Genomic DNA, 72,089 nt, shown 5'->3' on the forward strand with positions numbered 1-72,089 from the left:
TGTGGGATTATATAATATCAGCAGAAATATCATGTCTCGGGAAATGCCTTGTTTTTCATTGTTACATTTATGAAAATAAAATAATAGCGAGGTACCAGTGCTACACACCGTACACGGAACACGTGATCACGAACCCTCAAGTCGCGGGTCAAGACAAAAGCAAACCACGTGATCAATAAACATCTCGAGTCACGGTTTCTCGGCGGCAGATTTGTTACGGAGTATCACTGATTCCGTCGGAAAGAACATCTGCTATAAATGGAGGTGTGTGTGTGTGTGTGTGTGTGTGTGTGTGTGTGTGTGTGTGTGTGTGTGTTGTGTGTGTGTGTGTGTGTGTGTGTGTGTGTGTGTGTGTGTGTATGTGTGTGTGTGTGTGTGTTTTTTCTTTTTCAGTCAATCATACTTTTTGACGTCAATTAATTAAGTACTATTCAAATGTACCTTTTAACCCTTTAAACTGCTGAGACCCTTTAACCCAGATGACAAAGTCCCCGAGGACACAAAAGTCCATGATGACCCAAAAGTCCCCGATGACCCAAATCACCCAAAAGGACCCGAAAGTCCTTGATGACCCAAAAGACACAGTTGCCCCAAAAGTCCCCGAGGACCCAAAAGACCCTCGAGGACCCAAAACACCCAGATGATCCAAAAGTCCTTGATGACCCAAAAGACCCACATCACCCAAAAGTCCACGTGGACCAAATAGTTCCCAAGGACCCAAAAAGTCCTTGATGACCCAAAAGTCCCCAAGGACCCAAATCACCCAAAAGTCCCCAAGGACCCAAAAGTTATTGATGACCCAAAAGTCCCCGAGGACCCAAAGGACTTCACCCAAAACACCTAGATGACCCAAAAGTCCTTGATGACCCAAAATATCTAGATCACCAAAAGTCCACGAGGACCCAAAAGTCCCCAAGGACCCAAAAGTCATTGATGACCCAAAAGACCCTGAAGAGCCAAAAATTCCCAAACATCCAAAAGCCCCCCAAAGACGCAGATGACCAAAAAGTCCAGATGAACCAAAAGTACCCAAAACACCAGGATTATCCAAAAGTCCCTGCGGACCAAAAAACCCCAGATGGACCCGAATGACTCAAAAGTCCCCGAACACCCAAAAGTCTCCGAAGATCCAAAAGTCCGCAATTAAAATTTGGTCCAATGAACCAACGGGCCCCCTTTAATAAGTTTTGAACTGACATTTAGTGATCCTTTCATCTTTGTTTTGGCATACTGCATCGCCTGGAGTGGTCAATGGTCAATTAATTAATGTTTAAATATAAGATCCTAGTTTCCTTATGTATATGCCCGATTACCTATGGCTACTGCGATTGTGGATTTGGGAGAGGAACGTGGAAGAAGGGGGGGGGGGGGGGGGGAGGGGTAGAGTCCCTGTATAGAGAGAGTTACGACAACCCGGAATTAGAAGCCATTTTGTTTCCATTGTTTGCGCCACGCACCAGTGCACTGCCCGCTAGTGTGTATACATTGTGCGTAACCTAGTACAAAATTTGAGTGCCTACATTGTGTAATTTGTGATTTGCACCGTGCCCCTCGCTTTTGATATGATTTTCTCTTAGCCCAAGATAAGAATCGGATTTTGTTTATTGCAATAATCTTTGTTCAGAAATGTAGTTTTATGTGGGGAGGAGAGGGAGGAGAGGGGGAAAAGGAATAAAAGGGAAAGAGGGGACAGGAAGTGCCTATCATTTTCTGGACTACCTTGCTCTCTTGCGTCTTACTTTCTTGACTCGCATGCACACAAAGCCGACAATGTGAACATTTTCAAATCTCTGTTAAAGACTCATTTATTTGAAAATGCCTACATCTGATTATATCTTAGGTTTTCTTCTTGTATAATTTGTATTTGTATATTCATCTCGTTGGCTTTCTTCTCTTTTCTAAGTGCTTAGAGGCTCCTGCAATTTATGCTATATAAATTCCTATTATTATAACAAGATTGCCTTAAAACCATCTTGACAAATGACAGAAATGTTGATTTTAAATATGAAAATTAAAAAGTAATTTAACTTTTCATGTCGGCGCACCGGGAGAAATACATATGCACAAAAAAAAAAAAAAAAAACCACCTTTAGAGGCCATTTTTCCCCGCAAGCAAGGGTTGGCCTTTTTCGGGGACCGTGGTTGTTGTTGTTTTTTTTGGTCCCCTTTTTGAAGCAATGTTTTACGGCCGGATGCCCTTCCTGACGCCAACCCTTTTTGTCACCTTTTTACGACAAACAGGGAATTACCAGTGAACTGGTACTCAATTTGCTGACCTCGGAAGGATGACAGGCTGAGTCAACCCCCCTCGTGTTAATTCAGCGATCGACCGGGATTCGAACCCAGGATCCTAGGATCCTAAGCTGGCACCCTAGCCGCTAGCCCAACACCAGGCAACACCAGCACAATTAAATTGTAATTATATAAAAGGCCCAGAAATTGTAATCCAGACTTGCAATGGAAGAGTATGCATGTAAAACATACCCGTTTTTCATAGCAATGTACAATTAGTTGTATGGTGTACATCTAAACTATTCCAAATTACATACTTGTACATAATAATAATAACAATAATAACAGTATTTATATAGCACCTTAGCATGAAATGAACAAAGTGCTTCACAACAAATCTTGAAGACTACAACTTACATTTCACAATCTTAGAAGAATCCGACTTAAAGCTACTTTTCAAATAATACAATTAAGTTACTTTGGAAATAAATGTGTTTTGAGTTTTGATTTGAAAGTGTTTATGTTGTGTGAGGTCCGAATAGTTATAGGTAGTTTGTTCCAGAGGGCAGATACTGAGTTGCAAAAGGCTTTGTGCCCGTATGGCATATGAGTTCTATTACAGACAAGGAGAGTCTTATCAGCGTGTGATCTTAAGTATTTGGCGTCATTAGAATGAGTGTGAGTATTAACAAGACTGACACGGTATGATGGAGCTTCTTTAGTTTGAGTTTTATAAGCCAGACAATAAAATAGAGCGTTCCTCGTATGTATTCAATGCAAGGCCAGAAACACGCGAATATCGGACAGGAAACAACATGGCGTCCACAGACCACGTGACCAATTTTTTTCGGACTCTTCATGTCGCAACTCTCTCTATACAGGGACTCTAGGGAGGGGGAGGGCGAAAATTGTTATTTAAAGAAAATATAAAATTATGCCAGTCACCTTCAGTACACCACTGGTGAGCACGTCTTTAACGTTTGTACTACAACATTTGTAAATCAGTAGGAGAACATCATCTACTCAAGTATTATAATAATTTTTCAGATGGTGTATTTCTGAGCTGGGCCTCTCTCAATGGCAATGACTGGAGTTTCACTTGGTGCAGAATCCTTTGTTATAATTTGTTTCTCAAGTTCATTTCTACAGTTAAATATTTGCAGGTACTCTCTCAGAGCGTGTTCTCTCGTGCTCAACCGAGGCCATCGTAGTTTAGCAAGGCCACGCCCTTCCCCACACCTACTCGATCAACCCTGAACCTTGCTATGCGCATGCGCAGATAAGAAAGCCTGTCACGTGTACAGTGTGCTTGACTAACGTCTTTCTGATGATTTATAGTGACTGTCTGACGAGAATCTACTCAAGTATTATCGAGGTCTTCTGATTTTCCAGAACCAGGATTTGGATACTTCAGATAAATACTTATATCTTGTCTTGATAAAATTCTTCATTGAAGTTAATTTTACAAAACTATTATCAGAGAGTGTGCTGGCACTGTCCACTCGACGTACGGACGTAGGGATGACGTGGATAAAAAATGCCGGCCCCACCCACTGATACAAAACAAAAGTTGGAGTATATTTTCATACTTCATATTTATCGAGACACTTGCAGTTTGAGTGTATAATAAGTTTTATTGACACCAAGTAAACAAAACAGTAAAAACCACGAGTGTTTTTCACGTCTGAGCGTGTATAAATAAATTCCTTTGAGAGGCTCCGCCCCTCCCCTCTGTCCCCACCCTATTGGTTAGAGGGAAACCACACCAGTTATTTTGGCATTTCCAAGTGCAGGTCCTTGTGTGGCATGAGGCTGGATGAAGACATTACTCTTTGAGAAACGAGCAATAAGACAGAGCTGCAAGATACGGTCAGGGTTACATAAGACAATATAGGAACACATGTGCCATCACATAACAATCCCTACATCACTTCCTCCAGACTATTGTCGAGGGCGAGACCAAGCTCGAAGTATTAGAAGCTCCTATGTTTCATTTCTGCATAAGTATAAGAATCTCCTATATAATTTCAGGGACTTCTTGCAGCTTCAGTTGTCTTTCCTACTTTTCTTTTTTTATCAACTTCGAGTAACCAATCACAAATGGAGATAATTATAGAATGCTGTTATTGGAGATGTCCATGCAGTTTGTAAGAATTTGATGATCATGTACTGATATTATAACATTGTACTCCGGCTGCTAATTTGTAGAGTCTCAGTATGTGGCTACACTACAGGAGTAATCACATACTGTTGTAACCAGTGGAGTGTTTGTAGAAGCTTGAAGCAATAACTGATGAAGTGTAAATGAGGCAGTGATGTGGGGATTGTTATGTGATGGCAATACTGTTAGCTACTCTCTAAAGTCTAAACCAACATCATCCCTATCTTGTTTAGGACCTTTTTTAGACTGTAGCATGTCATCCCTATCGAGGCATTGCCTTTTTAATTTAGCATTGCCTTTTTAATTTAGCATAATTTTTTTTATTCACTTGTCATAATAATGCTTTGTTGAAAATTATTGAAATTTCAGGTGAAATGATTGTCGAGGTAGTCTTTGCCTTGTCGATGACAATGCAGCTTCTGCTTGGCCAGGCGACTGCAAAACCATCAAATTTGTTGTTGACGTAAATGACGAGTAGCAGTTGTTATGCCACAGTAAATCAGGTTGTGGCTTGATAAATTCAACTTCGTTGTTGTCTTTGGCCTGTGTCAACGATTCCAATCGATCATACTGAATGCATATTCCAGCATCATTCCTTATTCTGAGAGCAACATCGAATTATTTCAGTCCTTGGATCGAGGTGTGCCTCAGTGTCTGTTCGTCCTCCATTTGGCAGATGATGCACTTTCCTCGATCTACAGTAACCTTCCGCCTCTTTGGTTTCAATAACTTGAGTGGACTGGAATCCATGGCTGCTGAATTATACTACTCGATTACCTGGAAAGAGAAAGAGTAAAAGATGCATTATAATTCGATCAGAGTTATGAACCCCAAATAATATATTTTGGAGAGCCAGATCCTACCCGATTTGTGACCTTCATACATGAGTCAAACATGAAGTACTGCTTCCATTAGTAATTCGAAAAGTACTGCATTTGACCCTTGTGCGGGAGACTATAGTGCCAACTAGGTCATAAGTCAGTTGTCAGACAGTCATTTTTGCTGACATTAAAGATAAAACTGTTACACATTTAGAAAAATACCGTTTTGCCGTATGTGACGTCAATGATACGCAAGTTAGCCAAATCGTAATTCGGAATGCTACAGTTGTTTGGAGTAATCACAAAACTTTCATTATGTGCAAGAATTGTGTTTATAGCATATTCAACAACAAAGGTATATAAATTTTAACAATGGATGGTGAGTGCTCCGCCACCAAAATAGCCATTAACGTTATGATGAAAACCAAGGCTTAATCAATATTGTTGTTTTTGGGGTATGGATGAAATACCTCAATGAAGTTCAGAATGTGTCGGTTTAGCATTCTCCGAGTGTCGCGAAGAATAAGAACCCACCTCGATGTAGCTAAGTAGGGAATCTGTATAGAATAAGATCGTATATGTTTTTCCATACGAGATATGGAGCTATGCTAATTAGGTAGGGCTTAAGGATAAACCCCAGTGTGTAATTGCCCTGTGATTTTTCCCTTCATTGTTATTGCATCAAAAAGGGCCGCCATTACAACTACAACGATCACACTGTAAATTGACTCATTCGCTCACAACGCCGCCAGGGCTAACCAACACCCAGCACATTTACCGATTGGCAAGGGAACAACGTCATCCGAACATTCCCGAACAGAGATTGGACTCCACCCCCGACGACTCTTAACGGGGAGGCAACGCCCCGGCCTTCATGATTGAGTAGAGCTCGGTGATTGAACAGAGTGTGACGTCAGCGTGGAACATTCTGGAGAGCTGAAGGCAAAAAGAACGCGGTCTCACCATTTTTGTCTCTCTCTGTCCTGGCGCTGGTTGGAGGTAGTTGCATTTCCTCCTTGTTCGGCTTGGTCACGGTCGTGTGGTCTTTGGTTCATGTGCGCTCTTGGAAAAGGGCTGGTGAGAAACATCGGTTCGGAACAGTCTGAACTACAAGGCACAGGATCGACGTCGCCAGTGGACGGGGTCCGCGTCGTGTTTCCTCTGGACGTCGAAGAGCGCACTCCACGCCATTTTGTGCATTTCCCTCGCGGTGGTTTGGAGGCGATGAGCAACCGGCAAGCCTTACCAGCCATTTGGGGATGCAAAGCTGAGTGCCGGCCGATTGCCAAAGCATTATTTATTTTATTTTACTTTCGTTTTCCCCTAGTTTGTATACGCATCTGAGTGGAGACGTCTCAATTAAGAATTTTGGTTATTACCTCACCTTTCATTGTTATTTGCATTTATTTTCATTAAATAATTCTTCGTCGAATTTTACTTTTCTTGTATTGTGGATTTTGCTGTCCCGTCTTTGTGTATGTGGGTTCAGATTAACCCCTGCGTGTGTTGCCGATCAGATAAGGCCTCGAGCCTTCCCATGCGCACGAAAAGATAATACCGCCAAGTTGGGTAAATGCCCCAGAGTTAAGCTCGTTTTGGCCATTCGTCCTCTTGGGGTCTTAACCCCGGGGACACGACAATATCTTTCAGACCCTACACTCCATACAATGTACAATTTTTGATAATCTAGATATATTTGTTACTAAATGGCATGACAATGAGCTGCAAAGATGCACCAGAAAATGTACAGTGAATATATAAACCGTGAAAAAAACTAAAACACTATTTTGCATGTTTGTGACGTCATAATTGTATACAAATTAGCTCCACAATACCAATAAAGACCATTGAGGAGATGATGGTCAGCCCTTTCATTCAACACCAAAAATGTGTTTCTAGCTTCTATAATAAGAAACTTGTGTGAGATAGAAACAAGTTAGTAAATTTTGGTGGTTACCATGGAAACGGTTCTGTAATAAAATAATTGCACCACTTTCAGACCCTACTTCCCCCCTGCTGATGACCCCCATAGCCCCCTCTAGTGTCTGGTACCATTGTCATTTTTCTACCCGACCACTTTTGCTAACTCCTTAAATAGGCCTCTTTTCAGATTTGAGTGGTAGACTAAATTGTCCCAAGTGGTACAGACTCTTGTCTCCCGATGGAGGGTGGTTGTAGTTGGAGTGCATTCGGTGATGAGGTTGATTTTGAGTTTGATATGATGGAAAATTTGGGGCTGAAAGGCCTGAGGTTGATTTTGAGTTTGATATGATGGAAAATTTGGGCCTGATAACACAATTGTATTTGTGCAGGAACACGGTTGTATTCTGATTGGATAAGCAGGTCCTGAATTGATGAAAAACGTTCCATTAGTTTTTGTTCACTGAAAGGACCCTTACACCCTTTTAGATTCCAAAAGGTCTGAAGTGTCAGAGCTCGAAAGGGTGTAAGGGTCTAAAGTATTTTTCTTTGTGTACATAGTCGAGGCTTATGGAAGAGCTAGTATGAGTACACTGAACAGATCAGGATGCAACATGACAAAAGCAACAGCAGAGAGAGAGGGGAAACACCAACAACTAAGCCGAAGGCCAAGACAGAGGGAGACAGACAAACAATGGGTGTTAGGAGGAATAGGGGACAGGAAAGGATGCTTGGGTTGGACAAGATGGAAGGGGACTCTCAGGAGGGTAAACGAGAGAAATTTGAATAAGGGAATGTGAATGAATAAGATTAGATCGATAAGATTAATTGTGATTCTAAACAGGGGATTTATTTTATATCTGTTACCCCAGGTGTGTGTGTGTGTGTGTGTGTGTGTGTGTGTGTGTGTGTGTGTGTGTGTGTGTGTGTGTGTGTGTGTGTGTATTGTGTATATTGTGTATATTGTGTATATTGTGTATGTGTCTCTTCCACCCTCCTGTTCTCTCTCTCTGTTGTAATAAACCTTTTGTTCATAAAAACCTGTATGTTGTCATTTGAGGTGCGTGGACATTTGAGGTGCGTGGACATTTGAGGTACGGGACTTTGCCCAAGCGAGATTGAAATGACTAAAAAAATCCAATAACACCATAACGGGCTGATTGGGAAATGCACATTTAAAGCGCATATGAGGCCATTTCAAAATTACCTAATGCTATATTTTAGGGTGGTGCGTACGGCTTGATTAAACCTTAATAATAATTTAACACTTGACCCAAACAAGAGCAATGGCAATCTGATGCAACAAAGCCAGACAGTGTATAATCAGCAGAGGCCAACAGGGCTGTGTTAGGCCCACCAGGAAACATGCCAGCCATATCATTTCGTGTCGGTACTTTGGTGGATGGAGTGAAGTGACAGATTGGGGGGGGGGGGTCCGGTAGATGTCCGACCAATGGGTGCACATTTCACAAAATTGCCCCACAAGAGGAACAACGACATTATCGACCCACAACAAAATTAATTAATGCTGGATAATTTAATTTTGATAGCACTATGAAATATCTTGCCAATCTATCTATAATGCCAGTAATCTCTGTGTGTCTGTCTGTGACCGCTGTTTCTCGACAACCACGGGTCCGATATACTTGAAACTTGCCAGGTATATTGCTGGGGACCCGAGGATGTGCCTTTTCAAGGTTTCATATTAATCGGACAAGTAGTTAGCGAGCTATGTCCAAAAAACGATTCAACCAATCAGAGAGCAGCGAGCTATCACGTGTGCCGAACGTGGCGAACAGACTCTGCCTCGGACGGCACATTTGAGAGCGTATTCATTTATTTCACGTTGGCAAACTATGTTGGCGTTAAACTATGTTTTAAAACTAATTAAAACTAATTTGCGATTCTTTCGCTTTCCTGCGCGTTTGTGCACGCTATGGCGATTTCTTTACCAAACTCCGCAAGCCGTTCGCTTTGGACCAAACCATTTCATGTAAATAGAGGGGGGGGATTGTCACCGTACTCGCAAGCCGTTCGCTTTGGACCAAACCATTTCATGTAAATAGAGGGGGGGGGGGGGGGATTGTCACCGTACTCGCAAGCCGTTCGCTTTGGACCAAACCATTTCATGTAAATAGAGGGGGGGGATTGTCACCGTACTCGCAAGCCGTTCGCTTTGGCTTTGCGAATGGACCAAACCATTTCATGTAAATAGAGGGGGGGGATATAATTTTAGATATATATATAGTACGGGCATGCCCTAGTTATGCATGAAAGGACTTTGCATTAAATAGTTGTTGTATTTTATATAATGTGCAGCAATAATATAACACCGTTAACAACACCCATATGGTTTCGCTGGGAGCCCGCTACCACCAGGCTGATTGACAGGTATTGGCTCGCCCACCCCTCCTAGTCTTTCATTGTCCTACACAGGTATGCAGCTATGCTTCCTTTGTCGAATCCCTTAAAATTATCAAAATTTAAAGCAGTCAAGGGCCGTCCCTCTGTAAAATGCAGTTTATTTGCTTTTTAAAAAGTACTGAGCTTAAACCAGTTTTGAGTTAGGCTGTCTGAAAAGAAGAATAAGAAGAAGAATTACAAACGCGTTGTTTTGAGTTGGTCAGATTTGTAGCTCAGCAATGCTGTCCAAGAGTTTCTTCATGAGTGGCATTGGATGTGAAATCCTCTGCAGATGACTGGTAGGTATTTATAGGTTTATAGGTTTATCTTGCTATAATTTTTTTTGAAGAATTGTGTTGTGTTAAACCCATGGAATGTCCGTGCCATCCATATATATGTATATGGACATATATGTCTATATATATATATATTATATAATGTATGTACTATACTCACTCGACAACACAATAATGGCCGGTTGATGAAGCTTACTCAAGCTGGCTATAAGACAAGGCTGTGCGTATTATTTAAATCAGAACGTTCTCAAACGAGAGTTTTATGTCGGGTTATATCTTAGTTATACAAAAAGGGACAAATAAGCAATGCTTTCCACATTTCATAAAGCTCTTCAGATATTTGGCTTATCGTGATCTGCTTGGAAACCTATATTGGTTCAACTGTAATTTCATGTGAGTTGCGGGGGTGGCAGAGACTTAACCTGATTCGTGATTTCCTTGTAGGGTTAATAGAAGGACGTGCTGATCGTGATCCCTACAAACATTCAGCTTATGGCGGTGGGTGTCAAAATGAACCGGTCTGGTGTAAGCATTCAATGAAAGAAGTCGACTGGAAAAACGAAAGTTTTCTGATTAGTTTGAAAAAGAATGACGTGCAGAAGAATAACTCCACGAGACAGAACACCGGACGGGATAAGCCATCAAGAAAGAAAATTGGCTTTCACAACTTATCAAAATATGGTACCATTCATGTTGACCCAGTGCAAGAAGATAGCCTGGGAAAAGATGAGACAAAATGCATTGACACAACAAGCATAGGACGCAACCACTCAGTTAGCCCAACAAAGATTTCCGTCAACTGTATTGTTAGCACAGTAAGGGATGAGACCTGCTGTGATATCCCAGCAAAAGATGAGACCTTCTTGGATGACCTGGCAAGATCTGATTCCAAATTGGATGAGCTGGAAAGAGGTGACCGCAGATGTGATGACCTGGCAAAAGGTGATGCAAGATGGGACAACCCGGCCAGAGGCGAGGCCAGATGGGACGACCCCATCAGAGAGGTCGGCCAGTACGACATGATGAGATTTGAGCTCAAATGGGACGACCTGGTAAGATGTGTCTGAGTGTGATTGTGTAATAAATTGGCAATGCAGTACCATATATGTGCCATATTGCAATAGCAATAAACAGAATGGTCAAAAAATAACTGCCACATTCTAAATTCAAGTAAAATCCAAAGCAATGCTAAAAAATATTACATGCAGATTATAAAGAACTCCTGCAAGATTTACTAACATCGAGAAGTGGACAAATATCTACATTAAAAGGATCCTGGAACTATTTCAAATCTGGCTCAATAATAATTTAGGCTCAAAGAGACTTCAAAATAATTTACAGTGTTAGAAAATGTCCTTCTAGGTAATCTAGGAATACAATAATCTTGTCCAGTATGGCAAAAAAAAAATCGAAACCACCGGTGCACAAGCCTGACCTCATTCAGGACAACCCACAAGCATCCGTACGCCTAATAATATCGCAGTTGTGAATGTCTACAGTGCCTTCAGAAAGTTGTTACGGTTAGTTTACTTTTTCACATTTTGTTGTGTTACATCGTGAATTAAAAAAGGATTGAATTGAGATTGTTTGTCACTGATCTACACATAATACCCCATAATGTAAAAGTGGAATCTTTTATAGAATTTTAAAAAGATTAATTGAAAATTAAAAACTGAAATGTCTTGAGTCAGTAAGTATTCACCCCTTTGCTATGACACTCTAAATTGAGCTCAGGTGCATTCAATTTCCTTTTATCATCCTTGAGATGTCTACAACTTGATTGGAGTCTACCTGTGGTGAATTGAATTGATTGGACATGATTTAGAAATAAACACACATTTCTAATATGAGGTCCCACAGTTGACAGTGCATGTCAGAGCAGAAACTCCACCATGAAGTCCAAGGAACGGTCTATAGAACTCTGAGATGGAGCACAGTAAGCTCCATCATTAGGAAATGGAAAGAATATGGAACTACCCAGACTTTTTCTCGAGCTGACTGTCCGACGAAACTGAGCAACCAGGCAAGAAGGACCTTGGTCAGGGAGCTGACTAAGAACCCAATGACCACTCTGACAGAACTACAGAGATCCTTGGCTGAGATGGGAGAACCTGCGGGCAGGACACAACGGTCTCTGCAGCACTTCACAAATCTAGACTTTATGAGAGAGTGTCCAGACGGAAGCCACTCTTGAGAAAAAGGCACAAGACAACACGCCTGGGGTTTGCAAAAAGGTACAAAATTTGAGAGCAAGAGGAAAAATATTCTGTGGTCTGATGAGACGAAAATAGAACTCTTTGACCTGAATGCAAAGCCCTACAGTCGTGGCCAAAATTAATGGCACCCTTGCACTTTTTTCAAATAACTCACAATTTTCTCGAAAAAAAAGTTGAAATTGATGAAAGTATTTGGTCTGCACAATTTTTTATTTCACTGTTAATATTACAGAATCTTTGTTTTTAATTTAGAACATAATATATCCTTTTAAATCAGAAAATAAAAAGAAATGGCATTGACAAAATGATTGACACCCTAGACCTGGTATTTGGTAGCACCGCCTTTGGACAAAATAATGCAGTCAAGTGCTTCCTATAGCCATGAATGAGCTTCCTATACCTCTCTACTGGCAGTTTGGCCAACTCTTCTTGTGCAAACTGCTCCAGTTCTCCCAGATTTGAAGGGTGCCTTCTCCCAACTGCTGTTTTCAGATCTCCCCACAGGTGTTCAATGGGATTTAGATCTGGACTCATTGCTGGCTACTTCAGAACAGTTCATTGTTTTGTCTTGAACCATTCCTGGGTACTTTTTGAAGTGTGTTTGGGGTCATTGTTCTGCTGCAAGACCCATGACCTTCGACGGAGACCCAGCTTTGTGACGCTGGGTTCAACATTGAGCTCCAAAATGCCTTGGTAATCTCCTGATTTAATGATGCCATGCACACATTAAAGGCACCCAGTGCCAGAGGCAGCACAGCAACCCCAAAACATCACTGAACCTTCTCCATGTTTGACTGTAGAAAAGGTGTTCTTTTCTTTGAAGGTTTCATTTTGTTTTCTGTAAACATAGAGATGATGTGCTTGACCAAAAAGCTCTAATTTGGTCTCATCTGTCCACAGAATATTTTCCCAGAAGGATTTTGGCTTGTTGAAGTGTGTTTTGGAAAATTCCAGTCAGGCTTTCTCAGCAGTGGGGTCCTCCTGGGTCTCCTACCATAGAACCCCCTTTCATTGAGTTGGTGATGGATTTTGTGAGTTGAAACTGTCGTACCTTGTGTCTGAAGGTCAGCTTGAATCTGATTGGCAGTTGATCGAGGTGCGTTCTCCACCATTAAAACAATCCTTTGCTGCAATCTTCAATCAAGTTTTCTCTTACGGCCACGTCCACGTCCACTCGTCCAGGGAGGTTCGCTGCAGTGCCATGGACCTTAAAATTCCTGATAACATTGCCTACGGTGGACACAGGAACATCAAGGTATCTGGAGATGGATTTGTAGCCTTGAGATTGTCCATGCATGGCCACAATCTTGTGTCTGACCTCCTCAGACAATTCTCTGGTTTTCTTTCTTTTCTCCGTGCTCATAGCAGTACAAACAGTGACACAAAACAGCAGAATGACTCCTTTTCTCTCTTCAAACTGGTTGAATGAGTGATTTTTATATTGCAGTCACCTGCAACTCACCACAGGTGAGTTCAATTCCAAAGTAAAGGACAATCACCTGCTTGAAATCTAATTATTTCTTACAACTTCTAAAAGGTGGCAATAATATTGTCTGGGCCATTTTAGGATTTCTGTGTGCAATAAGCTAACATTTAGTAATTTTTCCAGCTTTTTTTGTTTTTTTTTGTTCCACTGCATACCAAAGAAATACAAATGTGGTTATTAAAAAGATTTTTTTATTTCAACAATTTTCTGCAAGAAATGGTGCATTATTTGAAAAAGTGCAAGGGTGCCAATATGTTTGGCCACCACTGCACATAGATATATATATATATATAGTTTTTTGTTTTTTTTAGGTAATTAAAAACTCCTGAAGTCCACACCTGACAAATATCTCATTTGCTTTTCAGCAAATCTGTGCAAAGCAGGGCCATGCAGTGTGGGGTATCATCATATATCGTTGAAGGGGGTGGAGTCAGGAGGTTCCCCATGTAAACGCCCCTCAAAATAATTTACTCCATGATGACGTCATTGGCATCCAGATGGGGAAAAATATAGTTGAACAAGTCAGAAAAAAACATTTTTTTTAAAAAGGCATGCAGAGATGGAATCTTCAAAAAGCAAACAAACAAGGTTGGAATGAATGACAGCACAATACAACAACAACAACAACAGGCATTTTAAGGCCATTTTCCCTGCTAGAGTGGGGGGTTAGCCTTACGGGCCCCATGACAATCTTCTCCATTTTGCCCTATTTTCTATATCTCCCCTTGTTAACCCCCTTGCCCGCATTTCTTCTTCCACCACCTTTAGCCAAGTCTTTCTCGGTCTTCCCCGTCCTCTACTTCCTTCTACAATCATTTCCATCACTATTCTCAACCAGTCACTTTCATCCTTCCTCAACACATCACCAAACCATCTGAACCTGTTCCTCTTCACAGCATCTATCACAGGCTCTATTCCCATCGTCTTTCGCAATTCATCATTTGTCTTCCTCTCTCTCAACGATACTCCGCACATCCACCGAACCATTCGCATTTCCACCCTTTCCAGCCTTCGTTGCTGCTCTACATTCATTACCCATATCTCGATCCCATAAATCATAACACTTCTCACACATGCAGCATACACCTTTCCCTTCAGCTTCAATGACACTCCACTCCTCGTCAGCACGCCACTCAGTTCCCGAAACTTCTTCCATGCACATCTCACTCAAGCAACCGTTGCTGAGTCTGATCCACCTTCTCCATTCAGCATGTCTCCTAGGTAGCAAAATGTTTTCACACCTTCCAGCTTCACGCCGTCTCCAAGATCCAACTCAACATTTCCTCCATTTGCAGCTCCCTCTGTGCACACCTTACACTTGAATGTAGCTGCCACACTGGTTAGTGGTTAATGACCCTCTCAGACCACTACATTTTTGATGAACCCACTCAGCGCACATTTGTACATTGAATGGAGTTCACTCCGACGCCCTTCCTGCACATCCTCTACTTCCTGTGTGTGTGAAGAAGAAACACATGTGAAGCACATGGCCACTTCCCAGTTCTTTCCACCTCACTACATGCTTTACCACTTGCCATCACCTTCGTCTTTCCGATAATCACCTTCAGATCTTTTGCCTCCATACATTCCTTCCGCTTGTTCAACTTCTCCTTCAGTCCATCCATACTTTCTGCAATCAACACCAGATCATCTGCATACAACAACTCCCATGGTAAACCCTCCTTTATGTTCTGAGCCAGCACCTCCATCACAGCCACAAATAGTAGTGGACTTACTACCGACCCCTGATGCACTCCCACCTTCACCTCAAACTCACCACTGTTCCCGTCCTTCGTCCTTACAGCTGTGCGCTCTCTCGTACATTACCATCACTACTCTGATCAACCATTCCTCCACTCCTAACTTCCTCAATGCCCATGTTACTACTTCACACGGAACCCTATCGAATGCTTTCTCCAGATCAACAAACCCAAGAAACAACTTCTTTCTCTTCTCCATGTACTTCTACAACTGCCTTACAATAAAAAGTGCGTCTGTCGTTCCTCTTCCTGGCATAAATCCAAACTTCACTTTCTTCCTTATCCTCTTCTCCAACACCCTTTCCAATACCTTCATCCATGCTTTAATAACTTTATCGCTCTATACGAGCCACAGTCCAGAGGGTCACCTTTCCCCTTGTATAGAGGGACGATGGTACTCAGTTCCAAATCCACTGGAATGCGGCCTTCTTTCACCAACAGATTACAGATCTCTGTCATTCTCTTCACACCCCAACTTACCGCTGCCTTCAACATATCTCCCACAACTCCCGTCGGCCCTCCCACTTTTCTAGTCTTCATTGCTTTTATCGCTTCGTCAACTTCCTTCTCAGTTATCTTCTCTGCTGGTCCTAAAACTGGGTTACTCTCTATGTTGCCATCCCATTCATTCTCTGCATTCAACAGCATTTCCATATATCTCTTCCATCTTCATTTAATTCCATCTGGGTCCACAACGATTTGTCCCACTTCATCCTTCAAGCAACTCACCCCCATCACATCACACCTCTCTTTTGCTATCTGCTTTGCAATCCTGAATACCGCTCTCTGACCCTCTTCCGAATCCAAGCGTTCTCTGAACATCTTCCTATGTGCCTCCTGTGCCTTTGCGACCTCTGCTTCTGCAGCCTTCTTGGCTGCCTTATAACTTTCATGCTCTGCCTCTTCTGGTCCCGTACCCTTTGCCTTCTGCCACTCCTAGAACTTCTTCCTCTTCTCCTCAATCCTCTTTCCAACTTCATCATCCCACCACCATGATTCCGAGTGCCTCAGTGGTCCTTTTGTCCATCCACATACCACACCAACGGCTCCCAACAGACTATCTTTCATTGACATCCAACCACTTTCAAGCTCAACCACATCATCCTCTGCCATACTCAACCTCTCTTTTAATGCCTCCCTTACTGTCACCTCTTTCAACCTCCACACCTTCATTCTCGGTTGGTACTTCACCTGCCGAGCTCTCCTTGCACCTTTCACTCATTTGTCGCAGACAACCAAATGGTGCTGTGAAACAGCCTCCTCCCCCGGGATCACCTTTGTGTCCCGGAGGTGCCCCCTATCTCGCCTATGCACCATCAGGTAGTCAACAGTTGTCGTCGACCCACCTAACGTGTATGTAACAAGCTTATTATCCGCTTTCTGGAACTGAGTATTGCAAATCAACAAACCACCTCCATCAGCAAACTCCAAAATGCTTTCACCTTCTCCATTCCTCACACCATATCTGTAACCCCCATTAACTCCCTCAAAACCGTCTATACTCCTTCCCACATGTCCATTTAGGTCTCCTGCTACCACAACAACTTCCTCATCTTTCACGTTTTCCATCAGCTTCTCTATTGCACACCAGAACTTGTCCTTCTCTTCATCGCTCCAACCGACCTGCAGAGATGATGTTCATCAAGAGCTTTCCAATCATCATTTTCACCATCATCAACCTTTCACTCACTTTTGTCACACTCACCACACTGACTTCAAACTCCTCAGAAAACACGACACCAACACCGTGCACGCCTTCCGGGCACCCTTGCCACACAAACTTGTATTTCTGTCCCTGCTTACCCTCACACCACTTCTCTTCCATCTCGTCTCCTGCACACAACACGTCCACTCTTCTTCTCACCAATACTTCTACCACTTCTCCTGATCTCCCTGTCATTGTCCCAAACCTCAGAAACCGATTTCCACATGGGGCATCAGACGTTTCGTCGTGTAAAATGGAGTGACTTCCACCCTTGCTTCGACCGGGTTCCCCACCTTGATTTTTGACGAGAGGGGGTGAGGACCCCCATTGGGTACTTCGGGCTGTACCCTGCCCATATGTAATTGTAATTTTCATGGTTCCCTTTTTGAGGCAATGTTTCATGGACGGATGCCCTTCCTGATGCCAACCCTGTTAGTCACCTCTTGCGACACGCAAGGATATGGTGTACCTATTCTAAACCGGGGTACATACCGGGAAATGACAGCACAATGAACCACCTTTAGAGGCCATTTTCCTCTGCAGAGCAGGGGTTGGCCTTTTTCGGGCACCATGGTCCCCTTTTTGAAGTAATGTTTTACGGCCGGATGCCCTTCCTGCCGCCAACCCTGTTAGTCACCTCTTGCGACACAGGGAATTACCAGTGAACTGGTACTCAATTTGCCGAACTCGGAAGGCTGACAGGCTGAGTCAACTCCCCTGGCGTTAATTCAGTGATTGACCGTGATTCGAACCCAGGATCCTAGGATCCCAAGCCAGCAACCTAACCGCTAAGCCAACACCAGGCTACAAATGACAGCACAATAAACACCACAATCCTTTTCGAGATTGCCATCACATATTTTGTGTCATTCCAACTTTGTCATTCCTTCTTTGTAATCCCTTCCTACCTTCCTTGTTTGGGGATTCCATCCCTACATGTTTATTTTATTTTAATTTATTTATCCTGACTTGCATTCACTATGATTATTGGGTTATGTGTTTGTGGTAAATAAAATACTCATTTGTCATAGTTTGCTAGAATTTGAGATCCTTTTTAACTACATGCAATACATTTTCTGCACCATTGTAATATTGCAAAGTAGAAGTGAAGTCTAATACAAACCGACTGTCAATCAGCAACAGTAATTAAAGATTGTAATTTTCTAAAATCCAATTAGCATTACTTGTCATTGAGAAACCGGTTGTTTTTTATGCTTCCCTTTTTCTTTCACCACCTACAGCCCGATAATGCTCTCGGGAAAAATAGTGATGTGCCCGATCGTGACAGCCCAGATTTCCTGAATACGCAGCCCTTGGGAGAGACCCGTGATGTACCGGTTGAAGATTGGGACCAGGAGATTTCTGAAGCGCATCCTCACAGTAAATATAACACTAAATTTGTTTTTTATCGTTGGATTGTTCACCGTAAACGTCTCTCTTGTGCTGCTTTGAAACAAGTGAGTGCAGGAAGACACAGGAAATCCGATCTAAGGGTAAAAATATTTTTGAAGTGGGGATATACGAAATAAGATTTTGGTAAGGACTAGGAAGGCCTCATTTGCTCTGCATTAAATCATACATGATGAGTTTTCAAAGTGGGGATTGCAAACGTGAATTATTTGTACTGCATGACATAGAGTTTTGGTTGTTATGCTACGTAGTTTTCTCTTTTATGAGATGGATATGTAAAGCCCAGAGCCTGGGAATGAGCACAATTGATGCCATTTCAGTGGAGAACCAAAGTGGTGCTCTGTGTTGACGGATGCTTTGCCATATTTGAGTCGAGACCCTTAAAATTTGCAGGTCATTTCTGGTAGGCCCTGTTTAGTGTGCACGTTTAGTGTGCACGCCAGTTGATGTCTCCATTACGAGTTACTGTTAGCCTCACCTTCATCGTCCTCAAAAAAAGTACGGACCAATGATTGTTTGTCATAATTCCACACCACACATTAACGTGTTGAGGGTGCAGTGCATGCTGGTACACAATCGGTGGATTTTCTGAAGCCCACACCCGACAGTTGTGTTTATTCATGAAACCGTTCAAATATAAATCATCTTCGTCACTTATTACCACGTGAGAAATTGGACCTTCATCTTCAGTCACAAGTTCCAGCAGTTGTATCAAAAACGACATGCGTGTTTCAGAATCAGTTGGAAGGATTTCTTGCACAAGCTGTACTCTGGTTAGATCTTTTCTGAAAATATGTCTTCGAGGTTTCAAGAATTCCAGGTTCCATCGAACGTCTCTTGGTCTATTTTTGTGGGCTTCTCAAAGCATTACCACGTGCACGCTGAAATGTTTCCTTGTGTTCTTCTAGAGTCTAGACCATGGTCTACTTGATCGTGGTTTTATCAGTTGCATTTCCATATTCCTGAAATCTTAAAACACACCTACGGATGACGTGTTCAGAAGGAGCAGCATTAATAATGCTAAGTTCTCGACGGTACGCTCTTTGAGCTGCAATGACGGAGCACTCGTTCTTCAAGAAAAGTTCGACAATAAGTGAATGCTGTTGGATTGTCCACCTGTTCATCATTAAAATTCCAACCTTGAATTAAAAAAAACAATTTGAATTTCATTAAGGCTTTAGAAAATATGACAATATGAAATCCCAACACTTCTTCTGGAATTGATAGGGAGGGTTAGAGGGCTGAGAGAGCGGAGGGAGCTAGAGCAGAGGTGGTTAACTTCTGTATAACCGTTTAGGAGGAGATAGACAGACGGATGGACAGACAGATAGAGCTGATTACAATATCACAGTTGTTGTTGGTTTTTATGGCATAGCCCATAGGGCAAAGCTATCTAGAACAGTGTTTGTCCGTCCATATGTATGTATGTATTGTTATGTCGTGTGGGGTAGTGGGATATATAGATTTAGGTAGATATGCATAGGTAGGTGCTCCAATGTCGTGAGGAAAAAGAACCATCTCGATGTACAGTAAGTCAGGGACCTGTCTAGCCCGGTTTGTCAGAGTACGCTGCATATCTGTGTCCCCGCCACGAGGGGGCGGGGCTTGGTAACTAGAATTAGGGAATAAGGAAAAGATTCCATTGTGTGTCGTCCCCTCTGTGATCATTCCAGTGTCCCTTATGGCAACACATCACATAAATTAGTTAGGCCCAATAGCACACCACATTAATTAAATCCCCCCTCACAATGACTGACCAGAAGAACAAACAGCAAGCGACCATGCACTTGGGCTGACAACACTGGCAGGGCAGCAAACATCGAACAGGCAGGCTGAGAGATACACCCAAGAAGGCTCGTGACTGGCTAAGGGGGGGAGGGGCGAGCAACAACCAGATCACCGATTGGAGTGTAGGGAAGATGAAGGACGTGCCACATGATGACGTAACACCAAAGGCGCGAGACGCTCAGCCAATCACTGAGGGAGGTGCGAAAAGTCACAAGGAAACGACGCACTGGTTGGAGGGGAAGAGAGCTGACGTCACGGGACAGGCAATAAAACCGACATTTCCTTCTTCTCGTTTTGGTTTCCTTCCTGCTGTTTCCCCCCCCCCCCCCCCCCTCCCTTCTGCCCTTGCCTTTCTCTTGGTGAGACCCATCTCTCTCGTTCTTGGACCTCCTGCCTGCCCCGAGTTTCCTTTGTGATCCGCAAATTGCCTGTGTTACGACGGACGTTGGGGAAACGTTTGAGCGCCGTCGATTCTCCTCCTTGGCGTTCACGGGCGAGCGAGGCTTGCCACTGAGCGGGCGAGACTGGCGCGAGCGAGGCGCTCAGTGAGGCCGAACGGAGCGCGAACATCGGAGCCTGGATGGCCGAACGATTCCTGACTGCCAGACAGAGATAAGCCAACACAAACGCTCACACAACGGTTTCTTTATTTATCCTTCCCATCTGTGTGCAGTCGGTCTGTATGGGGACGTCCCGATTTAGGACATTTTTTTACCGGCGCATTCTTGTTATTGGCATCCGTGGCAATAAAGCCTTGTTCTTTTGTATATTCTAAATCCCGTGTTCGTATGAGTTGAATCACTTTTCAGGTGGAAGACGCTGACGCGCACGGACCGTGAGGTAAATCTCGCCGCTTCTTCTTCCTCTTTCCTTCTTCCTCCTGCGCGTGTATTGCAAATCCGCAATTGATTGTCACCTCATTAAGCTCAATTGCCACTCCCCCTTAACTGAGGGGGAGTCACGCGACAGTATGTATGTCCCCTCAAACATATACCAATCAGAGCCGAGGATCTGGTCACATGACAGAGTGATGTCATTACGTCTGATGTCATTACGGCGATACGTGGGCTGACTCTCCACACTCCGGCATTTTGATTCCAATTTCGTCCAGGCCGAACATATCATCGAACCTGTCATATTTCACAATCGCCATGCTCCACCTTTACATTTTTCATTCAGTGTGAAACACAAACAACCCGATTGTTAAAATGACCATCAAATATCGAAAGCATTGGTGTTACAGCTCTTCCATAAAAATGGTACGTATAGGCCTTAGGCTTCATGCCTCACCTTCGGACCGCTTCGGACAAATTAAGCCCAGGTTTCTTAATACAGTAGTGTATCGTTTCAGTAGTATCGTTTTCATAATAGTAATAATAATATAGTAAATATGACCATAAAACTTTAATCCCAATGTCGTGAATACAATGTTAATGGATTGAAGCGGTGTATGGTTCATTATTTAATGATAAGCAGTGTACGAAACTAACAACCGCGGATGTTAGGAATTCGCCTCGGATTTTTGATGGCATGTTATTAACCCAATCCTTGTGAGGTATATAAATTACAGTAGATCTTTCCTCAGTTCTTTATGTGAAAATTACCTCACCGATGTTGGGATTCCTCCAAATTTCTTTGTTTAATGTTATAAGCAGCATTAGTGACTGTTTAAAAAGCTAATCATGTGCGTTTGTGGTTTATAATATTTAAAAAGCCCGGCTACACAGCTGTTAGACTTTCGGTCTTGTTTTTAAAGCGTGAGGATAACCAGTGGAATGTGTTAATGCTGTTTGTGGATATGCCACAGGCATAATGGGACAAATGGCCTCCCTTGTGTCTAAGATTCATTGTATTTTCCTTATCTTTGTTAGGCAAGCATTAGTTGTACACCGCCCCTTTCCTATGCCATCTCCAGGCGCTACATGACGCGCGCTGAAAGGGAGTACTCAGTTTTCACTCCGGTTTCTTTCTTGTTTGTTTGTTTTCTGTTTGTTTGTTTGTTTGTCCAGGCCATATCTCAGCCATCCTTTGAGTTAGGAAGCTGAACTTTCGGCACAGTAGTGCGCAAGTGCTTTGGCAAAAACGGTATGTTTTTGATTTTTGATTAATCAATTAATTGATTGATTACTTAGTTATTATCGATTAATTAAGTACTTATTTATTTCCCTTCTTATCTGGGCATTATCTCAGGCACCATTTGAGCTAGGAAGCTGATATTTGGACATGACAATGACCAAGTGATTTGGCTGTAAAGGCTTTTTTGATTTATTAATCAATAAATCAAAAATATCCTTCATAACCATAAATGATGTATTGATGAATCAAATTTTTTTTTTTGATTCATGACTTCTTTAGTTAATTTTCAAAAAGTTACAGCTTCCGATGAAATACTGGTGGTTGAGGTATGCTATTAGCCAATTGATTAAGAAATTATTTTACGATCATTATTTATTGATTTTAATTATGCAATTAATCAATCAATTATTGTGCACCTCTCCCTCCCAATACCGTCTGTGCTGCATGGCGGTATTGCCGGGCGCCTAAGGTGCAATCTAAGGTGTTCATCACAATCATCAATCAATCACAATCATCTTCATTGCCTCAGGCAATGTCACGCTGGATGATGTTATTTATTTATTTTGCATGGGGGTGATGTACTTTGAATGTATCTATACTTGTTTGACTTTCTTATTCAAGTCGTAATACTCTGCCGCCACCACCAGGTGGTTTGTGAACCCGATGTCGTCAGGTGTTTTAGGGGGTTGAGTAAAAGGAAGGCTTGTGGTCCAGATGACATTAAGTCTGGTATTCTGAAAGACTTCTGTTTAGAACTTCGTAATGTTTTTACTCGATTGTTTCAGTTACTTTTAACTACTCATACTGTTCCTATTTGTTGGAAAAAGTCCATCATTATTCCCATGCCAAAAAAGGTTCACCCAAAGCAGCTCAATGATTATAGACCTGTTGCCCTTACCTCCATCTTGTGTAAATGTATGGAGAAATTGATGGTGACGTGTATAACATCAGATGTAACTCCTAAATTGGATCCTTTACAATTTGCATACAAAGCAAGACGAGGTGTTGAAGATGCCTGGCTCAGTGTACTTCATCTAATCACAAGTCACCTTGACCACAATGGAACCTATGTTCGTGTGTTATTTATTGATTTCTCGTCAGCCTTGAACACTATGCAACCATTTACCTGAAAGTGTTGAGTGACCTGTGCCTGAACCCCCATATCATACTCTGGGTGGAAAGTTTTTACGAGACCGTCCTCAGCAGGTGAGGGTGAATGGTAGTTTATCAAAGTTATCAATCTTGAATACTGGTGCTCCACAAGGCGGTGTATTGTCACCTCTACTGTTCCGTTTGTACACCAATGGATGTGTGGCTCTTAAATAAGTTTGTAACTTTATTAAGTACGCAGACGATACCGCCATTGTTGGCTGTCTTTCCGATCAATCAGCCTTTGTATAGTACCTCGATGAGATTGACACATTGAACAAGTGGTGTGGGGACTTTTGTCTTACTCTGAATATGTGCAAAACTAGACAGGTGATTTTGGGCTTTCGGAAAGGTCACAATCATGGGCCTGTAACCATAAATGGTGATAAGGTGGAAATTGTTAGCAAATTTAAATACCTGGGCACCATTATTGACAACAAGCATTATTGATAACAAGATTGATAACAAGCATTATTGATAACAAGTTAACTTTTGATGGAAATACTGATGCTGTGTACAAGAAATCAATTTTTTCTTTTTCTTTTTTTTGTATACTGAATCGAGGCTCGTGAAAGAGCTAACATTTACTTCACAAACAAATCAACCAGACAAACAAAATATATAAAAAGAGGGAGTGGAAGACAAGATGGGGAGAGAAGGGGAAGCACACAAACACAACATTTGAGAGCAGGGAGATGCAAAGATTGTATCTTCTCAGGAACTTGAATTCATTTGCTGTGAGCTCATGTGTGATGCGGATGTTGACCAATTCCTTACTGATCAGTGTTTTGTCATTTAATTTGATTTCCTGGTACAGTTATCTTAATGTGTGGAATAAGTCACGATTGAGAAAGGTCATTACACTGGCATTTAAAGTAGGTGGGCCTTCAACCAGTATGGAGCTTCTATACTTGCGGGCACTGAAAAGGAAGGCGGGGTGCAGGTGTGTACTGATGAAAGTCATTTCTTGAACGGACTTTTTGAAATACTGCCATCAAGGAGACGAGACGCTTTCGTGTTAGGACGAAGAAGAACATTTTCAAAAAGTCATTTGTACCATGTGCAATTCAAATGCTAAATTCAAATTCTTAGCCATTTTGCTGTTTAGTCCATCTTCCATATTTTATATATTTTTATTTTGTTTTCTTATTCCCTTTGTGTTTTATGTTTTTATGATGGTTAACTTATGGTATCACCAAAGAATAATTTCCCGGAATATGGGATAATAAAGATTATTATTATTATTATTATTCACTTTCTTTTCATGGTTTGTGTTTTGCAGTGGACGATATCATCGATAATTCGCTCCAAGCAGCTGTGAATCGTCATCGTCTAAACATTTGCAGTATATTATATTGTCCAGGCACATATCATGTTAAGCCATTGCCCTTAGTTTCAGAATTAGCATTTGTTGTTGCAGGCCAGTTTGATGATGCTGATGAGAAAGATTGCTGACAAAGCTTTTGTGACTCTTCTGTCGGTGCAGCTGCTTTTCAAGTTTTGGTGTTCACCTTCACAGGTTGCTTTATCGCCTGCAACATGGTTTGCCTGTAAAGCACTTGTTCCCCGAAATGCAATTTGAGTCACGCGATGGTTTACTTTCCTGGTCATTTTGTTTCTTCCACATGTGAGTTACAAGTTTAATGTGTTATTGATATTTATCAACTCGATAACAGTGTTATTTTTTGAGTGTTTGCTTGGGCTGCCTGGTGTGAATAAATAAAAAATATATAAAAAAACTAAATATACTGTACAAAGTATTGTGAAATTCCAATATCATCATATTTCTTAAGAGCAAGTATATCGCGGCATATTTCTTAACAGCCAATTAAAAAAATTAAGGAGCAATTGAAGCAGTGGTATGTTGCCTTATACACTGCCCAGGTTTAATTCTTGGTTCGATTGAAAAGATTATAATTTGCCATAGGTTTGGATTTTTGCACCATACGTTTGAACATTTTGTGTTCCGCTCCCCTTATTTTGTGTTTTATGTGTCGGTTGACTTTTTGTGTGATTAATGTTTGCTCTTTCACAAGCCTCGATGTTGTATACCCAAAAAAATAAAAATTTGAAGGAACTTTTTCTGTATACTTGTTTTCTCTCCAAGGAGTTTTATTTATTTTTTTTTGTTTTTTGGATACAAGATCGAGGCTCGTGAAAGAGCTAACATTAATCACACAAAAAGTCAAACCGACACAAACCGACACATAAAACACAAAATAAGGGGAGCGGTAGACAAGATGGGGAGAGAGGAGGAAGGACACAAACACAACATTTGAGAACAGGGACATCGAGAGAACTGTGGGGGGGAGGGGGATTGGGGGGAGGTGGGAGAGGTATAAAACATATGGACACTGCAAGAACTTCCAGGAAAGAAGTTGGAATTTCGAACAAAGTGTATCTGGGGTGAATTAGCGGGGGTAGAAAAGATCAAGGTTTTGGATGGGGGAAGATAAGAGATGGTGGTGAACAGCTGTTTTAAAGACCTGGAGGGAGGAGTGGGATTGAAGGGAGTGGGGGAGTTTGTTCCAGAGGCGGGAGAAAAGGGGAATGAAAGAGTGAAGGTAGGCAGAGAGCCTAGATTTTGGCAGTTTAACCATAAGAGGGTTGCTGGCAGATCTTGTGCGACCTGTAGGAATATTTGGGGGACAGAGCACAGAGAGAGCTGGGGGAGCAAGGCCGGAGAGGAGTCGGTAGAAGACAGAAAGACCACCTACCTGCCTGCGGTGAGTGAGTGAAAGACCCTCGGGGTTAGCTTCATTGCAAGAGATTCCAATGATTCTGAAAGCTTTGGCTTCAACAGCGTGAAGCCGAGCAAGGTGTGAGGCAGGAGCACCAGCCCAGAGGGGGGAACAGTATTCCATTGAGCTGCCGATGAAAGCCTTGTATGTGGTGAGGAGCTCAGGTGTGCCAAGGAAGGACTTCGCACGACGGAGGATGCGCAGTCGGCGACTGGCTTTGGAGGCCCGCTTGGAAATGTGGTTTTCCCAAGAAAGATCATGGCAGATAGTGAGACCCAAAAGCTTGAGCGACAGAACTTCTTGGAGAGGATTGTTGAGAAAGTAGATGGGAGGGTTTTCCATTCGGTCTTTTCAGAGAGACATAGTAAGAGTGTGAGATTTGTCAGGATTGAAAGACATGTTACACTTGTTTGACCAGTCTGTGATTTTGTCCAGGTCTGCAGAGAGTGAGGAGGCTGAAGGCTGCCGATCTGGGGGATGAGGAATGGAGCGGCAGAGAGTGAAGTCATCAGCAAAGAGATAGAGAGGATTTTCCAGAGAGTCGGAGAGATCATTGATGAAGACCAGAAAAAGCACAGGGCCCAGAACACTACCTTGGGGAACTTCAGCCAGAAGAGGAAGGGGAGATGAGAGAAATCCATTCAGGGCCACACATTGACTACGACCAGAGAGGAAGTCCGCAAGCCAAGCATGGAGATTTAAGTGTTTCGGGTGGGACATACAGGCAGCAATATCCCAGCTATTACATATATTCTCCAAATATTTGGAGAATGACTGGTCACAGTCATTTATGACTTCCGGGTTCGGTTGCGAGAGGACGCTGGCGTTGCATATTCGCCGCTTCTCCGACTGGATGGATGTACAGGGTCTGCTTCTACTTTTCTGACCTGACATCTCACAGCTGTCCTGCCTTTTCACACCCGCACGTGCCGCGTGTTCTCCGGCTGGATAACGGAATCTGCTTTTGATGGTACGGAATACGGAATCGAAAGGCCCGCTCCCGTTGTTTGTGGCCGTGGCCTTGTTTGCCGGTGGCCTTGTGGTCTTGGTGGCCTTGTGGCCTTGTTTGCCGCTGTGGTCTTGATTAGCGGCTGCAGTCGTTTGCCGCTGCGTTTGCCGCTGCGTTTGCCGCTTTGCCTCCTCGACCTTGGCCTCGTACTCGTCCCTTCGCTCCTGCCTGGCATGGCTCTGAAGTACTCCGCCGCAAGGCTTCTTCTGCTCAATACCCGCTCCACCCCATCATGCATCTCTGCCATCAAATCAAATGGACTCCTCCGACGACCCAGGTACATTCACCGTGGCTCCGGTCGCAAGTTTGTTTATTTGCAATCAGGTCACTCCATCCCCGTCCTCTGGTCGGCTCAGCGCACTCTCACTCTTCGTCCCAGCGCACCTGGTCACAGCAACCCACACGATCGCACCTCTTGCCTACGAACCCTGGCTAAATCACCTGAATTCATCCCTGCTGTTCAAAACAACATCAAGCTCACCCTGTTCAACACCCGGTCCCTCAACAATAAATGCCTCATCCTGAACGAATACATCCTGGATAACAAACTGGACTTTCTCTGTCTCACCGAAACCTGGCAACAACCTCTGGACTACTACACACTCAACCTCACCACACCCAATGGATATTCCTACGTCAATAAACCACGCTCGGAGGGCCGAGGTGGTGGAATTGCCGTTATCCACCGTCAAGACATCAAGACCAACCTCATCTCCATCTCATCTGCTCCATCATTTGAACACCTGGCTTTAAAACTCTCTGGTCACACGCAGTCAGTCATGGCTGTCGTCTACCGCCCTCCCAAACCACACCCATCATTCCTGTCTGACTTCTCCTACTTTCTGACCCAGCTATGTTCCCTCTCCCCCTCAATCCTCCTCCTTGGTGATTTCAATATCCACATGGACTCCACTGACTCCACAATAACCACTGACTTCACTGATTTACTCACCTGCTTTAACCTCACTCAACATGTCGACTTTCCTACCCATATCCGTGGTCACATTTTGGACCTTGTCTGCTCCACTGGATTAAATTTGCACCATCTCTATGGCTCCGACCTCACCCTCTCTGACCACTTAGCCATCACTCTGACCATCAACATCCCCGCCCCAACACCAAGGCATTATCGCACAATCAACTTCCGTAAGCTAAACGCTCTTTCACCTACCTCATTCTCATCCACCCTCTCTGAAAAAATGTCCACTTCTCCCTTCATTGACCTCCACACCCCTTCCGACCTCACTGACTACTACAACCACACTCTCTCCTCCTGCCTTGACCAGCTTGCGCCTGTAAAAACCAAAACAGTTTCTTTCACCCATTCTGCTCCCTGGTTTACCCCTGAACTCCACCTGATGAAAACTCGTGCTCGCCAACTTGAAAGACTCCGCAATAAAACGGGTCTCACAGTTCACTCCCAAGCCTACAAGGACCACATACAACACTACAAAGATGCCCTCTCCCGCGCCCGCTCTGCCTACTACTCTCAAATTATCCACTCTGGCTCCGGAAACCCAAAAGCACTCTTCTCGACAATAAACAAACTCCTCCGCCCCCTGAACACCACCACCCAGTCATTCACAGTAGACAACTGCATCTCCTTCCTCTCTTTCTTCCAACGCAAAATTGACAACATCTACAACAGCTTGACCACCGCCGCACCCGCTCTCCCTCCAACCACCTGCCCCCCCTTGTCCTGCCATCCCCTGTCTCGGTTCTCCCCAATCTCTCCTACTGACCTCTCTGAACTCCTCATAGGAATGAAAACTGCCACCTGCACTCTTGACCCCATCCCCTCCAGCTTTGTCAAAGCCTCCCTCCCTGCTCTCTCTCCACTTATCATTGCAACAATAAACTCCTCCCTGTCTACAGGCATCGTCCCACCTTCCCTCAAAATTGCTGCTGTTACCCCCATTCTAAAAAAACCTGGTCTAAACCCTGACACCCTAAACAACTTCAGACCCATCTCCAACCTACCCTTTCTGTCAAAAGTTTTGGAACGCGCTGTAGCCACTCAACTCAAACATCATCTCTCTGCCAATAACTTGTATGAAACATTCCAATCCGGATTCCGCTCCAACCACAGTACTGAAACTGCTCTCCTCAAAATCACCAACGACCTTCTCCTCTGTGACGCTGGCAACCTCAACATTCTCGTCCTCCTCGACCTCAGCGCTGCCTTTGACACCATCGATCACACTATCCTCCTCACCCGACTTGAATCCACCTTTAACGTCACCGGCACTGCCCTCTCTTGGATTAAATCATACCTCTCTGACAGATGCCAGTTCATCTCCATCAATAACTGCAAATCCCCCACTGCTCCCCTCCCCCAAGGTGTCCCCCAAGGTTCAGTTCTTGGCCCCCTCCTCTTCATCCTTTACCTGTCCCCGCTCGGTCACTTAATCCGCCGTCATGGTCTCCAATTCCACTGCTTCGCCGATGACATCCAGCTTTTCATCTCCACCAAGTCCGTCTCCACCGACACCCACTCTATCCTGACAAACTGCATCACTGAAATAAAATCCTGGCTTCAAATCAACTTCCTCAAGCTTAACTGTGATAAATCTGAAATAATCATCATTGGCCCAAAAACGCTCACAAAATCCACCCATAACTTTGCCCTCAACATCGACGGTATCCCAGTATCCACCTCCCCTCACATCCGGAATCTTGGCGTCATCTTTGACCAAACCCTTTCCTTCGACAAATACACTAAACAGATCACAAAGTCAGCCTTCTTTCACCTGAAAAACATTGCCCGTCTCCGCTCATCCCTCTCCTCCACGGCTGCAGAAACCCTCATCCACGCCTTCATCACCTCCCGTCTGGACTACTGCAATAGCCTCCTCTATGGTTCACCCTCAAAAATCACCAATAAACTCCAATACATTCAGAACTCCGCTGCCCGTCTACTCACTCATTCCCGGACCCGTGACCACATCACCCCCGTCCTTTACAAGCTTCACTGGCTCCCCATCCCCCAGAGAATCCAGTACAAAATCCTCCTCTTGACATACAAAGCCCTCCATAACCTGGCCCCATCCTACCTGGCTGACCTCCTCTCCAGACACACTCCCACCCGCAACCTCCGCTCTGCTGGTACCAACCTCCTGACCCCCTCCATCCGGACCAAATTCAGATCCTGGGGGGACAGGGCCTTCTCCATCGCTGCTCCCACCCTCTGGAACTCACTACCTCACACCATCAGAGACTCCTCCTCACTCACCACATTCAAAACATCACTAAAGACCCACCTGTTCAACGCTGCATTCAACATTCAACCCACAGCATTTAACCCCTGACTATCTCTTCTCCTTCTCCCTCCTTTTGCTTTAAATATTTCCCTATTGATTCTTGTCTTGTCTTTTTGATTCTTGTCTTATATATATGCCGTATATCGCTGCTGTTTGTTTTCTTGATTCTTGTCTTTTTGCAATTGTTGTTTTCATGTATTGTTATGCATTATGTTTTCCACTCTGTCAAAGCGCCTTTGGGCTTCTGGAAAAGCGCTATACAAAATAAATGAATTATTATTATTATTATTAAATAATAATAGGCAAAAAGTGCGTGGTTAACCAAAATAAACTTCCTCCCCGCTGCCTTTCACCCGCTGCAACCATTCCCAATGGACCGGGGACCCCGCTCACTCTGGAGCTTGGTATTTCTATTTCCGTGTCACGGTTGTTGAAGTCGGTAATCAACTGAAATCTGCTGCAGTGATCTACTTCGATCTACATCGACTGAAATCTGCTATGTGATCCACCACAGACTACAATGTAATAAAAACACCTGCTCCCTTATGGGAGCGGCAAGGGAGTGTTTCTTTTTTAAATGAATTATATTCTCTATCAAAATTTCACAATTAAATTTCATTCAATTCTTTTATCGCGAATAGCACTCCCAAATTTCAAATTGCAAACGAGTGGACAGGTGCTGCCTGCTCGCTGCAGCGCGACGAGGCTAGGAGTGAGCGGACGCGTGGTGAGGCCGAGCCTGCGTGAACGAGCGTATTTTCCCGCCAAGGCCTCAGACGATTCTTGAGACAATCGTCAAATGTACCTGTCCTTACATTTTGTCACGCCACCTGTGATATAATCCTGTTATTGACTTCTTGCTGCGAAAGACAATCAGTGACATGGTTCTTTCAACAAAGACATCACCGAAGGGTAAAAGAAACTCACCAGATTGATATACTGAGTTCAGAAAGTAAACCCAAGTCAAGAACAAAAAAATGTTCCATATTAAATGCCAATTTAATTACAGTTTAGTAAAGTTTTTAGTAATTGCCAATTTATGAAATTAGGACCTGCACTGTTAATAAATTTTATTGCGTGACAGTCAGTCAAATGTACCGTTCATTACCGTCTTATTGAGGAGAAAGTGTCATGGACAGACAAGTTTTTTCTCAAATCAACATGTTGTTATGGTAATTAATAGTTGACTTGAATAGTTGACCAGCGTCCTTAAACGTATTTTTAACTCGAAGGTCACAAGAAACTCATTTTGCAATAAATGTTCGTTTCCCATAAATCGTACACTTTCAAAAATCCAATCTCACCCCTCCCCTCCAAATCTTCCCCATAACCCCTCCCCTCCAAATCTTCCCCATCACCCCTCCCCTCCAAATCTTCCCCATCACCCATCCCTTTCAAATCTCCCCCCTTGCCCCCTCCCTCCTAAACTACCCCCTCACCCCTCCCCGCCAAGACGCCCCCTCGCCCCTCCCCTCCTAGACTCCTGCCTCACCCCTCCCCTCCAAATCTCCCCCATATCCCATCCCTTTCAAATCCCTCCCCTTGTCCCTTCCCTCCCAAACTCCCCCCTCACCCCTCCCCTTCAAATCTCCCCACCCTCATTGCTTCTCAATTTCCCCCCGCTCACTCCCCCTCCTCAAAGCGTCCTCCCCGCTTCTTCCCCCTTCAAACTCTCACCTCCATCTCCCCCAACCTTCTGCCTCGCTCTTCCCCCTCCTCAAATAACACCTCATTGTGGCTCACCCAATCACCATCAAACCTTTTGTCCGCCCCATCCTTCCCTTTCTCCAAGCTATTCTGAAATCTCTGACACACCTTCAACAGCTCTCCCTACCTCTTCCACCTCTTCCACATCTTACCCTACCCCTCCTCCCCCCTGTTCTGTATCTGATGCTCCCCCTTCCTCTTCATTAACGGTATGGACCTCAAACATCCGGGGCCTTCGTTCAAACTTAACTGATCTCTCCATACAGGTTGCTTCTGTCAAACCAGACGTGATCTGCTTAACAGAAACTTTCCTCCTTTATGATGTCTCTGATTCCATAGTATCTCTCCCGGGCTACTCCCTCCTCCGGTATGATAGACCTGAGCCTCGTCCTGGAGGCGGGGTTGCTATCTTTATCAAAAACTCTCTTCCTCACTCGCCCTGCACTGCACTCTCTCCACCTCACCCCCAGGAATACCTCTGGCTACGGCTTCCCCTTCGCTCCCACCTCTTGTTCATATGTGTGTTGTACCGTCCACCAAACAGTGATGACTCCATCTACATCTCGCTGTCTGATGATATGGACCAACTTCTATCTACTCATCCCAACTCTCTCTTCCTCATATGTGGTGATTTCAACTGTCATCATGCCAGTTGGCTGGGTGTGGGTACCTCTCTCACCAGCCATGGCTCCTCAGCAAAGGACTTCTGCGACTCACTGGGACTGACACAATCTGTCAATTTCCCGACCCGGATCTCAGTCAACGGAACATCTTCTCTTCTGGACTTGGTTATGACTAACTTCCCTGAAAATGTCTGCTGCTCTTCTTCTGCTCCGATCGGATCATCTGATCATGTCCTTGTTAAAGTGGACATCTCTCTGACCATCCTCAGGGAGCCTGCTCAGCGTCGACGAGTCTGGCATTTCACTCAGGCCAACTGGCACGGTCTTCAAGCAGCCATCAATCATCTGGACTGGTCTCCCATCTCTACCACCTCTGACATCAACTCATCCTGGGAATTCTTCCAAAGTAAATTGCTCTCTCTCATGCACAGATTTATCCCATCTCGTCTTCAGTTGTCATACCCTTCCTCCCGTCCATGGTACACGGAATCTTGTGGTGAGGCTGTTGCCCAGAAACAACTTGCCTTCGTCTCCTGGAAAGCAAATCCAACGGAAGGAAATCTCATTTCCTTTCACAAAGCCCGAAACAAGTGTGTGTCCACCCTCAGGAGAGCCAGGAAACAATATCTCTCCGTTCTCAAGACCGAACTCTCTTATCTGTCTCCCTCTTCCAAATCCTGGTGGCGTCTGGTCAAATCCGTTTCTGGTGTTTGTTCCCCCTCCATCCCCTCCCTTACCTCAAACGGCTACACAGCTGACTCCGCACGTGAAAAAGCTGAATGCCTCAACTCTGTGTTTGCCTCTAAATCTTGTGTCCCAAACCCATCCCTCTCTGTACCCACCATACCCAGTCGTACCCTGCTGCTCCTGGACTCCGTGTCCTTTCCTCCTGACAAGGTGGAAAAGTTTCTGTCAACCCTCGACTCTGATTCTGCAACTGGACCCGACGGCATCAGCCCACGGGTCCTAAAATCCTGCTCTGCTGCTCTATCTCACCCTCTCTCTGTTCTCTTCACCCTCTCTTTTGCTCAAGGTCAACTGCCATCTGCTTGGAAATCAGCCAACATCACCGCTTTGCACAAAAAAGGTGCAAAAACAGATCCTAGCAACTACAGACCAATCAGCCTTCTCCCAATTATCAGCAAAGTCATGGAATCCATCATTGCTTCTGATATGAAATCTTTCCTCTTCTCCAATGGCTTGATCTCTGATCATCAATTTGGTTTCAGACCAGGTCACTCTACTCTGGACATGCTGCTTCTGCTGTCTCAACAATGGATGGAGGTCCTCAATGCCAAACAGGAAATTAGAGCTGTCTCCCTCGACATATCACGTGCCTTCGACACGGTCTGGCACCCCGCTCTGCTCACCAAACTCTCCTCCTTTGGTATCCATGGAAATCTCCACGCATGGCTGGCGGACTTCCTCTCTAGTCGTCGTCAACGTGTGGCCCTGAATGGGTTTCTCTCATCTCCTCTTCCTGTTCAGGCTGGAGTTCCCCAAGGCAGTGTTCTGGGCCCCGTGCTTTTTCTGGTCTTCATCAATGATCTCTCTGACTCTCTCGAAAATCCTCTCTATCTCTTTGCTGATGACTCCACTCTCTGCCGCTCCATTCCTCTTCCCTCAGATCGGCAGTCTGCTGCCTCCTCACTCTCTGAAGACCTGGACAAAATCACAGACTGGTCAAACAAGTGGAACATGTCTTTCAATCCTGACAAATCTCGCACTCTTACTATGTCTCTCCGAAAAGATCGACTGGACAACCCTCCCATCTACTTTCTCAACAATCCTCTCCAAGAAGTTCTGTCGCTCAAGATTTTGGGTCTCACTATCTGCCATGATCTTTCTTGGGAAAACCACATTTCCAAGCTGGCCTCCAAAGCCAGTCGCCGACTGGGCATCCTCCGTCGTGCGAAGTCCTTCCTCGGCACACCTGAGCTCCTCACCACATACAAGGCTTTCATCCGCAGCTCAATGGAATACTGTTCTCCCCTATGGGCCGGTGCTCCTGCCTCACACCTAGCTCGGCTTCACGCTGTTGAAACCAAAGCTTTCAGAATTATTGGAATCTCCCGCGATGAAGCTATCTCTGAGGGCCTTTCACTCACTCACCGCAGGCAGGTAGGTGGTCTTTCTGTCTTCTACCGACTCCTCTCCGGCCTTGCACCCCCAGCTCTCTCTGTGCTCTGTCCCCCAAATATTCCTACAGGTCGCACAAGATCTGCCAGCAACCCTCTGATGGTTAAACTGCCGAAATCTCGGCTCTCCGCTCACCTTCACTCTTTCATTCCTCTTTTCTCCCGCCTCTGGAACAAACTCCCTCACTCCCTTCAATCCCACTCCTCCCTCCAGGTCTTTAAAACAGCTGTTCACCACCATCTCTTATCTTCCCCCATCCAAAACCTTGATCTTTTCTACCCCCGCTAATTCACCCCAGATCCACCTTGTTTGAAATTCCAACTTCTTTCCTGGAAGTCCTGGCAGTGTCCATATGTTTTATACCTCTCCCACTGCCCCCTTCCCACGCCCCCCCCCCCCCCCCCCAAAGCCCTCGCCCTCTCTCAGATCTCTCGATGTCTCCATGTCTCTCGGTCCCTGCTCTCAAATGTTGTGTTTGTGTCCTTCCCCCTCTCTCCCCATCTTGTCTACCGCTCCCTATGTTATATGTTTTATGTGTCGGTTTGTCTTTCTGTGTGATTAATGTTCGCTCTTTCACGAGCCTCGATCTTGTATACAAAAAAAAAATAAAAAAAAAATAGCTTTTTCCAGACATGGTCAATAACCTCAACTGCAGTATTCATAAAAACTGAACACATAATAAATGTCAATGTCCCACACGTTATCTCTACGTGTTATGTTGAAAAAAAAACTTTCCTTACCCACACACAGCATAGCCACTATCTTCACGCAATAAAATTTATTAACAGTACAGGTCCTAATTTCATATAAAGCATGTACAGATACTGCTGATGCATTTTCAATTTTATTGACCTGTGTCACACAATGGTCACACTCTACTGTGGATATGCCCATATGTATCCCTCTGAGGAAGAGAACTAGTTTGTTCTTGAAACGTCAGGCCATTAATAAAGAATTTTTAATTATTTTACTGTTCAGTGTGCTATCATTTAATAATAGGGCAAAATGGAGAAGATTGTCATGGGGACCGCAAGGCTAACCCCCGCTCTAGCAGGGAAAATGGCCTTAAAATGCCTTTTGTTGTTGTTGTAGTGTGCTATCATTTACCCTGCTTTTTCCATTTTTTTGCACTTTTTCCAAGGCCATTTTCCCTGCTAGGGCGGGGGTTAGCCTTGCGGTCCCCATGACAATCTTCTCCATTTTCTGCATCTCTCCTTGTTAACCCCCTTGCCCGCATTTCTTCTTCCACCATCTTTAGCCAAGTCTTTCTCGGTCTTCCCCGTCCTCTACTTCCTTCTACATTCATTTCCATCACTCTTCTCAACCAGTCACTTTCCTCCTTCCTCAACACATGACCAAACCATCTCAACCTGTTCCTCTTCACAGCATCAATCACAGGCTCTATTCCCATCATCTTTCGCAATTCATCATTTGTCTTCCTCTCTCTCAACGATACTCTGCACATCCACCGAACCATTCGCATTTCCACCCTTTCCAGCCTTCGTTGAGATATATAACAGGCTTAATTCCAATACAGTGAAGAAGCAAGCAATCTTATTAAATGCAGTAAACAATGTGGTCAGGAGCCTTCGTGCCATGGCCGGTGGTCACACATACCGAGGCGATTGCGTGTCCCAACCGGTAATCTACTCAAGGCTGGTTTAAAGCGAGCAAGAGTTATCCACATTATTTAATACTAGGACGTGCCCGTACGTGGGTGCCCGTTCCTTGGTGCGGCCCAGCATCTAGTCGAGACCCAGTCACCCAGGCCGATCACCCATTCCGACCCCAAATTCCTCATCGACAATAACTAAACAATATATTATATGAATCGCACCGTACATACCTCCTTCTAGATCTTGTTCTTGTCTTGATATACTCACTCAGGCTCACTCTATCACGACTGAGTCCTCCCAGCTCCTCCAAATGGCGCCCGCTACGCCTCGAATTCACATCGGCCACGCCTACGCAACAACGTGTTCTGTGATTGGCTGGCCTACCCCGCAACCTGTTCTGTGATTAGTTTGGTAAATAAATCGCCATAGCTCGGTAACTACTTCTCCGATTAATATGAAACCTTGAAAAGGCACATCCTCAGGTCCCCAGCAATATACCTGGCAAGTTTCAAGTATATCGGACCCGTGGTTGTCGAGAAACAGCGGTCACAGACAAACATACAGACAAACACACAGACAAACACACAGACACACACACATACAGAGATTACTGGAATTATAGATAGATATACAGCAGTCAACAATGCCATGTGACTTGAGTCCCATGGGGTATATGGTGGAAAAAACCTTATGCCCGACATATATATATATATATATATATATATATATATATATATGTATATATATATATATATATATATATATATATTGTTGCGAATATGGAATTTGGCCTCCATATCCGCTTGTAAATATTCCCCTATTTTCTCCAATACTCCCCAACTTTCCCCAGTCCCCCATTCCCTAGTCCCATTGCATGTAAATAACAATCAGTAGAGCCGACCTTCCCCTTATTCCCCCATTAAATGTCGTGCCCAGGTCCACCGCACCACACGTAGACAACTTTCGGACATCTTCCTAGTTATTCTTAATCTATGTCAGTTAAGGCCTCGTTTCCATTAATTATGACTCTTCGTTGCACCAGAATGTGATTATATGGCACCAGTAGTGAGTTTAGGACCTTCCCATACCTCCTCCCATCTTCTTCCCCAAACAACAACAACAACAACAACTACAGCTACAACAACAACAACAACAACTACAGCTACAACAACAACAACAACAACTACAGCAACAACAACAACAACTACAGCTACAACAACAACAACAACAACTACAGCTACAACAACAACTACAACAACGGCGCGCGCGGGGAGTGTGCGTCCTCCCTCCGGCTCGGTTAGCCGCCATTATCCATGCGCCCCACGGGGTTACCACGAAGGGGCTGGCTGTCAGCTCCTCGTCAAGGGCGGAGCCTGGTAAACCCCCCCCGCACCCAATAAGAAGGGCGGACCGATTCCATCTGGGCGGAGCTAACGAGCTGAGGGCGTGTCACTCCCCGCCGGATATACGCAGCCGCTTGCCGGACGTGACGTCAGATGCGCCTCAGCTTGGAGAAAGAACGTCGCCTTCCGAGCGCTGTGACCTCCCTGCATCTCTGGACCGGACCGAGTCGATTCTGCTTTGAGCCAAGAGTGCACCTTGAGCCATCGATACCCGCTGTCCTTTTCATCAACCCCCGTGTGAGTCAGCCTTGTCCCGTTTGTCTGTCGTCTGTCCGGGGTTAATATAAGAGTGTGTCTAAGTGCCTGTCTTTCTGTGATTATAACTCTAGCCCCTGTAATCTGACCTTTCCGTACGAATATAATCTCCTCCGGAGGTCTTGAGAACTGAACCCTTGGTGTCGTATTGTGTTATTGTAATCCAGCCGGGTGTCTTCTTTTTCTTATTGAGCCAGCGTAGCGCGACTTCGTCAACGTCGAGTATAGTCGGGTAATTTGTGCGGACACGACGGCCATTCCGCTCGGCCCACCTTAACATCAAAGTCGTGTCTGTAACAATTGGTGTCGAGGAGTGAGATTCGGACCCGGGACTAAATTAGTTAGGCCCAAATTTTGGGAGGGAAAATCGATTCGGAGCGCGTACTGCGCTCGACGAAATTATAACGAAAAAAAAAAATTGGATTTGTTTTACGAAACTCGAATTTTGCAAGTCGCGCTATGGCGGATCAAGACGGCTGGGGTCCGGTAGGGGAGAGTGAAGCAGGGTCGGTCCAGGACCAAATTGAGGGACATGAGGAGAGCGAAGCAGTGAGGGCGGCAGGTTCGCAAAATAGCGCCGTCACGCACGAAGTAGCGGGCGCGCAAAATGGCGCGCTCGCTCACGTGGTTGAAGGGTCCCAAAATAGCGGCGCCGCGGAGGGCGAGCCTGCGGTGGCGGCTGGGGACGCTGGGCAAACCGGGTTTGACCTCAGATTATTCTTGACCCAACTGAATGCAAAAATGGATAGGATGGAGGGCCAAATGAGGGTTGATAGTGGGCGATTAGAGGGCCAAATGGGGGTAATGAGGGACGAAGCGAGGGCTCGGAGTGAGCAATTGGGGGTAATGAGGGACGAAGCGAGGGCTCAGAGTGAGCAAATGGGGGTAATGAGGGACGAAGCGAGGGGTACCAGTGAGGAGTTAGACAATAATTTTGAGGAGTTAGACAAGAAATTTGGGAAGATAGACAATAATTTTGAGGGGTTAGACAACGGGATAAAAGAAGTGAAAAATGGGTTAATGGGGGTAGAAAATAGAATGGCTGCCCAGGAGAATCAGATAGAGGGAGTGAAAAATGGGTTAGAGGGGTTAGAAAACAGTATGGAAGGCAAATTGAGGGACATGAGGGACCAAGCGGAAAGGGAAGTTAAACAAATGGAGCAGCAGATAGAGGGGGTCAGAATGGGGGTAGAAACCAAACTGGATGCTCACAGGGAGGAAATGGAGCAGATGAGGGTGGCATCTGGGCAGGAGATGCAAGTGATGGGAGAGGAGATCAGAAGAGGAGTGAGTGAGGAGGTCGGAGGAGTGCGCGAGGAGGTGAGGCACTGTAAGGAGCACATGGAGAAGGAGGTGAGAAAGGGGACTGTAAAGTTACAAGGGGGCATAGAGGACCTGACGCAGGAGGTGGAGCAGCTGACGGTGGGACAGACGGAGTTAGTGGAGCAGGTTCAAAGGAACACTGCGGTATTAGGAGGTTTAAAAGCGACACAAAACGACATAAAAAACGACTTGATAGCGACAAAGAGGGAATGTCAGATGGTACGTGAGGGACTGACAACGAGGTTGGACGAGGTGATAGAGGTAATGGAGACGAAGGACCGGCAGGTGAGGACGCACCTGGAAACGGTCAAGGTAGCCTTAGAGGATGAGCTTGAGGAGACGTACCGGGGAATAAAAGAGGTGAAGCACAAATTAGAAGAAGTGGAAGAAGGGATGAGCGAAATTAAGAAGCGACGGAGAGGGGATAAGAAAGAGATAAAAGAGGAGATAAAAGAATTGGTCCAAAGTCTGTGTTTGGATCGTGATGATGTGCTCATTAACCGGATGAGGGATTCGCAGGTGATGGAGGAGAAGCGAAGAGGAAGAGGACCCGGTGTAAGTGGTGACCAATATGGTCGTGCGTATGATGCGCCAGGGGATTTAAGAAGCTTGGGGGTCGAGATAGACCCGGGTGTTCGTGAGAGGCCGTTGGTGAAGTGTGCGACAGGTCTGGTGTGCGAAAAAGGAGGTGTGCGAGAAAGTCCGACTCTGGGGTGTGTGAGGAAAAAGTGCGTGCCAAGGAGTGAGTGTGCTGGCGAGAGTGAGTCGGTCGTAGCGCGTGTGCGAGGGGGCACATGGAAGCGCGGTGTGGTGAGTGTTACAGAGGATGTGACGGGAGAGTGTGCGCGAGGAAGGTGTGTGACGGACAGGTGCATGGGGAAAGAGTGCGCTGTCAAAGGCAAGGAAGAATGCACACCTGTGGTGAGTGTTACAGAGGGTGTGACGGGAGAGTGTGCGCGAGGAAGGTGTGTGACGGACAGGTGCATGGGGAAAGAGTGCGCTGTCAAAGGCAAGGAAGAATGCACAGCTGTGGTGAGTGTTACAGAGGGTGTAACGGGAGAGTGTGCGCGAGAAAGGTGTGTGACGGACAGGTGCATGAGGAAAGAGTGTGCTGTCAAGAGTAAGGGTGAGTGCGCTGTCAGGAATGGAGGTGAAAGTAGTGAGAGTGACATGGAGCGTGAGTTAGTTGTGACAGGTGAGCGAGGATGTACACCTGGGATGGAAGGATGCACACCTGGAATGGTAGAGCGTGAGTGGGAATGCACGCTGGAGTTGGTGGTGAGGCACGTGGTTGGGTGTGCGAATGAGAGCACACCTGTGATTGTCACAGAGGAGGTGACCGAGGAGGGGGCGCGAAGAGGTGTATTGGTGAGGTGTGCTACCAACGAGTGTGTGCCAAAGTGTTCGGTGGTCAGGTGTGTGACCAAGGCGGTGAGTGGAATGGGTGTACCTGGGTGTGTAAGGAACGGTACGAGGGGCATGGAAACGGCTGGATGTGTGAGCAAGGAACGGGCTGCGGGGTGTAAGCATGCAGGTGAAGCATCGACGTTAGACGGGATAGAGTTTAGAACGACTTATAGCCGAATCGGGCCCTCGGTGCGTGCTGGGCCTCGCTTTGAACGGCCGCGTCTGTGCTCCACTAGGCGGAGCGGGCGGCCCGAGAGAAAGAGTCGTCATGGCGACCACTTTTTGGTGAGACGTGCCGGCAGGTCGAGATCGGGGCATTGGATGGCTCCGTGCCGAGATGGTGCGTGGGATCTCGGCCCGGGTAAACCTCCTTCCCTGCACCGAATGCGGGACGCACCCAGCCGCTGGCACAAAACAACCAGCATCCATTGCTTGGCTTTACGAAGCCGGGCTTTGGACAGGGATTGGCGCACCGAGAGGTATTAGTGAGTAGACTGGGTGATGAGGTTAGTGTTTTGGACCCAAAATTAGAGAAAAACAAAATTTGATGATTGGCAAGGGATTGGCAGTAGTGATTGGCAGATGATGGGCAGTGATTGGCAAATTTTTAATTTGTTGAAATTTGATGTGCAAAATTGGTAGTGAGAGACCCCCGATGTGGTGGGATGGCAAATCCACCATCCTTCCCATGTGGGGGGCAAAGGAGCACTAGGTTTATGGGGTGTATGGCAGTGAAAACTAGCCCGGGTGGGTTAGGATATATCGTGTGTAGGGATCTAGAGATTGACATTAGGTAACGTTAAGTTTAGTTAGTGACTGATACCTGTAGTGGGGACGCAGGTAGATTAGTATGGATGATAATGACGAGGGAGCGCAATAGTTTAAACGGACGACTGGGAAGCGCAAGTTTCAGAAGGGAGTAGTTAGCTGAGATGATGCCGTGTTTGTGAGAATTGAACAGGTGTGATTGCACAGGTGTGCAATTGGACAGGTGTGTGGAGCAGTGTATGAGTCGTGAGTGTGTGGATCAGCGCGAATGCGCTTGGGGAGAGAAGGGTGCAGGTGGCACCAAGTGTGAGAGCACAGGTGTGCAGGTACAGGTGTGTGGAGAGAGTTGGAGTAAGTGGTACGGAGTGGTGTGCATGGTGCGAAGGTGTGGATGGGGGAAGAGTGGACCCCTTTCACGAGTACCCGGGGCGGGTAGTGTAAGTGTTAGGTAGAGGGTGCAGGTAAATTGTGGTTGGATATTGGCATTTGTGGTGCGGTTGCAGAATGGTGTTGTGAATGGGTGCATTAGTGTTGTGGAAATGGCTGGGCGTGTAGCCTGTTAGTGTGTGTAGTTGGTTGGGCACTCCACCACTGTGAGGATGTCGGCCAGGTGAGGCCGCAGGTGGGCTCTGGGAGCCGGTAGTTGTGAGTGGGTGCCTGAGGATCCCGGGTGTGGATCGGGCAGCCCAGTGCCAGAGAGGGCACGGAGTGGGGAGAGAGCCAGAGGGCCTTCCCCTGGTAGTTAGGTTAGGGTAAGGAGCAGGTAAGCTCGGAGGCAACTGCAGTGGTGGAGGTGTGCAGGTGGGTAGACCCACTGGGAGAGGTACACGCCGCAGCCCAGAAATTGTACGAGGGCACCGGGAGATAAATCGGGGGAGTGAGACCCCAAATTGAAGAGCACCACAGTTTGGCCAATGGGAATTGGTTTTTAGAACCCATAGTGTAAGAGGGCCAATGGTTTGGCCGGAGGAAGACCCCGGGTAGTGTAAAGTTGTTAAAGTCATTTAGGAAATAGTTAGGATTGATGAACCTGTCGCACCATACGCAGCCACTTACCTGTGGTGATGATGATGACTCCACACCTGTGTTTTCTTTGTTTTGTTGCAGGAGATGAATCGCTGTGTGGATTTGTGAGACGCATCACGACGTGGATGAGACATTGGGGTGATTCCATCTCTCCCTCCCTAGGAGGGACTGATGATGAATTGGTAATGGCAAATTATGATGTTGAGTTGGAGATGGCAAATTTTGATGAGAGTTGAAAATGGCAAATTTGATTGGTTAGGAGGGAGAGAAGACGAATTTGGTTTATGGGAGGAACGGGGAAGACAGTAGGGATGTTTGTTGATTTGTAAAGTAGATGTGTATGGGTAGTGTTGTGTTTTGTGGATACAGTAAGGGGTAAGGGAGGGGCCATGTAGGTTACCTGGTGGGGGGGGGGCGTACGATAGGAACGTACCTGTCTCACCTGGTTCCCATGTGCCCCCAGTGTGCATTACCTTATATTGCGTGCACTTTTGCGCCCTTACCACCTTACTCACTTGTTTCTTCTTTTGTCTCCCACCTCCGAGGATCTGGCTTTGGGGTGGAGAGAGAGGAGAGAGAGGTGCTGGCTACGCAGTTTGGGCCTGCACTTTCGCTGTTGGCTGCCTGGATCGATACACCATATGGACCGCAATGTTTGTGGCCACCCACAATGGACCGCAGCTCTTTTGCGGCCAAGCACCACCCGTGGAAGGACCTATGGGTCAACGTGGCACCTATGCCATACAGGTGAACCACTTTTAGTTAACACCAAGTGACACCACAAGAAGAGCAAGAGGACACCTGCAGGGTTAGGGGTTGTCGAATTTATTTTTATTCCAATGAACAATGGTGACTGCACCGATGGTGGTGGGGTGGTGCTTTTGATGCTCGGGAAGGGTGCTCTGCACGTTATTAAAGGCCGTCGGCCACAGAGCACTCGTGGGTTGGTGTATCGATGCTGGCAAGCGCGCTCTCTCTATGCATAACATCTGCATGTGTTCCCTCCAAAAACAGGTCCTGGATCGTAGTGTAAATAGCAGCATAGTCTTGTAAATAATGCTCCCTACGGCTGTATGTTTAGTTTGAGAATTCTTTCCGGATTCGGTTATCCTGTGGGTGTGTTTCTGTGAGGAGAAGGGTGCAACGTCGCAGGGGGGACATATTTACTCATTTGTGAATATCTGTAAAACTGTCGCACTCAGGGTAGAGTTAATAGTAGAGGGAACTACATTGCGTGCCACACTAAAGTAGGTAAAAATTTATCGGGTCGGGACGCCCCGAGGGTAGAGAAGGGTGCAATGTTGCGAATATGGAATTTGGCCTCCATATCCGCTTGTAAATATTCCCTATTTTCTCCAATACTCCCCAACTTTCCCCAGTCCCCCATTCCCTAGTCCCATTGCATGTAAATAACAATCAGTAGAGCCGACCTTCCCCTTATTCCCCCATTAAATGTCGTGCCCAGGTCCACCGCACCACACGTAGACAACTTTCGGACATCTTCCTAGTTATTCTTAATCTATGTCAGTTAAGGCCTCGTTTCCATTAATTATGACTCTTCGTTGCACCAGAATGTGATTATATGGCACCAGTAGTGAGTTTAGGACCTTCCCATACCTCCTCCCATCTTCTTCCCCAAACAACAACAACAACAACAACTACAGCTACAACAACAACAACAACAACTACAGCTACAACAACAACAACAACAACTACAGCAACAACAACAACAACTACAGCTACAACAACAACAACAACAACTACAGCTACAACAACAACTACAACAACGGCGCGCGCGGGGAGTGTGCGTCCTCCCTCCGGCTCGGTTAGCCGCCATTATCCATGCGCCCCACGGGGTTACCACGAAGGGGCTGGCTGTCAGCTCCTCGTCAAGGGCGGAGCCTGGTAAACCCCCCCCGCACCCAATAAGAAGGGCGGACCGATTCCATCTGGGCGGAGCTAACGAGCCGAGGGCGTGTCACTCCCCGCCGGATATACGCAGCCGCTTGCCGGACGTGACGTCAGATGCGCCTCAGCTTGGAGAAAGAACGTCGCCTTCCGAGCGCTGTGACCTCCCTGCATCTCTGGACCGGACCGAGTCGATTCTGCTTTGAGCCAAGAGTGCACCTTGAGCCATCGATACCCGCTGTCCTTTTCATCAACCCCCGTGTGAGTCAGCCTTGTCCCGTTTGTCTGTCGTCTGTCCGGGGTTAATATAAGAGTGTGTCTAAGTGCCTGTCTTTCTGTGATTATAACTCTAGCCCCTGTAATCTGACCTTTCCGTACGAATATAATCTCCTCCGGAGGTCTTGAGAACTGAACCCTTGGTGTCGTATTGTGTTATTGTAATCCAGCCGGGTGTCTTCTTTTTCTTATTGAGCCAGCGTAGCGCGACTTCGTCAACGTCGAGTATAGTCGGGTAATTTGTGCGGACACGACGGCCATTCCGCTCGGCCCACCTTAACATCAAAGTCGTGTCTGTAACAATATATATATATATATATATATATATATTGTTACGGACACGACTTAGATGTTGCTTGACCGAGCGGAATGGCCGCCGTGTTCGCACAGTTTACCCGATTACACTCGAACGTTGGCCGAATCGCGCTACGCTAAATCAATGAAGGAAAGGACACAACGGCTGGGATAAAGGCAACGACACAAGGGGTACAGTTCTCAAGACCTCCGGAGGAGGATATAATTGGTGATGCAGAAACGGGTAGATTACACGGTAAGAGGTAAAGCACAGAAAAGATGGGCACTTAGACACAGTCTTATCTTATCCCTGACAGACCACAGACAAACGGGACAAGACTGACTTACACAGGGATTGATGGCAAGGAAGGGCAGGCAGTCGATAGCACAAGGTGCACCTTGGCTCAGGGGCAGAATCAAACGCGGTCCGGTCCAGAGATGCGGGGAGGTATTCCAGCGCTTGGAGGTGGCGTCTTCTCTCTCCAAGCTGAGGGCGCATCTGACGTCACCTCCCTCTTTCTGCGCATGCTCAGCGGGGAGTGACACGCCCTCGGCTCGTTGTGTCCGCCCCAGATGGAATCGGTCCGCCGCTTCCATTGGGTGCGGGGGGTTGCCGGGCTCCGCCCTTGACGAGGAGCTGACAGCGAGCCCCTGCGTGGTAACCCCGTCGGAGCACATGTTCAATGGCGGCTAACCAAGCCGGAGTGAGGACGCACACTCCCCGCGCCGCCGCCGCTGTTGTTGTTGTTGTTGTACCATGAGGAACAGCTGCGGGGAGGTATTGGGAGGTCCTAAACTTTCTAACGGTGCCATACAATCACATTCTGGTGCAACGAAGAGTCAGAATTAATGGAAACGAGTCCTTAACTGACATAGACTAAGAATAACTAGCAAGATGTCCTATAGTTGTCTACGTGAGATGCGGTGAACCTGGATGCGACATTTAATGGGGGAAATAGGGGGAAGGTCGGGTCTACAGAGTGTTGTTTACAGAAAATGGGACTAGGGAATGGGGGATTGGGGATAGTTGGGAAGTATTGGGGAAATAGGGGAATATTTACAAGCGGATATGGATGGATCCAAATCCCATATCCGCAACATTGCACCCTTCTCTACCTCGGGGCGTCCCGACCCGATAAATTTTTACCTACGTTAGTGTGGCACTCAGATGTAGTTCCCTCTACTATTAACTCAACCCTGAGTGCGACAGTTTTACAGATGTTCACAATTGAGTAAATATGTCCCCCTGCGACGTTGCACCCTTCTCCTCACAGAAACACACCCACAGGATAACCGAATCGCGGAAAGAATCCTCAAACTAAACATACAGCCGGTAGGGAGCATCATTTATACAAGACTACACTGATATTTACACTACGATCCAGGACCTGTTTTTGGAGGAACACATGCAGATGTTATGCATAGAGAGAGCACGCATGCCAGCATCGATACACCAACCCACGAGTGCCCTGTGGCCCTACGGCCTTTAATAATGTCCAGAGCACCCCATCCAAGCACCAAAAGCACCACCCCATACATACAGTTAGCACCATCCGGTGCACCAATAAAGTGTTCAATAATCACCGGTGGTGTCGCAGCCGGCCGATGTTCTGCCGCTGGTCTTGCCTTGGAGCCCACTTGGTGTTCTGGCTTCCCTAGAAATAAAGAAAGGCGCCAACCGCGTCCATTTCTAAATTGTGGCCGTCAGGGGGCCAACTATAGTGGTTCACCTCTATGGCATAGGTGCCACGTTGACCCAGAGGTCCATCAACGGGTGGTGCTTGCCCGCAAAAGAACTGCGGTCCATTGTGGGCGGCCACCAAGAATTGCGGTCCATATGGTGTATCGATCCAGGCAGCAAGCAGCGAAAGTGCAGGCCCACAACTGCAGAGCCAGCACCTCTCTCTCCTCTCTCTCTGCCCCAAAGCCAGATCCTCGGAGGTGGGAGACAAAAATACAGCAAGTGAGTAAGGTGGTAAGGGCGCAAAAGTGCACGCAATACAAGGTAATGCACACTGGGGGCACATGGGAACCAGGTGAGACAGGTACGTTCCTACCGTACGCCCCCCCCCCCCCCACCAGGTAACCTACATTGCCCCTCCCTTACCCCTTACTGTATCCACAAAACACAACACTACCCATAAACATCTACTTTACACATCAACAAACGTCCCTACTGTCTTCCCCGTTCCTCCCATAAACCAAATTCGTCTTCTCTCCCTCCTAACCAATCAAATTTGCCATTTCCAACTCTCATCAAAATTTGCCATCTCCAACTCAACATCAAAATTTGCCATCACCAATTCATCATCAGTCCCTCCTAAGGAGGGAGAGATGGAATCACCCCAATGTCTCATCCACGTCGTGATGCGTCTCACAAATCCAAACAGCAATTCTCACTTCCTGCAACACAAAACAAAGAAAACACAGGTGTGGAGTCATCATCATCACCTCAGGTAAGTGGCTGCGTATGGTGCGACAGGTTCATCAATCCTAACTATTTCCTAAATGTCTTTAACAACTTTACATTACCCGGGGTCTTTCTCCTGCCAAACCATTGGCCCACTTACACTATGGGTTCTAAAAACCAATTCCCATTGACCAATCTGTGGTGCCTCTCAATTTGGGGTCTCACTCCCCCGATTCATCTCCCGGTGCCCTCGCACAATTTCTGCGGTGTGACGTGTAGCTCTCCCAGCAGGTCTACCCACCTGCACACCTCCACCACTGCAGTTGCCACCCGAGCTTACCTAGCTCCTCACCCTAACCTAACTAACTGGGGAAGGCCCTCTCCTGGCCCTGTCACCCCTTGGTGCCCTCTGGCACTGGGCTACCCGGGTCCGTCCTCCGGATCCTCGGGCCCCATCCACAACTACCGGCTCCCAGAGCCCACCTGCGGCCTCACCTGGCCGACATCCTCACAGTGGTGGAGTGCCCAAACCAACTACACACACTAACAGGCTACACGCCCAGCCATTTCCACAACACTAATGCACCCATCCACAATACCATTCTGCAACCGCACCACAAATGCCAATATCCAACCACAATTTACCTATACCCTCTACCTAACACTTACACTACCCGCCCCGGGTACTCGTGAAAGGGGTCCACTCTTCCCCCATCCACACCTTCGCACCATGCACACCACTCCGTACCACTTACTCCAACTCTCTCCACACCACCCATTCCAATACTCCATGTATTCCACACACCTGTACTTGCACACCTGTGCTCTCATACTTGGTGCCGCCTGCACCCTTCTCTCCCCCAAGCGCATTCGCGCTGATCCACAACACTCACTACTCATACACTGCTCCACACACCTGTCCAGTTCTCACACAGCATCATCTCATCTAACTACTCCCCTCTGAAACTTGCGCTTCCCAGTCGTCCCTTTAAACTATTGCGCTCCCTCGTCATTATCATCCCCTCTAATCTGCCTGCGTCCCCACTACAGGTATCATTGTCACTAACTAACCTTAACGTTACCTAATGTCATCTTCGCTAGATCCCTACACACCATATCCTAACCCACCCGGGCTAGTTTTCACTGCCATACACCCCATAAACTATAGCTCCTTTGCCCCACCTTTGTGAGGGATGACAGAGTTGCCATCCCACCACATCGGGCATCTCCCACTACCAATTTTGCACATCAAATTTCAACAAATCAAAAATTTGCCAATCACTACTCATCATCTGCCAATCATTACTGCCAATCCTTTGCCAATCATCAAATTTTGTTTTTTTTTCTTCTAATTTTGGGTCCAAAACACTATACTCATCACCCAGTCTACTCACTAATGCCTCTCGGTGCGCCAATTCCTGTCCAAAGCCCGGCTTCGTAAAGCCGAGCAATGAATGCGGGTTGTTTGGTGCCAGCGGCTGGATACGTCCCGCATTCGTGGCAGGGACAGGGGCTTACCCGGGCCGAGATCCCACGCACCACCTCGGCGTGGAGCCATCCAATGTCCCGATCTCGACCTGGCGGCACGTCTCAACAAAAAGTGGTCGCCATGACGACCCTTCCTATCGGGCTGCCCGCTCCGCCTAGTGGAGCACGGACGCGGCCGTTCAAAGCGAGGCCCAGCGTGGATCGCGTACGGCGGTCCTTTCGAACCCGCCGTGGCTCGGATCCCCGCTGGTTCTCGCGGCACGCACCGAGGGCCCGATTCGGCTAAAAGTCGTTCTAACCTCTAACCCGGTTACCGTCGATGCTTCACCTGCATGCTTACATGCATACGCTACCCCTTTCTTGCTCATACACCCAGCCGTTTCCATGCTCCTCGTCGTACCTTCTCTAACACACCCAGGTACACTCATTCCACTCAGCCTTGGTCACACACTTGACCACCGAACACTTTGGCACACATTCGTTGGTCGCACACCTCACCAACACACCTCTTCGCGCCCCCTCCTCGGTCACCTCCTCTGTGACAATCACAGGTGTGCCCTCACTCGCACACCCAACCACGTGCCTCACTACCAACTCAAGTGTGCATTCCCACACACGCTCTACCATTCCAGGTGTGCATCCTTCCATTCCAGGTGTACATCCTCGCTCACCTGTCACAACCAACTCACGCTCCGTGCCACTCTCACTACTCTCACCTCCACTCTTGACAACGCACTCACCCTTACTCCCGACAGCGCACTCTTTCCTCATGCACCTGTCCGTTACACACCTTTCTCGCGCACACTCTTGCGCACACTCTCCCGTCACACCCTCTGTAACACTCACCACAGGCGTGCATTCTTCCTTGCCTTTGACAGCGCACTCTTTCCCCATGCACCTGTCCGTCACACACCTTTCTCACGCATACTCTTGCGCACACTCTCCCGTCACACCCTCTGTAACACTTACCACACCGCGCTTTCATGTGCTCCCTCGCACACGCGCTACGACCAACTCACTCTCGACAGCTCCCTCACTCCTTGGCACGCACTTTTTCCTCACACACCCCAGAGTCGGACTTTCTCGCACACCTCCTTTTTCGCACACCAGACCTGTCGCACACTTCACCAACGGCCTCTCACGAACACCCGGGTCCATCTCGACCCCCAAGCTTCTTAAATCACCTGGCGCATCATACGCACGACCATATTGGTCACCACTTTCACCGGGTCCTCTTCCTCTTCGCTTCTCCTCCATCACCTGCGAATCCCTCATCCGGTTAATGAGCACATCATCACGATCCAAACACAGACTTTGGACCAATTCTTTTACCTCCTCTTTTATCTCTTTCTTATCCCCTCTCCGTCGCTTCTTAATTTCGCTCACCCCTTCTTCCACTTCTTCTAATTTCTGCTTCACCTCTTTTATTTCCCAGTACGTCTCCTCAAGTTCGTCCTCTAAGGCTACCTTGACCGTTTCCATGTGCGTCCTCACCTGCTGGTCCTTCGTCTCCATTACCTCTGTCACCTCGTCCAACCTCGTTGTCAGTCCCTCACGTACCATCTGACATTGCCTCTGTGTCGCTATCAAGTCATTTTTTAGGTCATTTTGTGTCGCTTTTAACCCTCCTATTACCGCTGTGTTCTTCTTTACCTGGTCCGTTAGTTCTTTTTGTCCCTCTGTCAGCTGTTCTACTCCCAGCGTCAACTCCTCTATACCACCTTGCAATTTTACAGTCCCCTTTCTCACCTCCTTCTCCATGCGCTCCTTACAGTGCCTCACCTCCTCGCGCACTCCTCCGACCTCCTCACTCACACCTCTTCCGATCTCTTCTCCCATCACTTGCATCTCCTGCCCAGATGCCACCCTCATCTGCTCCATTTCCTCCCTGTGAGCATCCAGTTTGGTTTCTACCCCCATTCTGACCCCCTCTATCTGCTGCCCCATTTGTTTAACTTCCCTTTCCGCTTGGTTCCTCATGTCCCTCAATTTGCCTTCCATACTGTTTTCTAACCCCTCTAACCCCTTTTGCATCCCTTCCATTTGATTCTCTTGAGCGGCCATTCTGTTTTCTACCCCCATTAACCCCTCCTGTATTTCCCCTAATCTATTGTCTAATCCCTCTATTCTACTCCCTAACCCTCCGATCTGGGCCCCCATGTCCTCCCTCAATTTCTCGCTATTGGACCCCATCCTTTGTTCTAACCGTTGGCTATTGGCCCCCATGTCCTCCCTCAATTTCTCGCTATTGGACCCCATGTCCTCCCTCAATTTCTCGCTATTGGACCCCATGTCCTCCCTCAATTTCTTGCTATTGGACCCCATTACCCCCATTTGGCCCTCCAATCGCTCACCCTGAGCATCCATCCGGTTCCCCATTACCCCCATTTGGTTTCCCATTACCCCCAATTGCTCACTCTGCAGTTTGAGGGACGCCTGCATTTGCGCCATAAATTGCTCCATGAGGGCCTGCATTTGGGCCATCCCTCCCACTTGTGCAGCGGGTGCGGCCGCCGTAGCTATGTGCGAGGCGCCATTTTGCGCGCCCGCAACCTCGTGCGCGAGGACGCCATTTTGCGAACCTGCCGCCCTCACTGCTTCGCTCTCCTCATGTCCCTCAATTTGGTCCTGGATCGACCCTGCCTCACTCTCCTCTACCGGAACCCAGCCGTCTTGATCCGCCATAGCGCGACTTTCAAAATTCGGGTTTTTTATTTTTGTAAAACAAAATCAAATTTCGCCGTTAATAATTTCGAGCGCGTGAAGCGCGCTTCGGGTCCGATCTCACTTCCCGACACCAATTGTTACGGACACGACTTAGATGTTGCTTGACCGAGCGGAATGGCCGCCGTGTTCGCACAGTTTACCCGATTACACTCGAACGTTGGCCGAATCGCGCTACGCTAAATCAATGAAGGAAAGGACACAACGGCTGGGATAAAGGCAACGACACAAGGGGTACAGTTCTCAAGACCTCCGGAGGAGGATATAATTGGTGATGCAGAAACGGGTAGATTACACGGTAAGAGGTAAAGCACAGAAAAGATGGGCACTTAGACACAGTCTTATCTTATCCCCGACAGACCACAGACAAACGGGACAAGACTGACTTACATAGGGATTGATGGCAAGGAAGGGCAGGCAGTCGATAGCACAAGGTGCACCTTGGCTCAGGGGCAGAATCAAACGCGGTCCGGTCCAGAGATGCGGGGAGGTATTCCAGCGCTTGGAGGTGGCGTCTTCTCTCTCCAAGCTGAGGGCGCATCTGACGTCACCTCCCTCTTTCTGCGCATGCTCAGCGGGGAGTGACACGCCCTCGGCTCGTTGTCTCCGCCCCAGATGGAATCGGTCCGCCGCTTCCATTGGGTGCGGGGGGTTACCGGGCTCTGCCCTTGACGAGGAGCTGACAGCGAGCCCCTGCGTGGTAACCCCGTCGGAGCACATGTTCAATGGCGGCTAACCAAGCCGGAGTGAGGACGAACACTCCCCGCGCCGCCGCCGCTGTTGTTGTTGTTGTTGTTGTACCATGAGGAAGAGCTGCGGGGAGGTATTGGGAGGTCCTAAACTTTCTAACGGTGCCATACAATCACATTCTGGTGCAACGAAGAGTCAGAATTAATGGAAACGAGTCCTTAACTGACATAGACTAAGAATAACTAGCAAGATGTCCTATAGTTGTCTACGTGAGATGCGGTGAACCTGGATGCGACATTTAATGGGGGAAATAGGGGGAAGGTCGGGTCTACAGAGTGTTGTTTACAGAAAATGGGACTAGGGAATGGGGGATTGGGGATAGTTGGGAAGTATTGGGGAAATAGGGGAATATTTACAAGCGGATATGGATGGATCCAAATCCCATATCCGCAACAATATATATATATATATATATATATATATATATATCTATATATATATATATATATACATATATATATATATATATATATATATATATATACACATATATATATATATATTGTTACGGACGCGGTTTAGATGTTACTTTGGGCCGAGCGGATGGTCAACCGCGACCGTTACAGGATCCCCGATTGGCCCGACTCCCCCAACGTTGACCAGATCGCACCACAGATATTCAATTTGGAAACCTCTAAAGCGACCGAAAGAGAAGGAAGAGAGAAGAAGACAGAGTACGGAGGAATAACAGGATTTATTATACACACAAGCAAAAAGGAAGGAGCGATCAAAGTTATTTACAAGCAATGGATGGAAGAAGCAGTCACACAGTGAATCGTTAGCTTATCTATCTATAATTCCAGTAATCTCTGTGTGTTTGTTTGTTTGTACGTTTGTTTGTCTGTGACCGCTGTTTCTCGACAACCACGGGTCCGATATACTTTAAACTTGCCAGGTATATTGCTGGGGACCCGAGGATGTGCCTTTTCAAGGTTTCATATTAATCGGACAATTACTTACCGAGCTATGTCCAAAAAACGATTCAACCAATCAGAGAGCAGCGAGCTATCGCGTGTGCCGAACGTGGCGAACACACTCTGCCTCGGATGGCACATTTGAGAGCGTATTCATTTATTTCCCGTCGGCAAACTATGTTGGCGCTATGTTGGCGTTAAACGATGTTTTAAAACTAATTAAAACCCCGGGGGGATTGTCACTGTACTCGCAAGCCGTTCGCCGTTCGCTTTGGCGTTGCGAATGGACCAAAACATTTCATGAACCAAACCATTTCATGTAAAGCGTTCGCCGTTCGCTTTGGCGTTGCGAATGAACCAAAACATTTCATGAACCAAACCATTTCATGTAAATAGAGGGGGGGATATAATTTTAGATATAGATATAGTACGGGCATGCCCTAGTACTAGTCAATTTACTTAACCCCAGGACAACGATTAGGACAGACGACGTTCACACTTACACGGGGGATATTGCAGGCAGGTATGGCTTGAGGATGGATGGTTGTTTTGGGAGGCAATGGAGGGTCCAGCGTGGATTGCTGCCTGGCGCGTCCTTTTCGTGGCCTGCGGCCCCTTAGCTGCCCCCTTAGCTGCAGCGCAGCTGGTCGCATGATGGCTCGCACACACCTGCTCGTTCAGGCGTCTTCCTTCTCCCCAGCAACAACGAGCGACAGCAAGCAAGAGGACGGGGTCAGAGCAAGAGAGGCAAGAGGGTGGAGTGCGTCCCGCGGCGGCTTATATTGGTTTCCTCACCGAACCTTCGCGCACTTTCTCGGGGGTTCCCGCTCCGCCCTCTCTTAGCCAAACCCCTTGTTCTGGGTTGGATGAGCGGGGCCGACTTACTCCTCCCCCCTATGACGAGGGGGGCGACTCGTCTTCTCTCGCCACTCCCCTTGTTCGTAATGGCCGCAAATGGCGAAAACCGGTCAGCAGCTGCAGGTAAGGCGCCGTCACGTTGCACAGCAGTTCAGTACTGCAATAAACGGTTGCTGTGAAAGCTCAAGTGGGGGAATCCCTGGCACTTGAGCTGCCATGGATCATCGGAGGGGCCTACGCTTTATTTCGTTTGATGCAATGCAGAGTCAATCTAGTGGGAAACACATATTTAGCCTACATAGAATAAGGAAATAAACTATTTAAAAAGATATATCGTGGCCTGTGTGTAAGTTTCATGGAATTAACTAGGAGGACGGCTGCGACCATTATTTACATTACGAGGGTGTTACACACAACAAAACCATACTTTTCACATTCGTTACACTTTCTCCAAAATTGTTACACTTCTCAAAACCGTTACACTTCTCAAATTCGTTACAATATATATATATCCTTATTAGTCGTTTTTCTCAGTATACTGAACATTGTTTTTCATTTTAATACCCTCAACTAGAGGAGCACTCTGATGTTACTATTTTTTTTTCTTTGACCTCTGAGGATACTAAACATCAAAATTAGACTTCAGAGGAGGGGGAGGAATCTTGCGTTATTGTTTCTTGGCAGAAATATTTCGTCCAACGTTATGCTGCACACCGAGGTTTACCATATAAATCCATGCAGATGTTCTTACAACAACTCAATCGTTTTAAGAATGACTAAGCTATGGAGGCGCTCGCTGAGTGTAAGTGGACGAGGGCTTTTGGAGTGAGCCCAAGAGAGTTACAGCAAAGGTTGTGGACACCAAAAGATGCCAAATGAAACAAATAAAATCAGGCCTTTAATGGTGAATAAACCTCTTCTACACAGGCTGCAGCTGTTAAGTCAAAGACAATAGTGTAGTGTAGGTCCGCTGGGAATCCAGGCCGGGGAGTATTTCATTATGCTCCATTCAAAGCATCCATCTCATGGAGTACAGAGCAGCAAAGAGGATTTCGATTCTATCAAGGTGCTTCAACTGCTCTAAAGCACAGAAACCCATTCCACTATTATCAGACCTGACATGGTAAATTGAGGCTGGGTTCCCAGATGAGCAGCTTGCATTGCGAAGGAATGGAGGTGTTGTTGCCAGATTTCAACACCCCAGGCCAGACCCAGGCCTCTTTAAAAAAAAAAAAAAATGGCCGGTGGAAGGTTACAAAAAGGAACGCGTCAAGTATTCCGCAATTTCCTATTGCAGACGCGACTCACACATGGCTGTATCGGAACCTAAGTGATAGAATCGTTTCATATTTCCATCGTTTAACAATGACTCACACTTCGTGATGAACACTTTACATTTCATGGCAACCAAAGTGAACAACATTGGAAAAAAAAATAAACAATCTGCTTTTCAGGAACATCATACAGAACATAGACAAAGGGCTCGAAAGGTGTGCTTTGGCCAATAAATGGTCATCAACTGCGATGATTTGCTGAAGTTACCAATTTTATTGGTGCAAAAAATGAAACAAGGTTATCCACCAAATGCTCGTCAACTTTTCAATTTTCAATTTCAATGACGAAACTTTACTAACTCTGTAACAGTTGGTTTTTGTGGCTGTTTATAGCCGATGTGTTAATACATTTGTTGACCATTGTCATGGCTACAAGAACGTCGGCCATCTTTCTTGTGCGGTGAAGAGCATTCCGTCATATATGATTTTGTCCTTTTGGAAAGCAAATATCTTACTGTCTCTTTCTCCTTAACCTTGAATGTTTACTTCCACCACCAACGGTTGTGGACAGATTTGGTGGAGAGATACAATATGTGACAAGGATGGAATGATAAGATTTTTGTGAAGATGCAGATCCGGATCCAAGAATTTTTTTAGTAATTATTTTAGTGACAGGGCTAAAACCGATATATATCACGATATCTAAAAAGGTTATGGACGTATTCGGACGGAACTTGGTGGACAGGTTGGGTGTGTGACAAGGACTAATCGATTCAATTTTGGTGAACATCCGAATATGTATATGGACACGAGATTTTATTAAGTGATGAATTACTCCCGCCAGGGATAGGAGTAATGCATTCGATCGTGTCCGTGTGTGCGTGTGTGTGTGTGTTCGTGTGTTTGTGAACAAGATATCTGGAAAGGTTTTGAACGGATTTGGATGAAACTTGGTGGGATGATTGCCCTTGGGATAAGGAAGAATTGATTAGTTTTTGGTGAAGCTCAGGATATTATTCCGGATCCAGGAATTTTTTGAAGGATTGTTTACCATTGGAAGATAGGGCTCATTTTTTTTAACATTATCTTCTATATATTCTATATTTAACATTGTGATATGAAAATAGTTTTCATATTTGTTGTAAATGTAGTTTAAACTCGTGGTTATGCGTTAGAGCGGTGTATTATATTAGCAGCGTCGTCTTCAAGGTTCTTTTTTTTCTCTAATAAAGACATGTTCTGTCATTTTAAAACCACCAAAGTGTGTATTAGGTTTCCCCGTTTCATAAAATGTATCGTTTGATACGTATAATGCTTTAAAACGTTTTTTTTTGTTTTTTTGTTTTTTTTACCTCAGAAGAGATATCAACATTTACCTCAGCGAATGTCAATCGCGGTGTCAGTATTTGATGAACTTATAAAGACTTAGGTGACTTATAAGTGTGACAAGCATGTGCACGGGATTCTTCCCAGAAGAATGAGTGATCGCATTAGCTTGTACGACTTAAAATGAGCGAGTTTTGTTTTGACGTTTGGCCCAGTTTTACATGTTGTATCCCTAAGGAATGAAACGAACGTTTTCCTGCCCTCAAAATACACTCACTTATATAGAATTGAACGCTGAATCCGAAAATGGAAGTGAAATTGCCTTGTTTTTTTTTAACATTATCTTCTATATATTCTAAATATATATCTGTGCAGTGTCTGTCTTGTGTTGTCACTGAACTACTCCCTCAAACTTTTGTGAAATCGTACTATTCCAACTTGACCCACGGCGGGAGTATGCGCTCTTCTACTGAGTGGCGTTCTAGTTTTATTATTGTAATAAAAAATATTAAATGATTCTTCACCATTGAGTGATAGCGCCAAAACGACATATAGCACGATATTTTAAAAAAGTTTTTTTTAATTTTGAAAAGGTCGAGGCTCGTGTAAGAGCTAACATCAATCACAAAAAAAAACGGACACACAACACATACAATAAAGGGAGCGGGAGACAAGATGGGGAGAGAGAGGGAAGCACAGAAGTACAACAACAGAGAACAGTGACATCGGGAGATCTGTGGGAGGGAGTGGGCTTGGGGGGAGGAGGCATGGGAAAGGGGGGGGGGGGGAGGGAGGGAGGTATAAAACACATGGACACTGCTAGAACTTCCAGGAAAGAAAGAAGTCGGGATTTCAAAAAAGGATGGATGGATGATGAGAAGAATTGGTGAATGAGTTGGTTCGGTGACAACAAGTCGATTAGATTTTGGTTCAGGTCCGAATCCAGATCTGACCCATCAGTGGGATGCAAACCGTAAACTGTTCAGCCTGGTGGAGTTCAGCGGTATGCTCTTTACCGAGTGCCGCTCTAGTTAGTCCACTATGTTTCAGGTCTTTGGTTAACCAGCTGTGGTGGTGTGACGGCTGGGAGCTCAATGGTTCGAGCCCCAGTCCGAGTTATATCAAAGACTTTTAAAATGGTATTTGCTGCTTGCTTGCTCGACACTCAGCTTTTAAAAAGGATAGAGTAGTCCACGGACAAACAACCACAAGTTGGCAATGATAGTACAGGCTTCCATAGGCCTAATGGCCTCAATTCCTGCTTTGAAGATCCTTATGAGGGAACTCATATTGGTTGTAATTATTTTGGATATAAAGTCATTGCTGTTTGTTTTGTGTGATCAATGGAAACCAAGAAGCTTTGTTTTTTTTCAATGGCTCGGCAAATAAACAAAAAACAGCATTATTGAGATCTGAATGGGTAATTTGGCTTTCAGGACAGAAACAAAGATAAACAAAAGCAACGCTATTGAATGTCAAGGGCAAAACTACAAATTTATGCAATATGGGGAAAGTGATGCCTGGTGTCAAGCCCATGCCATTCCCGACAGCTGCTAGGCTGAGCTGTTCACACCACATTTGGGTCAGAAGCAAGTAAAACTAGAACGCCACTCAGTAGAGCGCATACTCCCGCCGTGGGTCAAGTTGGAATAGTACGATTTCACAAAAGTTTGAGGGAGTAGTTCAGTGACAACACAAGACAAGACAACACAAGACAGACTACAAACAGATATGTATATATTTACAATATATAGAAGATAATGTTTAAAAAACAAGGCAATTTCACTTACATTTTCGGATTCAGCGTTCAATTCTATACAAGTGAGTGTATTTTGAGGCATGTGTGACTTCAAATAAAATTGTAAGCCAGAAAAACGTCCGTTTCATTCTTTAGGGATACAACATGTAAAACTGGCCCAAACGTCAAAACAAAACTCGCTCATTTAAAGTCGTGCAAGCTAATGCGACCACTCATTCTTCTGGGAAGAATCCCGTGCACATGCTGGGCACACTTATAACTCACCTACGTCTTTATAAGTTCATCAAATATTGACACCGCGATTGACATTCGCCGAGGTAAATTATGTTGATATCTCTTCTGAGGTTAAACAAAAACAGTTTTAAAGCATTATACGTATCAAACGATACATTTTATGAAACGGGGAAACCTAATACACACTTTGCTGGTTTTAAAATGACAGAATATGTCTTTATTAGAAAAAAAACAAAAAAAAAGAACCTTGAAGACGACGCTGCTAACAAAATACACCGCTCTAACGCATAACCACGAGTTTAAATTACATTTACAACAAATATGAAAACTATTTTCATATCACAATGTTAAACATAGAATATATATAAGATTAAAGCATGGTGTTACGCGCGCTGTTTGTAAACAAGGAGGAAGCGGTCAACGCGGTAATTTGTAAGAGTCTTTATTCAAGAGCTCACTGTAACACTGAACTCTCAGGGCTGTGCGCCCCGTGTATATCGTGAGGCCACGCCTCTCTCCCGGGCGTGGCCCACCCCCACTTGGTGTGCGGGGTGATGTCACCACGTCAGTGCTTTCGTGTCCGCCACACGCACCCCCCCCCCCCCCAGAATCCCCGCGCACCTGAAGGGCCAGTTTGCAGGGCAAACGGATGACCCGGCCGAAGCGCTCCCTGGCGACTGGCGGCGTCTGGGATGCAGGGATGCCATCTGGGATGCCTCCGGCTGCCCCTGGGATGGGTGCAGGACGGCGGCGGGGCTGGGCGGTGCCAGGGAGGCGGCCCCGACGCGGGGGTCGGGCCACTGGCGGTGGATGATCCACGTCAAGGTGGGCCGGCTTGAGGCGGTCCACAGAAACGCGGTCAGGAGTACCGCCGATGTCCAGGGTGAAGTGCTTCACCCCGGTCTCCAGCACGCGGAAAGGCCCGTCGCACGGGGGCCGCAGTGGTGTCCGGTGGGCATCGTGGCGGACGAAGACGTACTCCGCCGTGCGAAGCTCTGGGGCGACGTGCGTCGGTGGGTGCCCGTGGCGTGCCATTGGCACCGGGGAGAACCTCTGGGTGGTCTCCTGCAGAGCGGAGCGCTGCTGTGCAAACAGGACCATGGTGCCGTGGAGTCGGGGAGGAACTCGCCCGGCACCCGCAACGGTTGCCCGAAGACCAACTCCGCCGCGGATGCGCGCAGGTCCTCCTTGGGCGCCGTCCGGAGGCCCAGCAGGACCCAGGGGAGCCTGTCGACCCAGCCGCCGTCGCGGAGGGTGGCCCGGAGCGCGGCCTTCAATGAGCGGTGAAATCGCTCACACAGGCCGTTAGCCTGGGGGTGGTAGGCCGTGGTTCGGTGCAGCCCGAGCCCCTGCGCGACCGCCCCCCAGAGCTCCGAGGTGAACTGGGGGCCGCGGTCGGACGAGATGTCTGAGGGGGCGCCGAACCGGGCGACCCAGGTGGCGATGAAAGCCTGCACGACGTCCGCCGCCGTCGTCGACGCCAAGGGCACGGCCTCCGGCCACCGGGTGGTGCGGTCCACCATGGTGAGGACGTGGGTGAAACCCCGCGAGGGGGGCAGAGGTCCCACCAGGTCCACGTGGACGTGGTCAAACCGGCGTTCCGGCACCGTAAACGGGGCCAACGGGGCCTGGGTGTGCCGGTGCACCTTGGCGCGCTGGCATGCGAGGCACGTCCTGGCCCAGCCACGGACAGCCTTCCGGAGGCCATGCCAGACGAATTTGTCGGCGATCAACCTTTGGGAGGCCATCGCGCCCGGGTGGGACAGGCCGTGGATGGCGTCAAACACCTGGCGCTGCTAGCCCACGGGCACGATGGGGCGAGGCCGCCCGAGGGAGATGTCGCACAAGAGGGCCGCGCCCGCGCTGTCGAACGGCACCTCGGTGACGCGGAGGCCCGTGACGGCGGTCCGCAAGGCCTGGACGTCGGGGTCAGCGGCCTGGTCCGCTGCCATCCGGGCATAGTCGATGCCGAGGTGGACTGCGGGGGTGACGGCCCGGGAAAGGCAATCCGCCACCGGGTTGTCCTTCCCCGCGACGTGCCGGATGTCCGTCGTGTACTCGGACACGGCCGAGAGGTGATGCTGCTGCCGGGCCGACCACGGCTCGGTGACCTTGCCCATCGCGAAGATCAGCGGCTTGTGGTCGACGAAGGCCGTAAACGCATGGCCCTCGAGCAGATGGTGGAAGTGCCTGACCGCCACGTGAAGCCCGAGCAACTCGCGGTCGAAGGTACTGTAACGGCGTTCGGGCGGGCGAAGCTGCCGGCTAAAGAACGCCACCTGTTGCCAAGCTCCACGCACCCATTGCTCATGCACCGCGCCCACCGCGTAGTCCGAGGCGTCGGTGGTGAGGGCGATCGGTGCATCGGGCGCCGGGTGCGCGAGCATGGTGGCGTTAGCCAAGGCGAGCTTCGCGCCCGTGAATGCCGCGTCCATCTGCTCGGTCCAGGTAACGTCGCCTTTGCCCGGCTTACCTTGGAGAGCTTCGTGCAGGGGGCGCAGGAGCTGGGCGATACGCGGCAGGAACCGATGGTAAAAGTTCACCATGCCCAGGAACTCCTGCAGCCCCCTGATCGTGCGGGGGCGCGGAAACCCCTTCACCGCCTCCACCTTGGCCGGTAGGGGGACGGCTCCGTGCCTGGTGACGCGGTGCCCCAGAAAATCGATTTCGGCGAAGCTGAACCGGCACTTTGCGGGGTTCACAATCGGGCCATGCTGGCCCAGGCGTTCGAAGAGCGTGCGGAGGTGGTGTAGGTGCTCTTCGCGGGACGCGCTGGCGACGAGGATATCGTCCAGGTAGACGTATACAAAATCCAAGTCGCGCAGGACGCTGTCCATCAGCCGCTGGAACGCCTGAGCCGCATTCTTCAGACCGAAGGGCATCCGCAGGAATTCGAAGAGTCCGAACGGCGTGATGACCGCCGTCTTCGGGACGTCCTCCGGCCTGACGGGGACCTGATGGTAGCCGCGTATGAGGTCCACCTTCGAGAAGAAGGACATGCCCGCCAAATGGGCGGAAAAGTCCTGAATGTGGGGGACGGGGTAGCGGTCGGGGGTGGTGGCGTCATTGAGATGGCGATAGTCCCCGCACGGTCGCCATCCCCCGCCGGGCTTCGGCACGATGTGCAGCGGCAACGCCCAAGCACTCTCCGAGCGCCGAACGATGCCGAGTCGCTCCAGGGTAGCGAACTCCGCTTTTGCTACCGCCAGCTTCGTCGGCTCAAGGCGGCGTGCCTGGGCGTAGACCGGTGGCCCGACGGTGGGGATGTGATGGGCCACCCCGTGCTTGACGGCCCCCGCCGAGAAGGTGGGTCGCGTGAGGGCCGGGAAGCCGGCGAGGAGGCGGGTGAATTTGTCCGCTGCCGGAAGCGTACAGATCAACTTGGCCGGAACCGAACCGGTCGGCAAGCCGCTTGGCAAGCCGCTCAGTGAGCCGCTCAGTGAGCTGCTCGACGAGCTGGGCAACGCACAGGCGAGCGAGCTGAACGTCTCGGCCTGGACAAGACGTCTGTGCTTTACGTCGACCAGGAGCCCATTGGCGTACAGGAAGTCCGCGCCAAGCAATGCCATGGGCACGTCGGCGGTGACGAACGACCATCGGAAAACCTGTCCTCCGAACCGCAGAGAGAGGCAGCGTTTTCCGTATGTACGGATGGGCGTCCCGTTCGCGGCAAGCAGCGCGGGGCCCCCGCCCGCGGCGTGCTTGTCTGACGTACCGGCAGGAACGACACTCACCTGCGCTCCCGTGTCGCACAGGTAACGGCGCCCGGATAAGGTGTCCGACATGCGCGTGTCGCCGAGCTCGGGGAGATCCAGGAGGCGGTCGGCCCGTGCGTCCTCCGTGAGGCCGAACGTGGCTAGGAGCAGCCGCTTGAGCGCCTCGTACTTGTGGCCGTCCGGTGGGTGGCGAAGGACGGACACAACTCGAGCGGCCGTGCCGGGCCCGAGGGAGGCGACGACGTGGCAGTAGCGCGTGTCGTCGTTGGTGAGCTGAAACTGGGCTTCGGCTTGGATGAACCAAACTTCGGCCTGGGCCTCTCAAAATTCGGGAAGTTTAACCGACATCGCGTTGTTGGGCATGGCAATGGCGTCGTGTTTGGAAGGATCGCTTCGGCAGATCCAACGTCGAGGGTCACCAGTAAAGCGCGGTGTTACGCGCGCTGTTTGTAAACAAGGAGGAAGCGGTCAACGCGGTAATTTGTAAGAGTCTTTATTCAAGAGCTCACTGTAACACTGAACTCTCAGGGCTGCGCGCCCCGTGTATATCGTGAGGCCACGCCTCTCTCCCGGGCGTGGCCCACCCCCACTTGGTGTGCGGGGTGATGTCACCACGTCAGTGCTTTCGTGTCCGCCACAAGATAATGTTAAAAAAAAAGTGAGCCCTATCTTCCAATGGTAAACAATCCTTCAAAAAATTCCTGGATCCGGAATAAAATCCTGAGCTTCACCAAAAACTAAGCAATTCTGCCTTATCCCAAGGGCAACCATCCCCCCAACTTTCATCCAAATCCGTTCAGACATTTTCCAGATATCTTGTTCACGAACACACGAATACACGCACACACACGGACACGATCGAATGCATTACTCCCTGCTGGGAGTAATCAGCTTGGCAGCCCCTGCTCGTGGAGCATGCCTTGGTGATGCTTGAATAACCTCTTAACCAAAGCATCAACTCATTTAAGTGTGAAAGAACGTTGCATCCTCTTGCTCATGCAGCTGCTCGGCGATGCACAGCAGCGATGCTTGTAAGCCACTGATAAAGCATTCACATGAATGATCATTGGAATTGACTGGCACATGCTGGAAGGTTCACCATTTGCAGAAAAAAATTAACTCAAGAGCACAAAAATCACGAAATAAACTTTGCAAAAATGTGAACTTCTCATTTATGCCATTCAATTATGGTCCCGAGGCAGGGGCTCCAGGTCAGTTCAATCCTAATTCACCAAAAACAAGACCGATAGTCAAACAACGACGTAGCCGGGCTTGGATCTGCTGAGTGGAGGATCTGCTCTCCCCCTGTCATATGACTAGATACTCAGCTCTGATTGGTGGACGTTTGTGAGGGACATACATACATACACCGGGTGGACAGACAAACGCTGACCCAGACAGCTGTGCCGTAAAAATATGGCTGCCGAATCCCGTGACCAATGACGTCATCAATTGTTTTTTCTAGACGAATTTATCCCTCGATTGCACTCAATAAATTTCATACTGATGGCATCAAGCGTTCTACTTGTCAATTTATGATTTAGCGGTTGCCGAAGACGATAAGAAGAGGCCATTTCGTTGGGTACAAAAGGTTGTTTATTGTACAGAAATCTCCAGCAACTGCTAGGCGCTGGCGAACGGAAGTCGTAACGGCTTATATAAAACAAGCACCCTCTTCGGAGGGCGTGGCTCCAACAGCCGCGCGTGCGTCACGACGACACAACCAAACGTCCGTGTGCGACGTGCGTGGGTTAGACCAAACCCATCGTAATGGTAACCGTCACATGCGGATAAGTTAACCGCGACACGTGAATAAGGTAACCGCGACATGTGAATAAGGTAACCACTACAATGACATCATAATGAAGGCACTGATGACATCATCATTGACAGGTTATTTCCCATTGGGAGTACTTTACAAGGAGCGATGTTTCTTTCTTTTTTTTCATGCAGCAGTTTCGGTGATAAATAGCTGCAACGTTTTTCGTTTTTTTCAAGATAGACCAACAACACGTGACCAATGACGTCGTAATTTATCATAAAAACAATTCCACAGGAGGAGGCACTTCTCTGATGAAAAATGAGTGTCAATCGGACCAAAGGTTGCAGTGAAAACGAATTTTACAGGGAACCCGCAAAATGCCGGTAGAAGGGACATATATACATACATACATACATACACACATACATACATACATACATACACACACACATACATACATCTCGGTCGAAGACCTCAAGGGAAGGAAGAAGAAGAAGAATCAGAGCAAAAATGTTTAATAGAATCGATTATACACACACAGTGTGGAGCGAGGCTAGAGAATGTACCGCCTACACGCAGCGGACAATTCCTCAAGACACTCGCTGAAAAATAAGTGGAAAGGCATTTCATTTATAGCAAAATATTAGACAAGAATCTGCGCTGAAGACATAGCACTACTGGACCATAAGGACAACACCTCCCATTGTCCCGTCCTATAGAAGGTCAAATTTAGACAACAAGATGTAAGCATAATGATAGGCTACGCTTTTTTTGGCTATCTATCTAAACATATCAGACCCGAGCGCAGGCCGAAGTAAATATTCTTATACACTAGGCTAAATGGTAGATGAAGATTGGATACGTCCTTGGTTTAGGAGACATACTAAACACTACGAAGATATATAATTAATTATTCCCTTTGTGAAGGAGGCGTTTGGATGACATGTTTTTTCCTGTACGTGGGTCGAGAGCATTTTATCTACTGTTTGGCACATTCATTCAAGGACTAATTTACTAGGCTAAGGATCCACCCTGCACGTTGAGCCTCGAAACCACATTTTGTCCACTCACCTCTGTCTGCAGTTGAGTTCAAATCAGTTTTCAGAAGCACGATATATAATTTCAGATGTTATGATCAATTGAGTCATGGGGCTAAAACCCTAATGGCTGACAGTTCCTTCCTTTGTCTTTACAAGACACCTCCTTGGAAAGACACCGTATACCCCAGTGGTCAGCATCCCAATTAGTTACCTGCCAGGCACGACATAACGTCACGTATGCTCAAAGAGAGATACCGGCCCTAACTGGTCGTCTAACATTCAACGTATGAATTGTTAGCCATAATTCGCGACGACGGCGCCTGGTTTAAGAGATTGCTGCCGCCCGCCAGATTCCGAATCCACCCTCGCTGCGGCATAGGTGCGACCCAGTTGCCAGCCAGATTAAGGGGCCCTCTTTATGCAGGCGAGGTCCTCGCGAATCAGGGCAAACAATCGACGTCCAATGCCATCAAGCCTTGTACATGTGATTGCTGGGTGGTGTAAGTGGTGGTGAGGGTGGTTCTTCCGGATACATGTTTTGCCATCCGCTCCTTACTGCTGGTATAATAGCAATGACTTTTAAAAGAACCTACACTTTCTAAATCACAGGTTAAATCATCCCAACTAAAATCATAATCATTATCAGAATCCCAAGCATCAATAGGTTCATCGATTACCCCATATACTCCTTCCTTTTCTGCCAACAATATATCCAAAGCCACTTGATTCTGCATCACCATCGTTTGCATATGCATTAATTCGTTTTCCAATTGTAGTTCTGCGATTCAGGTTTCGTTTCCAATTCGTTCCATTACTAATGCGAGACTATCTATTTGCCAATCATTCATAATACATAAGAGGCGTTAGCCAGTACACGCAAGGGATTTTCAACACAAGTATTACAATCATCACAAACATCGATGCAGGCATCAGCCAGTAGCCAGTTCCCACAAGGGATTTTCACAGTCATCACAAAAATCAATACAAAATTCTGAAGCGCTGGTCACATCTGCCTTGTTGAAGGACCCATTCAGATCGACGGCCTCTGTGGTCAAGATCATGGTTTTCCAACGGCGATTTCTTCATCGTCCATCCTGAAAAATACTTTCTTACACACACCATGATCAATTCCTAGCCCCCCGTCCCACTAATTGGCATTTAGTTACCTTATCTCTCAGATGGTTGGCTTATTCATAGCCGCATTTCCTGTGTCGTGTCTGGAAATTCAAATGCCATATTTACTTTCACTAATTTCCGAAAATACCTTCCTTTTAATCATCTTCCCTACATCTAATAATACATGATTTACCAAATTTACCTTGGGAAAAATGGATCCCAGATAACAAGTCCCTCCCCACTGTTCGGGTAGGTATGGATATGCTTTATTTCCGCAAATAAACATTACTCCATGGGGTGGGATAAGGGCCGAGGCCATGCATTTACTGATCTCAACGCGGGTGGCGCTTGGTGTCCCCCAAGATATGGTTAGCTTGGTTACGTTATGCTGGGCTTGGTCATCTATGGTTATTACAAGGGGGCCTCCCTTTTCTCTCCATCTGGTGTCGGATGGCAGGGTATGGGTACATTCCGAGGTTCCCATCTGAATGTGTCCCTTTCCTATAAGACACACCCGTCCCTTTTGCTCTGTCACCCAGACTGGATCAGGTGGTTTGCCTAACAAAGCCTGCTTAATGGGTGGGGTATATCGAAACTCCCGGGAACACACTGCTGGGTAGATTTGGGCCTATCAGTTCCAAGGTTGTGGTCAGACATGGGGTACGCAAGGGTCCTGAGCACATATCTCGTAGGGACAGGGGTAGCACTACCATTTCTATCCCTGTCGTACTGGTGTGGGAAAAATGCATGCACACCCAACACCGTGATCGGTTCTGTACTTTCGCCATTGCACGGGTCACAGTCCAATACGTATTTTCCTTTGGCTTTTTCTTGCTTTCGATCCGTGGGTGCGGAATTAATATGTGTGAAATGCATGGTGGCCTATAATCGTAGGGGGAGCTCTGTGACGTCATGAATTCACATTGTAGTAATCGCTTGCTTCAAACGACTGAGGGCAGCAAAACCTGTCTAAACCTACTGCCATTTAACGACGCTTCCCAGATGACGGCTCCCATACACCATTCTGGCACAAAATTGTTGCATCCCACAGATGCCACGATTATTTGAACAAACTCATTTTCCTAATCCACCCTTTCAATTTTCATTTCAATTTAAAGTCAATCCAATGTCCTCTTTTAGCATCCCATGCACCTGTTGCAGACACCTGTTTTAGCCTGAAGCGGTATATTAAACTAAATGTGATTGCCACCCCTAACAGGCGGTGGTGCAGCATCCTCGATCTGTGGTGGTGCGTTTGAGGTGTCTGTGTTTGTGGGTATGGCCAACTTACAATGTGTGGCATGTACCCAGGACGACTTGCCCTCACAAAACACCGCTGTTGGTGTGATCAGAAGAACTTGGTATGGCCCCGTCCATCTTGGTTCGAGCGCAGTCTTACGGGTGAAATGCTTCACCAGCACGTAATCTCCAGTCGCCTCGAAGGTGTGGATAGGCTTGCTTGTTGGCTCCGGCAGGGCCTCTCAAACGCGTTCATGTATGTTGCGTGCTACATGGGAGAGATCTATGCAAAACTTTAAAAAAAACATGTCATCCATGATAGGTAATTCAAGGGCTGCTGCCACTGGCGCTGATACCGATGACATATAGCGCACGAGCGACAGACCATGGTAACCACAGTCGAAAGGCCTGGTGCTGCCCAGGTGGAAGTGACCTGCCTCATCATCCCCCCTATGGCACACATGGCCATTTTGATGCGCCATGAGTGCCAACCATGGCAATAAAGCTCGCGGTGCCACGGGTTTGTCATTAATCGTCCACATTTGTCCTTCTGCGGGGCACTGAGCTCCCAATTTAATCCAATTTTTGATGTTCTACGTTTGAGGCCGCGGCTTGTAATTGTATTACATCGAACTCTGTAGGTGCGGATGTCGGAACGTCTGTCTTGAGGTGCCAAATTAATTATGAACCCTTCATTGTTGTCCAACACATGGACCGTTCGGTGTTCAACATTGTATCGACGCCTTACTGGCGTTTTCCGCAGTCGGTCCATCATCCATGTACGACAGTACCCTGCCATTCCCAAAAATCGCAACGAACACACTAACTCTTCACTGTTATCCTTCACTTCACTTCAAAATTTCACTGTTATCCTATCAATACCTGGACAATTTTTTCCTTTCCTTCCTAGATACGCGAATTTCACATCAGTATAAACCCACTGGAAAAATTATCTGAAAAATAACTAGCCTCCCAAAACCATTTCCCTGCAAGAGCGGGGTTAGCCTTGCGGTCCACATGACAATCTTTTTTATTTTGCTCTATCACCTCCCTTTGAGCAATAATTTAATTGGTGTGATTCCCATATACCCACTCCTGGTGGAGTTCTGTTCACCTGGTCTGCAGAGCCGTGATCCAATCTTCACCAGCCCCCAATCACCTTCTTATCACAAAACAACAGTCCATAACTAACCACTTTTCTTTATTTCCCGTCTTTTCCATCAACTTTTATAATCTTTTCCCCTCCCTTTCTTAGCAAACCTTGCAAAGTCACTTGTCATTGACAAATGATCCATCTAATTCGACTTTCCTTTAACATCTTCGCACTTTCCATGACCTTCTTCACACTTACTTTAAACCTTTTCTTCAGACACAACCCACATGAGTTATGAATACAATTTCCCCTTCCAGGCACGTGTCTAGTCACTCACAAAGTGTCCATAAGACAACGTCATCATATTTCACAGAACTCCACCACTCTATTAAATCCTAAACATGCCCAATGGGCAATCCACGAAAAAATCAAAGCATTTTCAGTCCCCCTTTCAGGGAAGTCAAATCAACCACCATTAAAGCACAAAACAGAAAACGACCATATACTCAGAGTATATGCCATATACTCAGAGTGAGACCCGAAAATCAAGCAGACAGACCGACAATCGAACCTGTCTTTCGACACTGCCGAACGACAAGTTCGCAGACACTGAGGGAGTGACATTCGACCCCCAGTAGATACCGCGGACACCGCTTTGGTCCGCACCAGCAACTCCCTCAAAATCAGTGTTCAGAGACATGACTCCATAGACAGCCAGAAAGCCAGACAAATACGGACACACACACACAGAGATTAATATATTTTTACAGATTAATATACAGAGATTAATAGATTAATATAAACAATTAATATATTGTCCACATTCATCTTGGTCAACCCAACCCATTCTGGCTCTCCCCAAGAGCTCTGTGTCCGGACAGACAGACAGATAAACGGACCGGGTGAAACCATAACCATCCATCCTTCCGATTGGACTCACGTCAGCATCACATGTCATTCTTGCCTTCATTCAACGCATTCTGTCATCCCACGTCGGCCAAATACAAGCCCCGGCCATGCCGTTGAATAAACACCCTGTCGGTTGACAGCCTATTATTTTTGACTTTCACTCCCATTCTCCCTTGCTACATCTGGAGAGCCGTTAATGTGGGGATGTAATTGAACACTTGTTTTAAAGCCCTGTCTACACATGCTCTCCATAACATTCTCATTATTCCCTGCCAATTTTACTCATCCGGATTGCCCAACGCCCGTAGGCAATTTGGGGAATCCCTTGTCAGTCAATGACACACATCAATGACACACACACAATAAACACAAATACACGCTGCAATGACAGATCATTCATTCCCTTATACACAAATACCATGTGACTGACCTTTCATTCTCCATACAATACAGTATAAATTCATGCACACTCATGCACACTTCAATCCTACTTACCTGTGAACTCTAACACATCCAGTGCGTAGCTTAACTTAAAATACTCATTATTCTACCTTTCTTGGGCTAGTCCCTCCTGGTAGTCCTAAGATCGGGTCGCCCCCCGATTCCTAACCTTAAACGCAGTTCTCACGCCGGAGTAACTTAATACCTATTAATCTATCACCCACATATGGGTCTACCTGCTTCCCACGCAGGAAGCTTACCTGAGGGATACCCCTCCTTATCCCGGGCGCCCTGTATAATCGATTCATTACCCACTGCTGCTCTGGTTTAAACTAAATTTGGTTCGGAATGCAAGCCAGGTGGTACAGCCGACAGAGGTCCACACGTCCAAAGCAAGGCGGGAGGCTTCAATTTCGAGGTGCAAAAATGCGTACCCACCAAATTAGATGCCGGCAGGCCTCCCTCCCGACCTGGAACGTGAGGATCCACCTCGTCTGCACACTTGGATGTATCCCACTTCTGACACCAAATTCTCGGTCGAAGACCTCAAGGGAAGGAAGAAGAAGAAGAATCAGAGCAAAAATGTTTAATAGAATCGATTATACACACACAGTGTGGAGCGAGGCTAGAGAATGTACCGCCTACACGCAGCGGACAATTCCTCAAGACACTCGCTGAAAAATAAGTGGAAAGGCATTTCATTTATAGCAAAATATTAGACAAGAATCTGCGCTGAAGACATAGCACTACTGGACCATAAGGACAACACCTCCCATTGTCCCGTCCTATAGAAGGTCAAATTTAGACAACAAGATGTAAGCATAATGATAGGCTACGCTTTTTTTGGCTATCTATCTAAACATATCAGACCCGAGCGCAGGCCGAAGTAAATATTCTTATACACTAGGCTAAATGGTAGATGAAGATTGGATACGTCCTTGGTTTAGGAGACATACTAAACACTACGAAGATATATAATTAATTATTCCCTTTGTGAAGGAGGCGTTTGGATGACATGTTTTTTCCTGTACGTGGGTCGAGAGCATTTTATCTACTGTTTGGCACATTCATTCAAGGACTAATTTACTAGGCTAAGGATCCACCCTGCACGTTGAGCCTCGAAACCACATTTTGTCCACTCACCTCTGTCTGCAGTTGAGTTCAAATCAGTTTTCAGAAGCACGATATATAATTTCAGATGTTATGATCAATTGAGTCATGGGGCTAAAACCCTAATGGCTGACATACATACATACATACATACATACACACATACATACATACATACATACATACATACACACACACACACACACATACATACATACACACACACACACACATACATACACACACACATACATACATACATACATACATACATACACACACACATACATACATACATACATACACACACACATACATACATACACACACACATACATACATACATACATACACACACACACACATACATACATACATACATACATACATCACACACACACATACATACATACATACATACATATATACATACATATATACATACATACATACATACATACACACACACATACACACACACATACATACATACATGCAGTACTTACATACATACATACATACATACATACACACACACATACATACATACATACATACATGCAGTACTTACATACATACATACATGCAGTACTTACATACATACAGTACATGCATACATACATGCAGTACTTACACACATACATTATCAACGAGGAGATTGGCGGGTTTTCTTGGTGCAAATCAATGAAGGTACCGTGCATTCAGAAAGTATTCAGACCCCTTCACCTTTTTCACAGTTTGTTATGTT

At 46.7% G+C, this 72,089-nt stretch overlaps 1 protein-coding gene across 1 annotated transcript; it reads left to right on the top strand.

Moving 5' to 3' along the window:
- The first annotated feature begins 10,369 nt into the window (after positions 1-10,369).
- Positions 10,370-24,878, top strand: LOC137422324 (uncharacterized). Its single transcript, XM_068109075.2, has 3 exons — positions 10,370-10,885; positions 18,242-18,380; positions 24,706-24,878. The coding sequence occupies exons 1-3, from the start codon at positions 10,370-10,372 to the stop codon at positions 24,876-24,878; spliced, it is 828 nt and encodes a 275-aa protein (XP_067965176.2).
- The last annotated feature ends 47,211 nt before the right edge of the window (positions 24,879-72,089 follow it).

The sequence above is a fragment of the Myxine glutinosa genome, chromosome 2 (assembly GCF_964187855.1).
Source record: "Myxine glutinosa chromosome 2, kmMyxGlut1.1, whole genome shotgun sequence".
Taxonomy (NCBI): Eukaryota; Metazoa; Chordata; class Myxini; order Myxiniformes; family Myxinidae; genus Myxine; species Myxine glutinosa.

Coding starts and splice junctions, on each gene's coding strand:
- LOC137422324 (XM_068109075.2), top strand. CDS start 10,370: ATGAAAGAAGTCGACTGGAAAAACGAAAGTTTTCTGATTAGTTTGAAA. Junction 10,886..18,241: donor AGCTCAAATGGGACGACCTG/GTAAGATGTGTC, acceptor CACCACCTACAG/CCCGATAATGCTCTCGGGAA. Junction 18,381..24,705: donor TTCTGAAGCGCATCCTCACA/GTAAATATAACA, acceptor TGTGTTTTGCAG/TGGACGATATCATCGATAAT.